The following is a 72089-nucleotide window of genomic DNA, read 5'->3' as shown; positions in this document are numbered from 1 at the left end:
CCCCCCACAGCAGTTTTCACTCATGAGTCTCTGTTGCAGTAAAATGTGACTCCCTATATTTTCACCTGTCTGTCTCTTCGATCTTGGGGTCAGTGGTTTGTCTTGTTTCCTCCTATATAAGACTTTTCAAAGTATGGCCTATGACTCATTATCCCTTCTTGTCTCCCTCACTCTGAATTCTCCCCTTTCTCCTTTCATTATAAATGTCAGCAATATTAGACTATAACTTTTTTTTAAATGCCTGGAGTGCTCAGAATTCAGCTTAAAAATAACTTCTTCGTGATACCTTTTATGAACTGTTAAGACACTGAGGCAACATGTTCTGACTTCTATGGGGAAAATTTTTTTTTATTTATTTGATTACTTTTGAAAGAACACAAGAACTCTTATTATTTATTATATCATGCATTTACCTAGTTATTAACATACAGTGTCTTCTTATCTGTGTATGTATTTATGTACAATTCTATATCTTTGTATATTTGAGGAGTTAGACTTATGGAATGATCAAAAACACCAAAACAAAAGAATCAGGAGAGTTGAATGAGCATCAACCAAAGATGATCTTTTTAGTGCAATCACATATTACAGTTAACTTGGAGACGCACTAGAGTCATGCATAAGGGAGAAAATAACAAATAGTAATTTTTTATTATTTTTTTCATAGTTAATCCCTAGATATTTTTAGAGAAAAAAAAATTGGCTTAATACCAAATACTAAAAGGAATGTATTGTAAGCAAAGAAAAATGAACAGTGTTGCTCATCACCAAGTGCTACAAGGATTAAGCCATTAGCTATTGCACTTGCTGAAGGACGGCGCACATTGAGAGGAATTCACAATGAAGCACTCTGTGCTTTGGGTAAACAGGCCCTATAGAGAGTTAGATGCATATCTCAGGAAGAATTTTAATGAACCCAGATTTCTGCATCTTCCCATACATAGAAAAGCCCTGAAATCATTAGCTTGAGATATCTGTTCTTTGTGAATAGCAGTGATTTTTTTACCAAGATGTATGCTTGACTGCATGTATTCCCCAGCCAAAAATATCCTAGGTAAACCGGCTCCTCCCCTACCTCTTCAGACTGGTTTCCTCAGAGCTACTAAGAGACTGTCTCCTGGGGTTTTCATCCTCAGTAAGACCCTAAATAAAACTTAAACTCACAACACTTGTGTGCTTTTCTTCAAGTCAGTAATACCATATGGATCCTTTTCTCGGGGTCATTGCATCTGATAATGCACAATATTTTCAGCTTTAAAGCTGAAGCTTTTTTTTTTTTAATGTGTAACAACTAAAAAAAAAACTTCCTATGTCAGACCACGATAGGTTTGGATTTATTTTGTAAGAGTTTGAAAACTTTCTCTAGTAAAAGTGTAGGCTCTTGGTAATCAAACTTAAAATATGAAGAAGAAAGCTTAAAACCTACAACAGTGAATTTTTAGCACGTTCTACTGACTACCAAATATAATTTTGAAAATGAAGCTTTTGGCAGGAACTTGAAAGCAACTGGCACAACATCATGTCCCCTGGCAAATGAGACACATATGGTTTCTAGTCCAAACATAAAGATGGAAAAGCTGTCATTCTATCTTTTGAATTAAATAAATTTCTTATATTTCACTTCAGATAGCCAAATATATGATAGAGTTTGTCTATAAAAGTAGCTTATGCTGGGGACAAATTTTATTACACCAATTAGTTTTAAATTTATACAGATGCCTAACATAAATTACCTGTCCCCAGAGTTTTTGTTTTTTTCTTTTGCGGTACGCGGACCTCTCACTATTGTGGACTCTCCCGTTGCGGAGCACAGGCTCCGGACGCGCAGTCTCAGCCGCCATGGCTCACGGGCCCAGCCGCTCCGCGGCATGTGGGATCTTCCCGGACCGGGGTACAAACCCGCATCCCCTGCATCGGCAGGCGGACTCTCACCCACTGCGCCACCAGGGAAGCCCCCAAAGTTTTTTTTACCATGAACCATGGGAAATATTTTTGGTTAAGAAAATTATATTATCAATTTTCAGTTGATATTATCAATTAACTTTTCAGTCATACAAGATAATTATTATGAATCCTAATTTTCTATATGGTGTGTGTGTATACATATATGTATTTGAGTAAGTCATATATCCACTTTAAAAATAGACTGCAGAGTAACTGAATGAGTTATACTGGCAAACTGAGTTATTTGTTAGTATCTCTGTAATTCTAAATAAATGTTGTCCTACTTAAGAACACCAACGTGAGAAATATGTCAAGATATTTAATTGCTAAGAGAAGCTGTGTCTGGTAAGTGATTTTATTACTCTTGTATTGATAGGTTGCCTAAAGTAACAAAACATCTGTGTATCCCCTTAAGTGTTATGCATTTTGTGAATTAAATTTTACCCTAGAAGTTTTTATGTATTCTGTTATTCTCTGAGTTTCATCTTCTCTTATTCTTTGGTTTTATTGTTGCCGTTGAGGGTTTTTTCCCTAACATTTATTGACTTATTCTTATTTACTAACTTCAGATTGAAGACTTTTTTTTCTTTCCCCTTGATCAAAAAACCCTCAAAATCCACAAGTTACTTTTCTAATTGAAGAAGACCTCAAATCAAGTTTAAGAAAACTGAAGGAATATTAAAACAGTTTTCACTGAACTGCTTTACTTTAACAAAAGGGTGTTACTTCTTTCGTAAAAAGGTGTGTGTCCCTCTTGCCCTTTTTTCTCATGATAGAAATTGCAAGATCTGCAGTGAGTCTTTCCTCACCCCAAGCAGAATGTTGTTAGTCATCCAATTGTGAAACCGTGATACAGGTCCAAATGTATAATAATAAATAATTAGCAAATATTTAATGCTTTATGCTTCAACATGAAACCTTTAAATACAGAGTCTCACTGGTGTCTAATATTGGGAGATAACAGATGTGTTGAGTATACAGGCTTCTGGCAGGTAGGATTGGTTGATGAAGAGCAATTGAATGAAGATTAAAACATGTTCCTCAGTGAATTCTTTTTTTAAAAAAGTTAAATATCCTGTGTTTTCCTTTTTCTTTCCATCATTACCAGCACAGGTGAATTTTTAGATGTTAGCAGCATTTACATTCATTTAATGTATCTCAGTTGGGACAGAGATAAGCCATTTAGCCAGTACTTTCACAGGCATATGAGTGTCTTCAAGTTTGGAGACTGCATGGTTAAAACTATCGCTAGTACATGACTGCTTACTTTATTTCTTTCAGTGTTCTTTTTATTAAGAAAATATGTTGAATTATTCAACATCTAAAAAATCAAAAGCATTTTCTTCGTGATTTGAGCTAACTATCAGTTGAATTTTTCTACGCCAGTAAATCACTGAAAATAATTTTGCCACCTAGAATAATTTAGGAGCAGTAAAAATTATCAACAGCAACAAAAAACGTAATTCCTATTGTTGACACTATTTTATAGTCAAAGGGGCAATGAAAACTTTATCTTACAAATTCATAGTTGCAAGGAGAAAAATGATTTTTTGCTAGGATCAAGTGTGGAAGGATATGCATATAGTATTTAGCACTGAATTTAAAAAATTTGGCGACTCTCATCTGGGTAGTATACCTAATTATTATTTTTTATTACCACATTTTAACTGGTAATCATAAAATATATTACCTTTTAAGTGGTAATTTTTAAATTACTTATAATATTTCTGCAAAAACCTATTAATACCAGCTGAGCAAAGAACTCCCAAATATAAGTTAACTTAGGAAACTATTTTGGGCTTCATCTAAGAATTCATGAACATTTCCTTAATTGCTGGAAGGATTCTCAATATGATCAAGGTCAAAGTACTTAATAAAGCTTAAAATTCCTTTGCAGTTGACTGTTACAAGCACTTCAATATAGGAGTTAATACATTTGCAATGTTCTAATACTTTTTTAATAAATAAAACTAAAACTTAGGTCAATTATGAAGTGACTACTTATTGGCAACTAGTATCCTTGGTTAGACAGCTCCAAAACATTTTAAATAAATAGCTATACTGCTGTCTTCCTGCTTTACAAAGTCACTATATGCAAATTAATGTAATATTGGTTATAGCTTTATTTTTATATCATTAAAAAAATCTTCACAAGAAAGTGCGTTTGCTTCTTTTCACTTTATTCAAAACTCTTATTAATTGATAATTAATGTTTGATACATTCTTAACTCATATCTTGTACTAAAGAGAAAGAACAAAAATTTTTTTTCTGGCCAGTGACATTAAGGTTTTATATGAATAAATTATATTGTGTGTCTCATATTTCCAGATACCTAGCCTTTAAATTTCATTATTCAGACATTTTAACAATCACTTTTATTCCCAAGTTGTTTGCCAATTCAATTTTTACTCTTATTTATTGTAAAAATGCTTTGGAACTTAATATTTTTATGAATATCTTACAAAATATTTTATTTAAAAGGTACGGCATGGCTCATGCCAATTAAACCTCTTTGAACCTAATCATTCTGAGGTTATTCAATATTTCAAGTAACTCAAAGGTAATTGCTTAATGAACTTCCTTATTATCTTCAAAGGCTTAAAAACCAATATAGCTTTAAAACATGCAATCTTCTCTGAGCAAGACTGCATCTAATTTTCCTTAAAATTACATTTTTTAATAGTTCAAGGTAGCAAAATACATTTCTTAATGGCAGGCTCCAGTAGGTATTCCAAAGAATCCTAAAAATCTGGACATTTATAACAATCCTTTATTTATGAGTTGTTGACTATATTCTTTGGTTAACATTCCATTAATTGAATCTATGTTTTGTAGTGGTTTTCGAGCTTAGTAATACTACATTGTATGTGTCATTGATCTCCCTCATAAATATTAAAGCAAATGAACTCTTTACAGTTTGTTAACATAAATAATGTATCTCTGGAGTCTGGAAATGTACTGGAAATTTCTTGCATTTTAACTAAGGCACTTCTAAAATTTATTAGTCAGATACATGATAGAAGGAAAAATTTCTGATTAAGTGTCTTAGCCCAATAAATAACTTAACCATTAGTGAACTTAATAAGTTTGATAAATGAAAAAATAATGTCTTTTAATTCATACATTTCTATTTTTATTAAATCAGTTTAAATTTTTATCAATGTATGCAATTTTAAGACCAGGTTTGGAAATGGGATATAACAGAAGTTAATTGAATCTAGACCACTTCCATTGTATATATATGTGATGCAGTAATATATGGCTAATGAACATTCAGAAATTTTAGTTCTGTGAATTTTCAGAAACTCAGAAGTATTCTTTAATATGCATAGTAGTCCATTAAATTAACCTTGAAAAGATAACAGGGTGCTAACATGCTCCTTGACAACATGTACAATGATTCTTCCAATTTGAGTTATATAGACCAAAGGTCATAATGTCAAACAGGTTTTCCTTTATAAATTTCTAGGTGAGAGGTAGTGTTGTGATGTATGTAACCCAATCACTCCTTGGACATAGTGTCCCACTAAAGGAACTTTGAATCCTAGCTCTGTGTGGCCTTCAGTAAACAACATAAATGTTCCAGATTTATCATCTGGAATATGGGACACATATAATATCTCCTTGAATCTTCTTAGGATTAAATTTAAAAATCTTTTACTTAGTATCATTATAAACACTCAATACTTTCTAGCTATTTTTACTCTTTATTTCTACTTCTGAGGACTCCTCGACTATAGAGTGAGTGCATCATCAAACATTATCAGGTATTTCCACTGTTAAACTGGGATAGGACTTCCAGGAAGGACAGTTCTACTCCCCATCTCTAAAGATAAATAATCAGTAACCAATGAGAATAAAATAGGAACATCCAAAGACAGAGGTGTTTCAAAATTCATTCTGAGCATAATAGAATGAATCAGAGTAAAACGAAGACACCTGGAGCCCATGCAGTAATAACTTAATAAAAATAAAATGTATATTTACTTCTAATCCCAAGCATGATGATAGATTTTATTGCCCTCAGACACTATGCTTAAAATAGTTTTTTGTTTCTTTTTTTTTTTTTTTGCTTTCCATGCATTTTATAGCCTGTTTTTTGTTTGTTTGTTTTAAGGATCTTAATGTGACTTAATCCAGCAACAGACATACTACATATAGTCTACCCTGGGAAAGCGTCTTTACTTCAGGCATACAAACCAGGGAAAGTGACTTCAATTAAGATTCTTCTAAAGTCAAAGTTATATGTATGGTAGGTAAATTGGTGTTTGTTGCTTCATTGTCCTGTGCTGACTGATTTTTTCTCTTTTTTAATAGTTTTTATTGGAGTATAGTTGATTTACAATGTTGTGTTGCTTTCTGCTGTACAGCAAAGTGGATCAATTATGCATATACATATAACCACTCTTTTTTAGATTCTTTTCCCCTATAGGTCATTACAGAGTATTGAGTAGAGTTCCATTTGCTATACAATAGGTCCTTATTAGTTTTCTATTTTATATATAGTAGTGTGTATATGTCATACTGAGTGAAGTAAGTCAGACAAAGACAAATATCATATGATAACGATTATATGTGGAATCTAAAAAAAATGGTACAAATGAACTTATTTATAAAACAGGAATAGAGTCACAGATGTAGAAAACAAACTTATGGCTGACTGATTTTTAATATCTCTACTATAGGAAGATAATACAAAAAAAGTTGCACTCTTTGTGGTAGCATAACTTTATGCCAGTAGTGAAAATATTCACATTCTGGAACAATATTACTAGATAAGAAACAAACCATAATTATCAGGCATGAGATATCGATGAGCAAGGTAAGATTATGTACAAAATTTTCAGAAAGAAGAAAGCATAAGATCTATATAGTTGAATTAGCACTTTCCAAAAACTTTTTTCCTTATGCTAACTTTTCAAATTTTCTTTCAAAGCTTCTGTTCCATGTCAACATAGCTACCCTGTATTCATTTGTTCTTCTTTACTTTTCAACCATTTGTACACTTTACTTTTCAACCATAGATCTCTCTCTCTCTCTCTCTCTTTCTCTTTATATATATATATATATATATATATATATATATATATATATATATATATATATATCTCAAATGAAGTTACTTAGGTCTAAGATAGGAAAAGGTTAAGGACTTGAGTTTTTAAAGTTAAGCAATCCAGTTTTGATTCAGAGAGCAATAAAGGCTTAAAATATTTAAGTTTTTAAAAAGGCATCTTCAATAAATACTCTATTGTAACCAGTCACCCTTCTAATTTGCTAATCCAGAAAACCATTATAACCTCCCCTTTAAAGTCATTCTTTTTTTTTTTTCGTATTTACTTAATTACCATTTACAAAGCATGTAACATTCTTTATAAGCCTGATTCACATTAGGAAGAGATGAAGTGGTTATAACTTCACAGTAAAAGTACTGATAATTACAGTATTCAGCCTGGATACATGGGTATTCATGCATAGCTGGTGAATAATTGTGGACAATTCAAGAGTTTGTAGAATTTATAAAGACTTACTAATGCAAAAAACAAGTTCAGGAAATACGAAAAGTCCAAGCTATTTCAGTGATGCTATCTGCATAATCTTTCAAATTCATATCATTTCTGAATGAGCATCACAACTTGGAAGATGTATGCTGCCTGCTTTGGTTTATCCTCCTTCAGGCAGAGACTGTACATCAAAGCAAGAGAAGAATTGATAATCATTCACATTCTGTTCAGTCAGTAAAGTGCTTTAGCAAATGATACATAAGAAAAAAGAGTGGATTTTTATATAAAATGAGCAGTGAGATCATTAACGACAGCAGTGTTAAACAATTCATGAATATTTATGACTCTTCTCTATGTAGTTTGAGTAATAGTCTTTGAGAGCCCTCATTATTTAAATGCTTTGTGGAGGGTGAGGTTATTTTAAAGTCAGTAATTTTTTCTGAAATGTATATAAACTCTCAGGCTGGAAACAACATAGTTTGTTACAAATATAAAAACTTTGCTGGCAATACTCAAGTCAGTGAAACATCTCTTACATTTCTGGTAAATTCCAAGCACTGTTGTAGGTCAGGGTGGGGATGGGAGTAATAGGAAGCCCAATGGAATCTAAAATAAAGGGCAGTATAACTCCTACAGAGAGAAATGTAAATCATGTTGGGGAAAAAAAAATGTTCCAACAAAAATTAACCAGGAAAAAAAATAAAAACTCTAAATAAGCAAAGCAATATGTAAAATTTGTGAAGTTCAGATTGTATTCATAAAGTATTAAAAACACATATTATTTTGGGGTACTATTATTCTAAGAAGACTGTAAACTCTGTTAAAGGATAGGTAAATTCTTGCCTGTAACAATGGAATGAGTACTGCCATAGAAGAGGCAGACCTTGATTTCTTATAATTAAGGTGTTAATTGCCTCTATCATGACTTTCCATAACCTAGCCAGATATGTCAGGAATTTTTAAATGTCAAATCAAACCTTAACTGCCTGATTAAACAAATAGTTAAAAAAAGCAGAATCATGAAATACTGCAATATGAAAATTGGCTCTATATTAGTAGAATGGACCACAAAATTACGCTTTCTTTCTTCAAAAGTGAGATAGCTAAAGTCTCCAAATGCCTATGATTTAACATTTCTGGTATTATAAAAAACACCGTGAAATACAATTTCTGTAAATATTTACTTATCTTTCTATCTAACAGAATTTGATGTTTTAAGAAAAGTCTGCATACTGTCTTATTTGAATCTCTGGTAGCTATAACTTTGTAAATTGTGGTGATCTATTACTTTGTCAATTTATTATTGTGTCAACTACATTGTTCAGAATTTTTTTACTACATGGCTTCAGGTTAGTGTTGACCACAAGACAAATTTCTGTGAGACTTTAAAGGCAGAAATGAAATAGCAGCTATATATTTATACTCTGAAGATTCAAGGTGCCAGTTACTTTGGCAGTTTGACATGTTGTCACTAATGTGTTTGGTCATCTTGTTGGCCTGGGGCATCATCTGGACCTGCAGCTTCTCCAGCTCCCACCCCATCTTTGCCTTCATCTTCCATTCTCATGGGCCAGGATAAAGAATGGCATACGCTCCTCTATGAGTTCCCAACTGCATAAGACCTAAGCGCTGTGATAAATCCCCTATTCTATTGCACTTAAGGTGGTTTTGCTTCTCTCTGAATAAAACTTTACTGTTAGAAAAATAAGTATAGTAACAGATTTCAGAGGAAAAGAACCTTAATGGAGGGTTCTTTGAATTGGTTATGGGTTATGTAGAAGTGATTCTCTGATCTGATTATTTTTAAAGATGTTGAAGATACTGTTTCCAGTGATAATATGGCCATTGGTAGTCTATTGCATGAAGCAGTAAAGGAGTTACTTAAATGATCACTGTAGACACCTGTATCATATATCTATGGGAGACAACACCTTGAAGGATCAATAAGTTGCTATTATAGAATAGTTTCATGAAAATAAGGAGTTTAATGTTTTGTTTTGATTTTTGATATTTGCTAAGTTCACTGGGTGTCATAGGCAAAATTCTAAGATGGTCCTCAAGATTCCTGCCCCCTGGTGTTTATGCTTTGTATAATCCTCTCCCATTGCATGCATGCAGAAGTTGTGAATGTTATAGGATATCCTTACCATGAATAGTTTATTAAGCAGTTGGCCTTTAAATAATCAAACAGAGATGATAATGGGTATGCTTGACCTAATTTAGTGAGTCCCTAAAACAAAGTGAAACGTGAAACAACAGACAGCTTGCCTGATGGCCTTGAAGGAGCAGCTTAAATGTGTAATCATAGTGCGGGGAACTCCAGTGGCTGAGAACAGCCCCTGGTGGATAACCAACCAGAAAGCAGGGAGCTCAGTCCTACAACCACAGGGAAGTTGGTTGTGCCGCAAGTCCGGATAAGCTTAGAATAGGACCCTGAGCCTCAGATGAGAATGCAGACCTAACTGAGACCTTGATTTCAGCCTGGTGAGACCCTGAGCAAAAATTCCAGTTAATCTGTGCCCAGATTCATGATCCAGGGAAATTTTGATATAATAAATTTGTGTTGCTGTAAGCCACTAATTTTGTAGCAACATGTTGGGAAACAATAGAAAATTAATAGAGATTCTATTACCTAGAAGTGGGGTGTTGCTGTAACAAATACCTAAAAATGTGAGAGTGACTTTGGAATCAGGCACTGGGCAGAGGCTAGAAGAATTTTGAGGAGTGTGAAATAGAAGGCCTAAAGTTCCTAGAACAGACTGCTAGTAGAAATATGGACTTGCAGGATGCTGCTGGGGGTGACTCAAAGGAAGTAAGGAAGATGTAATTGTAAACTGAAGGATGAAGCATCCCTGTTATGTAGGGGCAAAAAGTCAACGTTTAGAAAGGAATCGGACACTAAACATTATGACGGGCATATACTTTCAGATTGCGACTAGCTAAGGACCTTGAATTCATAAAATTTTGCTAAGCCTCCTTTGCCAGTAGAAGCACTATTTTCTTCTTGTCTGAAGAGGTAGTCTACTTTTGTCTGAAACAACTTTAGTCACCTCCCCTGTAGTACTATTTTTCCAAGGGATTTCTGATTCTCCTCAAAGCCTAAATCCCCACCCAAACTCATTCTTCTAGATCTATAACTAAAATTTCAAGAAGGCCAGAGAATAAGGTACAAAGTATGACTCATGAGAAGGTCTAATGCACACCAAAGAATTACCAAGATTTTGCAAATTTCTATAGCTAGAAACTTGAGAAACATGTACTGGGATTAATTCTAAAGGTATTAGATCAGATTTAAGAAATATAGTGTTAGATTGAATTTATACTCCTTAAATAGATATTCGACATTCAATATTCATATCAACATTCAATAGATAAAAGCATTCAATGGCTTAGCTCAACAAACTGAGAGTGCCTCTAATATTTTGCTTGGTTGATTGATTTGGACCCAAATGTGCACACACTAAATGAGAGGGAAATTCCAGAACTTTTTAGTATGCTTTAGATTAAGGTGCCAAAGCTGAAGGAGATTGGAATGCTTGAATGGATTTATCACATAAAACTTTCTCTGTCCCACAGAGGTTATAAAAGATAGTCCTTTTCAAGTCTAGAAAATACATTCATGAGTGGAGCCTTTCATGGCTTGAATAGTTCTGTCATGGCTTTTTTTTTTTTTTTTTTTTTTTTTTTTTGCTGTACGTGGGCCTCTCACTGCTGTGGCCCCTCCCGCTGTGGAGCACAGGCTCCAGACACGCAGGCTCAGCGGCCATGGCTCACGGGCCCAGCCGTTCCGCGGCATGTGAGATCCTCCCGGACCGGGGCATGAACCCATATCCCCTACATTGGCAGGCGGACTCCCAACCACTGCGCCACCAGGGAAGCCCTGTCATGGCTGTTTTTTAAAGCCAGAAATGATAGTGGAAACTGATGCCACTGAACTGAGTTTCCAAATGTAATGAAGATAATCAGATCTGATTGTAACTCTTAATTGTCAAAGGCAATGTATGTATTTTTACCATGATGGGTTGACAGAACCAACACAGAAATCAGGTTAGACCTAACCAGCAGAAATTTTTGGCATTGGCTAGTTGAACATTGTATTTCTAAACTGAAATATATGTATAGCCTACTAAACTTGTATAAGTAACTAAACTCTAAGTTTGGTTAACAAAACTATTTCAATCACCATAATAGAAAATCACAACCTGTAAATGAATTTTCAGACTTTAGCAAGTTTACAGAACTCTAGTCTCTTGATTAAAGTGGAGGCCATGTCCCCTTAAGGAAGGATCCTTCCATAAACCCCAAAATTGAATACCTAAACTTTCTCTCTGCCTTTGTCCAATTACCCTGTGGCCACTTACAGGGTTGACTATGCATTGGCAAAGAGGAAATAATCAAACTTTTAAGGGATTACTGGACTGTGTCTCCAAAATTACCTTAATCCTGGAGACCTGAAACGCCTTTGTGGTCCACTAGTTAGATTTGAGGCTTATGAAGATCAAGTGAGCAATGGAGTTTTGGTTTGTTCTCAATTCACAGAGGGTCTAGTGAATCCCTGAACACAACCTGTGGTTATTTCCCATAATTTGGAGTAGTCAAACTTAGCAGCTGGCAGAATTTGCACATTGATTAACTGGACTCTTTTAATAAGAAAGGTCAAGTGAAAGCCACTAGAACTGGTTCTATCTAGCAAAAGAATAATTCAAGATCAATCATGAGGGCATTGCAGAAATAAGTGACAATCTAAAAGACTTGAAAAGTACAAGAATGTTGATTCATGCTACATTCTCATTCAAGTTGCCTATTTGGGTCATACACAATCCAGATGGATCTTGGAGAATAATAATGGATTATCATCATCTCAATCATATATTGACTCCAATTGCAGCTGCTGCTACAGATGAAGTTTCATAGCTGGAATAAATTAACATATCCCTCAGCCAGCACCTGGTCTGCAGCTATTGATCTGGAAAATGCTTTTCTCTATATTTGGTTGTAAAGAACATCAAAAGCATTTTTCTTTCAGCTGAACGTACCAGTAATATGTCTTCACTGCCTTACCTCATAACTATATAACTCTTTAATCCTACACCATAGTCTACTCTGGAGCAACCTTGATCACCTCTCCATTCCACCAGAGTGGTCTGTTATATTGATTTGTTACATCGAGGATATGCTAATTGGGCCCGATTATTAGGAAGTGGCAACTATTTTAGACATCTAGTGAAAACATATACATGGCAAAAGATGGAAAATAAATCCCATCAAAATTCATTGGTCTGGAAAATACTGAAAGGTCAGTTACAAATTGAAAGACAACTTGCTTCCTTGAGCCTCTCCAACCACCAAGAAAGAGACACAATACTGAGAGGACCTGTTTGGAATTTGGAAGTGCTATTTGTGAACTGATTCACCCCTCAAAACTAACATTTTTGAGTAGGTCCTATAATAGAAAAATGCCTTGCAACAGGTCCAGGATGTAATACACGGACCATATAGCCTGGCAGATTAGATGGTGTTTAAATAATCATGGCCAAATGGTATTACATTGCCTTCTCTCTCTCAAGTCCCATGTATGGACTTTTGGGCAATTTCATATGAGTAGCAGCTGATGACAAAAAGTTGGGGTTCAGTTATAGGTGTTTTTCTAATAATATACTGGCACTATTTGAAAGTACACAGAGGCAGCACTATATAGGGGTTACTCTGGGGTCACCATAAAGGAAGAGGACACTAGATGTTTGTTACCTTTATAAAGGATATCTAAAACTTCAAATGGTATACCTGGTTGTTGATTTTCTATAGAAAGAGAGATGACCAGAGGCATAGATCTTCATTGATTCATGGGCAGTGGTTAATTTGGCTTAATGGCCATGGATTTGGAAAGAACAAAAAGGGGAAATTGATACAAGGGAACCTGGATAAGAGGTGGATGGAAAAAAATTTCTGAAGGGGCATTGGATGTGAAGACATGTTTGCCCCATGTGAAAGCTCACCAAAGTGCAAGGAAAATAGCAATAATAAAGTGAACAAGTCGACCCATTCTAAGGATATCAGTAAACCCATCTCTCTAGCTATACCATTCCTTGCCCATTGGGCTCATGAGCTAAGTGTTCATACAAGCAGTGATGACAATGCATGGGGTTAACAACCTTGACTGACTCAACAAGGATGTTGTGGGTATAGGTACAAATACTCTACCACCTGCCCAAAGCAGAGACAATGCTAAGCCCCCCAAGTGGCACTGTAATCTTGGTTTACCAGTCAATTACTTGGTAAATTAAATGCTTAATTAAATAAGATGTCTCCAATCATGGAAAGGGTAGCATTTTATTCTCACTGGAATAAACCTTATACCACATGTGAGTTTGTTTTTCTTTCGCAGAATGCTCTGCCAAAACCACCATTCACAAACTTACAAAATGCCTTATTTACCATCATAGTATTCTATGTCTCATTGCTTCTGACCAAGAAACTCATTCAGAGTAAATGAAGTATAAGAAAGGGCTCATGTTCATCGAATTATTGGCCTTTCCATGTACCCCATTACATGAAACTGCTGTCTTGAATGAGGTGTGACCTTTAGACGATTCACAGATGCCATGTATTGGGCAATAACAACTCTACAAAAAAGAGGATAATGTTTTTTATTTTAAAAATTTAGAAATAAAAACACCTAGATTAAGAATTTTCTGGGAATTCCCTGGCGGCCCAGTGGTCAGGACTCTGTGCTTTCACTGCTGAGGGCACGGGTTCGATCCCTGGTTGAGGACCTAAGATCCTGTAAGCCGTGCCAAAAGTTTAAAAATAAAGGTGTGATTAAAAAAGAGAATTTTCTATAAGCCACACAGTTAACTATAAGATGGTGTATTAGTCAGGGATCTCCAGAGAAACAGAAACATTATAAACATTAATATACATACACGCACACACACACACACACACACACACACACATAAGAGATTTATTACAAGGAATTGGTTTGTGTGATTATGGAGATTGAGAAGTTCCACAATTTGCTGTCTGCAAGTTGGAAGCCCAGGAAAGCTGGAGGTATAATTTCAGTCCAAAGCAGAAGGCCTGAGGACCAGAAGAACCAAAGGTACAAGTTCCAGCCTGAGTCCAAAGGCCTGAGAACAAAGGGTGCTAAGGGTGTAAGTCCCAGTCCAAAGTCAAAGGAAGACTGATGTTCTAACTCATTCAGTCAGGCAGAGACAGTGAATTCCCCCTTCCTCCACCTTTTTGTTTTATTCAGGCCTTGGATGGATGGATTGGATGATGCCCACCCACATTAAGGAGGGAAGTCTCTTTACACAGTCTACCAATTAAATGCAAATCTCCACCAGAAACATCCTGACAGACACACCCATAAATAGGGTTTAATCAACTATCTGGGCACCTCATTAGCTGGCCAAGTTGACCCATAAAATTAACCATCACAGACAGGTAAAGAACTCAGTTATATTGGTATCCAAAGCACATTCTGTTTCCCATTTACTATACCCCTTCTCTTATAACCAGGATTATAATTACATTATTTACTAGGTATCTGTGCACTTCTATAAGAAAACTTATGGGACTTCTTGTTAATTACACCCTCTTTCCAAGTCAGACTAAAATATCCTCTATTATTCTTTTTTCCCTTTCCACTAGAACAGAATTTAAAACACTTATGAGAACATCTGTTTTAAACAAGGATTCATTTCAGCATTTTCTCCTTATCCTCTTGGAAACCTTACAAAACCAAAAGAATATTTTTTTTAATTTTGAAGAATTCAAAAATTCCATTTTTAGAGAATTTTGGAGATAAATATAATCTCCAAACTCAAGAATACATATCAAGACTGCCAAAAGCAACTGAGGCTGAGCAGAAGTTATCTGAATAAAAGTGAAGACAAGAAGCACAGTGAATGATGAGAGAGCTGTCCCTGACACCACTCAAAAAACTACAGGCCAAAAAAATCTATAGCTGAAATGCTCATTCTGAAGTCAAAAGCACTAAGGGAGAAAGTAATCAGTTTGATTCAAAGAAGCAAAAGACATATAGCTACGTAAAGAATTATAAAGATGGGCCATATTTTCAGGAACCAGCCTGTCTCTGTAGCAGCAGACCGCGTCCTAATCTTTAGGTGAACACAGTTGCCTAGCTAAAGATGAGCCTTCCTTTAGTCACACTGCATGGCCACATGAAAACGTGCTGACTAATAAGATGTAAGCTGAACTTCCTGAAAACTTTCAAAGGTTCCATTTGCACTCACCCTCTCTCGCTAACCCCTGCTTGCAATTCAAATGTTATGCCAGAGTGGTAGAGCAGATAGGAAGAGCTTCAGAAGAGATAAATAAGCTTCTGTCTTGTTTAAGCCAATATTATTTTGGATTTTCTTCTGAATGGCAGCTAAAACTAATCAAAATAATTCTTCACAAATACTCATGGGTTCAAATTGATGGTATTTCCAAGATGATATTAAAAAGTAACAATTCTAACCATTTATTGCTTAAACAGGAGAAGTTTTTAAAAAAGAATAACACCAAAATTGTGTCTGTTAAAAGATTGTCATTGTCTCATACAGTCCCACCCTCTTCTTGAAATTGCAACACAACCTCTAGATTTCACAAAAAGAGAAATCCAAAATGTGGTATCTTCATAAAGAAATGGCACACAGATCTATGTGTTTTACCCAATGGCTTCAATAATTTCTTTGTCTGGGTCAGTACTGGTTTCTGCAGAATTGGAATGCTGTCTGGGATAATGACTATAGGTCATCTGTCCATTTGTAAGGTCAATCAAATGAAACACTTGCTTTTTGAATAACTAGCAAAGAAGAAATTAACAGTGAAATCCAGTATTTGCTGGATATGAGGGTTGTTGACAACTAAGAATAAATAGAGTAAATAATTAAAGTGAATTAGGCTTATATAACAGAATGTTATGCATACCTGCATGACTCTTAAAACATATTGTTGAGCAACAAAAGTTAAGAATACAAGGAAACTTATAGAAAAATGTCACTTGTGTAAATTATAAACAGATACATTCATGAAACAATATCATACAATTTCACATAAGCATACACAAACACATCTATTGCGTGCATTAAAGTCGAATCCTCTGATATGGTGTGCCTGAGGAAGACAGTGGTGGGGAAGGGCTAAGGAAGAAAGCTAAAAGGAGAGAGACCTTGTTTAGGTTGTTAGTTTCCATCTGCTATGAGCCAAAAAGTATGTTAATTTTTACTTTGAATTATAGAATTAGAAAATATATATATATATATATATACATAAAGGTATTTTTATTTGTTACCTTGTAGAGACATCTGCTCAGTATCATCTAGAACTGAGAAACAGGGTCCTTTTCTCTGGTTACAATGTTGAGTTTATTTATCTATGCATTTTAAAAAGCAAATTCCCACTCTGTGTGTGTATGTGTGTGTGTGTGTGTGTGCCCCTTTGCATAAAAGAGAACACACTAAAGGCTTTAAACAGCATCTAAGCCCTAGTTTCAGAGACATCTATTAAAATTTCTTTACATTGCTGGAATATTTTTCCTTTTCTATGATCTCAAATCATTCTTAAATTCTAGTTTTTGTTCCAAATTATAAAACATATTTTAATCCCTGATCCTCAAATATGGATCATGCCCCTCTCCTATGCGTATAGCTCCCTGTGACTATCACTATTATTCACATTATCATAACCAGACTCTAATTTTCTTTCCTCAGGAAAACTTAAGTAGTCTTAGAGAAGCAAGAAAACTCTTTCAGTGGTCCCTAATAAAGTTATCTGAAGAATACAAAAGAGGTGAGTCCACCGTCTTCCTTAAATGGTTTGAATAGTAGAGGAAGCAAGCCACAAATTTAATGTAAAATACATGTTTGATTAGGTCTTTGATCACACTCTCAAATGTCATTTTCCTAAACTCTTTCCTTTGACCTTTGGTAAGCAGAGTATATGTAATATTTCACTAAAAATATCAAATAGATATACTTCAGCAATAATTAAATACAGAGAAGGTATAACTATGCTTTAACTCTTCCTCAGACTTAATTTTATAGAATGGATAACTAGCTAATACAATCACTAGCACACTTATTCTTTATCTCCAAAGCGTTTTAAATAATTTTACAGTGTGGGTACAGGACAAACATCAGTCATTTGACAGGAAAATAATTATAGTGGTTGTATAACTTCTTACATTATTCATAATTTCATTACATTCTGATGTAGCAAAATGACTCATTAAAATTTCAATTTGTAATTGTTTTCCATATGTATTAGATATTTTCCTCATGTCTTAGAATCCAAAGGAAGAACCAGGCCCTTTAAATAAATCCTTGCCTAAAAAGTTTTTTGAAAACTGGTAGAGGAAGCTACTGGAAACAAGCTTCATTTATGTGGTAGTGTGAAAGCCCACGCTTATTTATGAGACTTTGCTAAGTGTCCCATTGGGGAAGTGCCTTTTATTTTGAAAATCATTTCACTGTTAATAAATTCACTCAGAACAACTCTTTATGCTTGCCAAGTTGCACAGTATCACAAAACATGTTCCTGTTAAGTATTTACAAAGTTTTTAGCAAAGTGTACAGCATGGGATGGTTTCAAGAACCTATGAATATTTTTGAGGTTTTAGTTCAGTTCAGTTTTAATTTTAATGTGGTTTTTAAAAAATCTCAAGCTTTGATTCAGCCAATTAGCAGTGATTTTGAGAGGTAGCTGAATTGAATGCCAGTTTGTATGTATTCATATTTCAGATACTGAACATCGTTTCATGGTTTTTCAATGTATGCAAACTGTACATTAGATTGATACAGCTATATTTCCAAATTAGGATTCAAAATGTGCTGAAATTGAGAAAATGTCATGATTTATAAAGCATTGACATTCAACCTTCATAAACATTTTAAAATCAAAACTCACAAGAAATGCCTTTCCAAAAGACATAATAAGTCCAAAGTCTAGAAAAAAATCAGAGTATACTGTACTTTGTTCACAGTGGAATTGGTGTGGTAAAACTTCTGCAGGCAAATAGAAAATAAATTACAATTAAAATTATACTAAACTGTAAGTCTGAGCTGACCAATTACAATTCAGGAGGAAGACTCAGAAGCTTTTAAAGCCATTATATTCTATATAAGTAGTAAATCTTACAAATACTATACTTCAAAAATGTAATATTTGGTAAATAAGTAAATTTTATAATATAATGACCTAGCTACTTGGTAAATTGTCTTTCAGCCATTTAAATTTTATTACAGATTTTCACCAGATTTCTGGCCACCCACCATTTTGGTATTCCCTCTGAGTAGGTGGTATATCCTAGGAGGGAATATACCTTCTTGTTACCGAAGGAGGCTGGACACTGGGAAGTTTTCTGTTCTCTCAAGAAGAGCCCAAAAGCTGCAAAGTCATCTTTGGCTTTCAAGGGAGCAATATCATGGGTAGAGAGAAATAGAAGACTTCTCTGGAGCATTGGCAGGTTGTAAAAACCCCAGGATCTCCATAGGAGTGTTAAAAAGTGTTATGACAAAAAAGGAAGAGTGAGAGAGGAGAGAGAGAGAGAGAGAGGAGGGAAGGAAGGAAAGAAGGAAGGAAGGAAGGAAGGAAGGAAGGGAGGAAGGAAGGGAGGAAGGGAGGGAGGGAGGGAGGGAGAGAAGGGAGGACAATTGATGACTGAAACCAGATTAATAGGGATTTGAAATTAACTTTACATTTTTTCAAACTCTGTAGACCAAAATGGCATTTCTTTCACTTGCTAGTTTGTATATTTTACAACTTGTTTTCACAGATAATAGGAACATAAAATGGCAGGAATTCTAAATGATAACCCACCAATACTTGGTTAAAGTAGTCTAAATAAAAGGAGACCCTCAGTAGAAAGAAATATTGCACCTTATTACTTACAACTATAGTTTGGTTAGTTTGAATTTAACTTTATAAGAATATTTCTAATTTATCTCACTATGTATTATGATGGGAGGTAAAAATTCTGATATTTATAGGCTAAAAGTTCTTTAATAGGACTGTAAACATTATCATCTATTAAAGATTATAAAAGGCTTGCTTGTTTTAATATTTTAATTTCTAGAGTTAATAACCTTTAACTGTGGGAACATGGCAAGGCAGTTTAATGGATAATGATTAACAGTAATTAGTAGCTTTGTTGAATATAACAACCTTGGAGGGTAGATACTGAGAGTAGATGACAGGGGCGGGAGACAAACAATAAAAGGACCAAGGTCTGGTCATGAGGTATGATTATAGCACTTGTCATATAGCAGTTCCTTCATACTTCAATAATCCTTGAACCCCCTATGAATGTTTTGACCTAAACCAAGCTGTAAGTATTGGCAGAGTTCCAGCACAATCTTCTGCTCAAGAAGATTTGCTAGCATTCTATTTATTTTCAAGTATATCTATTCTAAGGGATACTGTACAGGCCTTTGGGATCAGGAGTGTAAAAACTGGAGAAACAGGCATTGTTTCCATTTTTTCTTTGTTCACAGGAATAAATTTCCTGAGATTGACTGTTGAATGCTGTTCGGCCATAATCATGGTGAACAGCTTTTCCATCACCTTAAATTTCTGATCTACTCAGAGTCTTTCTAGAGAAAATATATACCTAGCACATAGAGGATACCATATACAACCTCTCTAACTTTTCTGATATCAGCTAAAGATTAAACTCCATGAAAACAGGGCCACCGCTATTTTTCTTGATGTTATGTCTCATTTTCTTACCTGCTTTCTGACAAGGAGCTCAGAAGGTGCTCAATATTTATTAAGATTAGTTCAAGCAACAAATGTATACTTACAACCTACCATGGGTGAGGATTTCTTACAGTCTTACTGAGTATTTTGACATGATTTTGTATTTTTGCCTTCATGATAGGTAAGCAATAGAATTTCAATATTCTGGACCTCCAGTAACAAGTGTTTCTTTACTAGATGCAGTGTCTTTACTAGATGGTACCTCTGTTTATCTTGGGGAAGAGAGGGCTGTTTCTTCTGCTTGAGAGTAGTTGTTTCCTTATGACCTATGAATTCCTTCTATTTTTCACCATCAAGATTCCAAGGGGTGCCTCTTTTGTTCCAGTTCACCGCCATCTCCCCAGAATGGACACCTTCCTAAGACTGTCATCTCTGTTTCCAAACAATTTTCCATTTCCTTTCAGTTGCCTGGAGGTTAGTGCTATAATCCAAAAAACTTCAGTTCTGTTCCAGTATTTCCCTATTTAGGATGGGATATTGAGATGATTAGCAAAGTCAGCATAAAATTTTGGAAAGGTAACATGGCAATAATGCATAGTAAACAGAAAGAGTATTATCAAAATATTAATAAAATTTGTTGCTAAAATTTTTAAAGGAAAAGGTTAAAAAGAAATTTTCAAATGTATTTGCTAGTCTCACATAACCATGGATAACTAAAAAGTAGCATTGAGTATTTATTTATAGCCTTAATGGATGTAGAAATACCTTAAATACATGTAAATATTACTACAAGTTTCACGTCTGTGTGAGAAATTACCCATAAGTTTGTGGTCTCTACAGGATGCTGCTAAGATGGTTAGTTAGTGTTACAAGTTAAGAGGAGAAACTTAAAACATGGTAAAATGGTACAAGGAATAGCTAGCATCATAATATATAATTTCTAGCAATGAGAAATAAATACACAAATTCCTAAAGACTAGTAAGGCTGCACATGAAATATTGCATTTAATTTGAAATATTTGATTATCTGTTAAGTATAAGAAACTGAAGACAGTTTAGAAATAATGTCCAACAAAGATAATGAATAAATAATATGAAAAGAAGGTAAATTCATTTCAAATATAAAATTTGACTAGTGAGTTTTCAAAGTAATAACTTAAAATTGTGTCTTAATTTCCAAATAAAAACACTGAAACTCTGAATAACTAAAGATTACATTTATGGGATGAGGGGTAATTAAATAAATTAAATGAAAAAAATTAATGAAATATTGAGGGATACATAAGAAAAAGCCTAAACATATAAAATGGCCTTCATTAGCATTACTTTTTTGTTTAAAAATATTTATATTTGTGACAGTGTATTTGTGACTATTGCACAGAAAAATATTGTTTAGGAGATACTTTCTCAGATGTAAGCTAAATGGCCAATTATTAGATAGAATATGATAAGCAGCTTCAATTAACTGCAACAGTGTAACTGAGAAGTTCTTCTCAACTTTATAAGCTCCAACAATACCAACGTTCCTCGCTGTGACATTTACAAAACATCAGAAACATAAGGGACTGTGGAAGGGTAAACAAAGAAATATAACACTTGATGGACTTTTTGAAGCCATATACAAGTCCATAGCAATAAGTTTTGTTAATAATAGAAATACTTGAATGAGAAAATACTCAAGTCATAGGCACAAATCAATGTATTTCAAGTAAGTTTTGACACTTGCAATTTTTTCAGTAAGTTTTATTAGAAACAGTGTTAACTATTAAAATGCTCTCCCATGAGTATTTACTTTAAAAGCAGTATCTTCACTTGATAGATGAGGCAATTACATGTTTCTCATGTAAGGTTTATCAATTTTACCTATTTAACAAAACTAAAAAAAGGGCTTTTTCATTTTATACTTATATTATTTAAAATACTCAATTCATAATAATAAAATAATCCATTTTACAATCTAGAATGAGTTTATGCACATTGAAATTAAGTTTTTTAAATGTTGCAAATTTTATTTAGACTACAAAAGCAAAAGATAACATAGATCAAAGTAACTTTTATCAAAATTATGGTTTGCTGAGACAGCTTTTCTACATCATTTGTTGTCAGCCAAGGCAATTTGTATCCCTTGCAGGGTTCAATTGGCAGGATCTGGAGACGTTTTTAGTTGTCACAAATTGGGGAGGCAAACTGGGTAAACTATTTTATTCTGGTGTGTGGAGACCAGAGACACTACTAATCATCCTACAATGCATGAACAGACCCCTTCAACAAAGAGTTATCCAGCCCAAAATGTCAATAGTTTTAGGATTGGGAAACACCGCTTCTAAGCAGTTTTGAGATTACTGGTTATTCAGAAAATGTAAATTAGGAAATCGGCTGCTTTATTTTCTTTCCAAGCAGTAAAAAATCCAAGTGTGATAACCAAATAATCAATACTTCCCTGAATAGATTTTGTATTCTTTGCCTCTTTAATCATCAATCATATTTTAGCACTTGTTGAACACATAACATTTAAAAATTAAGTAAAACTTAAAAGGTCATATTCATAGAACATAATTTAAATTGAATCCAACTTTTAAAAATTTGTCTTGTTCCCAATATGCAGAATTACACGCTCAGATACACAGATTAAGAAAAGAGTACTATATAACATTTGTGTAACCCCTTAAAATTTGCTGTTATTCCAAGTGGCCTCCTCATGAATCCTGAATCCAATAGGTTGGTTGTGGCTAACAATAATCTCTCCTCTTGAGCTTCAGAAATGTTCAAAATGTTTGTCAGTTTTCAGAGACATTGTTAGAATACTGCACATCGTGGAGTAAATATGCAGTCAATTCTATTGATTAGGCCATAAACAACATGAGAAAATTAATGAGTGCCTAATTCACCAGTGTATCCAAATACCTCACATAATATTCAACACATATACAGTCTTAATAAATATTTATTAAATAAATGAATGAATGAATGAAATGAAAACCTTCTTGATTCGTTTTCATGTCTGTATAGTATCTCTGCTTTTCTTAGAGAAGCCAGAAGATATAAAAGCCCTATATTTTGTATATTTTGGAAAGCAAATATTATTTTAGGTATAACAGTTGAATTAATTGACCAAATGTATCAAAATGACTTTAATTCTTGTGTCACACAATGTAAAAATATAGTAACAAGATTAATGAGCTGGAAAGTAGATTTATGGTGGAACAGCCTGTGATGAATAGTGAGAAGTGGAAGGAAAACCTGTTAAAGTCTTGTGATGTACGCTGCTGAAATGAAGTTCTTTGTTTGAACATTTCTTTTACTTTTGAAAAAAATTTAAATTTCTCAAAGTCCATTTGTGCTTAGTTGGCGGGGGAGGAGACGGTTTTTTAATTTTGCATCTGTTAACTGAATGGAAATAGGTTCAAACAGGATTTAAAAGAACTATAAATCAAAGAGCTTTTGTTTTCATTTCTGTAATATCTTGTAATCTTAACCATACTACTATAGTAAGCAATATTGCATATTTAATTTTACTTAGAAATGAGATCAAGAGAACATACAGAAAATAAATTTAGCATCTAAGTAAACAATATAAGAAATAATTCAATCAATAATAGAAACAAAAATATAAATTTCATTTTACTTTGAAATGCCATTTTCATGTTCTCTCAGCAATTTGGAGTTACAATAAGGAAATACTGAAAATATGTAGACAGGGAATTTATTCTTATTTCAATTAGTTACAGGACTGATGACCTTGGATTTAGATATGAATTTATTGCTTAATAGTATGCTGAAATACTTAATAGTATGCTGAAATTGTATGATGTTTTCTCCCTCATATTACACTATGTTTGTGCAAAACAAACGTTTAATTTATGTGGGTGACCTTTGAAAACCACAGATATAAAATTTTCCATGTCTATTTCTCTGTTGTATTTAAGAATGTAAAGATTCACTTTCAGGACACTCAAAAGAATGTACCACAAGTTTGTTGAAATTTCCTTTACATTATATGGTTCTATAATTCCACTTTTTTTTTTTTTCACTAACAACAGTGGTAAATTAGGACAGAAGAACTGTACTCTGTGCAACATCTACTTTATAAATGTAATCTTCAACCAGCCTTTCTAACTGCACAATAGTTATTTCATATCATGCAGTAAGACTTTGAAATTATCCGTTATCCCATTTAACATTATAGTATATTTCCTTCCTGACTTACATTAAGTATAGGATGAAAATTATTTTATCAGATGGTACGTTTTGGAAACAAAAAACCCAGACATAGATTAATATCTCTGTGCAAGGAATAAATACCCAGAAATTTAAGAATAGTAGATAGCTAAGAATCAAGGCATAAATAGATTGTTAAGTGGAAGCTGGAGTAGAGATTTATTACTGTAAATGGTTTTCCTAATCACATGCAATAAAGTTTAAAGTGTGACTGTCCCAGCCTTCTATTCAGTCTATCCTTACCTACCCACAAGAAGATAAAATATCTATAAGCATCTAGGAAGCCAAAATGTTCCTACCCACAGTTATAAATTATTTTGTATGTTAAAATATGTATTGACTCATGATAAAGTACTCGCCTTCTCCAAGTTGCTAGGTTCATCAAGTGGCAGAATAAAAAAGCAAACATACTAGCTAGCTCCTTTTGGGTTGAAACCAGTTTCTATCCCCAAGTCCCTATAAGAAAAAAATTAGTAAACAATTTTACTGAAATTCATTTTTGTTTGTTTGTTTTCTAATTTTCATCTGATTTGTCACAATGAAGGTAGAGTTGGCAGTGGTTTGAGTTGGGGGTAATGATGTATACATGAAAATAACATGATATTATATGTTAATTATTCTTCCAAAAAATACACGTAGTTTTCACTTACCAAGTCAGGTGCTGGAAAATATTTTAAAGATTGAATTTTTCTCCAAATTATGAATGTCACTGAAACCTGAGAAATGTTTTAGTTTTTCAATTCCATTCTTTACAAGGACAAGTCCCTTTCTGATCTGAGATGTCTGACATTCATTTTTTTTCAGTGAATAATTCAGTGTACTCTTTAAAATGCAATTCAGATCCCATCATTTCTCTGCTCAAGCTTTCCAATGCTTCCCATCTCCATCCACAGATATTCCAATGTCTTTTATATAGAATATAAAATCTGTAGTGTCTCACGATTTCTCCGACCTCATTCCACATTGCTCCGCCCCTTTCTCAATGGGCTGCAAATAAAAGTGGTCAAAGTCCTGTTGGGGTTTTCACTTGTTCTTCTTGTCTGGAACACTCTCCTTCCAAATATCCCCATGAATACTATAATGAAATACTTGAAAGCATGAATGACTATACGTACTATACGTATGACAAGTTAATATGCATTTTATTTTCAAATATATTTCGGACTTAGGGAAGGCTTCTTTTAGAAAACTATTTTAATTGCAAGTGATTCATCGAAAGGTTTATCACCTTTTCTAAAAGAAAGTAGACATTTTAAACATCTTAATATAACTTGTTGATATCTTAGGAAGATGCTCATTAGCATGTATTTTGAATAAATGCTCAAAAATGTGTAGAGGTAATTTAAAAGAATGTTTTAACAATTCTAAGGAACTGTGGTTACATTTCCTACAGTCAGGCAATGTACAACTTTTGGGAGAGAGATGCAAGAGGGAGGGGATATGGGGATATATGTATGCATATAGCTGTTTCACTTTGTTATACAGCAGAAACTAACACAACATTGAAAAGCAATTATACTCCAATAAAGATGTCAAAAAATAAAACAAAAATCTAAAGGAAAATTCCAAGGTAAACATCAACAGTATTTACTGATTTTTAGAAGAGTTGTTCTTTGAAATTACCCCAGGATACCGCTTATTTCATTGACTACTTCTCAGGCAAGTCATATTTACCATACTTTATAATGCATGTTACTTCCAACCTACTTAGCTAATGTAAAAAGGCAACTTTTTTCTTAGAGGAAAAAATTTATATTTTCCTGCAATTACATCTTTTTTTATAACTCATTTATTAATAATTTGAAAAATAGTAGGTAATTCAATTAAACATCCAGCAACCTTTTTCAACAAATAAATTGAAAAAATATATCTTTTGGTCATTCAAGTGTATCAGAAATATAAAAATAGCTGGATAAATTACTAGGAGTTTTTATTTTTGTGGATTTACAAGTCTTTACAGACTATTCTGCACAGAAATGAACTGTACAAGCAAATAGTTGGTTAGTCTTAAATTTCTTTCTCATTAAGTGCCAGAAACTGGATATATTTATTGTTATACCAAAAGAAAGACTGCAATATCTCAAAAGTAATTTTGACTAGCAACAATCACATAATTCCTACTACATAGAGAAAAAGTTGATACAATGTGCAATATTTTTTTTTTTTACAATGTGCAAATTTGAAAGTGGGTTATTTCTTATGTACAGCCTATGACAGGTAGCTGAGATAGAAAACATAAGTAATAAACAGTACTTTGGGGGAATTTTGTATATGAAACATGCCACCATTTGTCAATATTTTTTAAAAATAATTCGATCCATTCTTTTGTCTAGTTTCCTGCTCTGAAAATTACAACATAGGCTAGATTATTTCTAATTTCCATATATGTGTTTTATAGATATCATTATGCTAGAAAACAATTGAGTGGCATAGAAGTGAATTTTCAGTAAATATATGTTGAATCAAAGCATAACTTTGGGGTTCTTAAATCTTTTTATTTTGGAAATGATTTTGTATTTCAGAATTACTATGTCTTCTGCTTACATTCTGCTGTATCAATAGGCCACAACTGCAAGGAACTTCCACTGAACTCAGGGAAAATGTAGCAGAGCCTGGTAGCAAGCAGACCTGGGTCTGAATGTCAAATCTGCTGTTTCAATAATAGAAAATTAGGCAGATTGATTAACTTCTAAGTAATTCATTTTGCATCATTAAGAAGGGGATGGATAACACCTGCCTGACAGGCTTGTTGTAGTTTATGTATAGTGCCTGACACATAGTACATGAATATTAGAGGAAAACTACACGTATTTTAAAATTTAAGTATAGTTAATGTACAACATTATGTTAGTTTTAGGTGTACAACATAGTGATTTGACATTTAAATACATTACAAAATGATCACAATGATAAGTCTAGTAACCGTATGTCACTATACACAATTACTACAGTATTATTGGCTATATTCGTTATGCTCTGTATTACATCTCCATGACTTATTAAGTTTGTATCTCTTAATCCTCTTCACCTGTTTCATCCAATTCTTCACACTTCTTCTCACTGGAAACCACATGTTTGTTCTCTGTATCTATGAGACTTTTTTTGTCTTTTGTTTTGTTTGTTTGCTTGTTTTATTTTTTAGATTCCACATAAAAGTGAAATCATATAGTATTTGTCTTTGTCTGACTTAGTTCACTTAGCATAATACCATCTAGATCCATCCAGGTTTTCACAAATGGCCTGATTTCATTCTTTTTTTTATGGCTGAGCATACTCAGCCATAAAATGTAATATTTCATTGTATATTTATCCGTCGATAGACACTTAGGCTGCTTCTATATCTTGGCTGTTGTAAATCATGCTGCAGTGAACATAGGGGTGCACACATCTTACCAGATTCATGTTTTTGTTTTCTTCAGGTAATTCCCAGAAGTGGAATTACATGATCATATGGTACTTCCATCTTTAATTTTTTTTAAGGAAACTTCATACTGTTTTCTATAGTGGCTGCACCAATTTACACGCTCAGAAACAGCACACAAGTGTTCCCTTTTCTCCACATCCTTGCCAACACATGTCTCTAGTATCATAGCCATTCTTACAGGTATGTGGTGATATCTCATTTTGGTTTTGATTGGCATTTCCCTGATGAAAGTGATGCTGCATATCTTTTCATGTACCTGTTGGCCATTTGTAGGCTGTCTTTAGAAAAATGTTTATTCAGGTCCTCTGCCCATTTCTTAATGAGATTGTTTGGGGTTTTTTGTTATTAATTTGTATGATTTATTTATGTATTTTGGATATTAACCCCTTATCAGATATATTATTTGCAAATGTTTTCTTCATTGAGTAAGTTGCTTTTTCATTTTCTTGATGGCTTCCTTTACCATGCAAAAGCTTTTTATTTTAATGTAGTCTCCTTTATTTTTGTTTTTGTTGCCTTTGCCTGAGGACACCAGTCTAAAGAAATATTCATAAGACCAATGTTAAAGAGCATATCACCTATATTTTTTAGGAGTTTTATGGATTCAGGTCTTACATTTAAGTCTTTAATCCATTTTAGCTTATTTTTGTATATGGTGTAAGAAAGTGGCCCAGTTTTCTTCTTTTGCATGTGGCTGTTCTGTGTTCTCAACATAATTTATTGAAGAGGCTGTCTTTTTATCATTGTGTAGTCTTGCCTTTTTGGTCATAGATTAGCTGACCATGTAAGCATGGCTTTCTTTCAGGGCTCTCTATTCTGTTCCATTGATCTATATTTCTGTTTTTGTGACAGTACCATGCTATTTTGATTCCTGTAGCTTTGTAGTATAGTTTGAAATCAGAAAGTATGATACCCCTAACTTTGTTCTTCTTTCTTAAGACTGCTTTGGCTATTTGGGGTCTTTTGTAGTTCTATACATACTTTAGGATTATTTGTTCTAGTTCTGTGAGAAATGCCATTGGTATTTTGATAGGGTTTACAATGAATCTGTAGATTGCTTTGGGTAGCATGGACATTTTAGCCATATTGATTCTTCCAACCCATAAGCATGTTATATCTTTCCATTTATTTGTGTCCTCTTCAATTTCTTTCCTCAATATACTATAGTTTTCAGAGTTCAGGTCTTTCACCTCCTTGGTTAAATTTATTCTTAGGTACTTTATTCTTTTTAGTTTTATTGTAAGTGGAATTGTTTTCTTAATTTCTCTTTGTGATAGATCACTAGTAGCATATAGAAATGCAACAGATTTCAGTATATTAATTTTGTATCCTGAAAATTTATTGAATTCATTTATTAGTTCTAATAGTTTTTTGATGGAGTCTTTAGGGTTTTCTACACTTAGTATCATATCATCTGCAGAGAGTGACAGTTTTACTTATTCCTTTCCAATTTGGATGCTAGGAATATCAGTCCCAGCCAAACTGCATCTCCACCCCTCCTACCTGTCTCAATCTGGCTTTTTCTTTTCACTCAGTTGTGGAAAATCTTTTCTATTAATTTTCAGGTCATTCTCAGAGATTGCTGCTCTATATGTAGCTGTAAATTTAGTGTGTCCATGGGAGGAAGCGAGCCCAGGATTTTCCTACTCCACAATTTTGTCCTGACTGTCATATATGTATTTGTATAAATTGTCATGTTGAGAAGATGAAGAGATAGTATTTCAGAAACAATACCAAAAATAAAAGAAATAAGAAACGTGAAAGAAATTCAAAGAAATATGAAAGAAATTCAAAGAAATCTGAACTTTCATACAGCATATACTTTATTCAACAAAAACCAGCTGATAGCATTTAAAATTTTAATGTAGGAATTCTAAAAGTTATGACCTTATGATCTCAAACACAATAAATCTAAGAGAGGCAAGTGCTAAAAGACAGTTGTCATAAACAGCAGGTATGGTCACACTAGGGCATTCCAGCTAACTATCAAACTTTGGTCACCCGTTTTACTGCTTCCAGTCTCACTGCTTCCATCTTTGTCCTTCTATATTTCATTCTTAATAAAGCTAGACAGATGCTCTTTTTAAAACAATTAGACATTTCCCTTGACTCCCAACCATCTAGTGGCTTCACACTTTATTCAGAATGAAAGTCAAATATACCTCCATAAGATAGACAGCCCTGCCTGATGTTGTGCAAGACCACTTCACTGATCTGGTAGTCCATTAGTCTCCATCTCACTCATTTTATTTCAGGTGCACAGGCCACCTTGTGTTTATGGAAAAATCCAGGGTGTACTGCCACAGTGCCTTTGCCAAACTGTTCCGTCTGCCCCAAACACTCTTCCCTCAGCTACCCAAATAATTTGCTCCCACACTTCAAGTCTCTGCTCAGATGGACCCTTATCAGTTGACCCCCAGTTGCCATTTTCTCTTTGACTTGCTTCATTTCTCTTCATTCACATATCACTACCTGATATTCATTCATTCATTCATTTATTCATTCATCCATTCATATTTATTGTTCTTGCCCCACCCACACTACTGGGTAAACTGTGAAAACAAAGGCTAAATATGTTTTGTATTCTCAGTAATTGATACATAGAGTGCCCCAAGCCATATTTATTAAATGAAAAATGTGTTTTAATTTTTAATTTAGGATTTCCAGTGTGCTTCGTTGTAACTCCTTTATACCTCCAACAACTTATACTATTTCCATGTACAGTTTTAGGGGATTTTTTTTAGTAACTTTTAAAACTACAATAGATATTAAAATCCCTAAAAGCTTTAAATTCTTCTTTTTAATATTCTACATTTTAAATACAGAAGAGGTTTTTAAAAAGTAATTTAGCTTAATGATTCAACATGAAATTTATGAACAGTTCAGGAGATAGTTCTTTACAGTTAAGATACCTAAAAATTTCATATATATAAACATACATATATATACTCTGACAGTGAATAAGTCTATTCTTCACCTCTTAGAATATCTGAATTCTAACAACTTTGTTTTAAAGTAAATTGTGGTTAGTGCAGTTTCCCAATGAATCTATTATATAGTTTGAATTAAGTCTGTTAGACTACAAATATTTATTTAGTAAATTAAGGTACAGCAATAAACCACCTTTATTGCAAGTAATCAACTTTGATTAATAAATATAACCCCTGTACCAATATTTCTTATGCATTCAAAAATACTAATATATTTAAGTAAAATATCTGATAATAAAAACAAAAATAAATTCTAGGAATTTATATAAAATTTATCACTTCTTTCTTCACTCATTTTACATAACCAGTGCTCTACTAGGTAGCAGGACTCCTCTCTGCACTTAAAGTGATGTGTGAACTTGAGGCATATACAACTAAGGTGAAAATGTTTCCTGCTTTGACCTGCCAAAAATAGTAGTCTCTTGGAGGAGAAAAAAATTTTTAAATAGTTTCAAAATTAGGGTAAGTACCAAAATAGAAAAAAAAATGTTTAAAGTGCGACAAGACAAAGCAAGTAATAGCCCAAAGAAACCTGGGAGGTACTGACTAAAGGTAACATTTACCCTCAGCAGGTATGGAAAGTATTCACCACATAGAAACCTTTGCTTTGAAGGGTGTGGAAACAATCCTTGGTAAAGAAAATGCCTAAAGAAGGTCAATAAAATATTAATAACTTCAATGATATTTCAATACCAAGTTTTAAAGTATTATCAATATTTAAAAGCCAAAATAAATAAAAAATTTAAATGCTCTTTTTTTTTCCTTTTTCAAACTCCTTATTTTCAAGCCATTTAAACTCAAGAGATACAATAGGGAATAAGAATGGCTTTTCAATATTCACATGCTTATTTTAGAACACTTTGCAAATAACTGTTCAGCTGCACATATATATAAGGCTAATATTTGCCAGATTGACAAACTCTTCTTTCTTCTTTACAATTTCATTGCTAAAAATTCACCAGTTTTTATACATGAAATAAACATTTCAGACTTATTTTCATGAGTAAAGAATTTTTTTTTCACTTGAAACAATTAGGATTTGCTTCTATAGATCACACTGAGTCTGGCAATAAAGCCAATGCTACAGCTGCACTCACTTCGGTGAATTACTTTGTAACTACCAACAATTCTCTTCATTTGGCTTGTATGACTAGACAAGCATCTGGGAATTTTTTTTTAAGTGGCCTTTCCAAAATAAGATATTTCTTAGCTGTACAAATCTCTTCTTTGTTATTGTTATTTTTAACAGATATAGTGCCATCATTTTTTTCTTTCAATACCACTAAATAAATTTAAGCAGGATTCCACAGCAGCACTCAGTACAGCAAAATCTAAACAAATAAGGTCAGTCAAAGCCTAGTAATTAAATCAGCAAGACTGAGCTGTCCCCGCAGTGGAATTTTAAAGCTGCAACGCAAATTGGCACAACCTGTTTTAGAAAAGTATTTTTTTCATCTGCCTTATTTCAGTCATGGAGGTCTGGGTTATCTTTCAGGGTTGTAACATTTCCGCTGCCTTCAACTTCTTCCAGAAAGCTGAGAAATAACTTTCCTGGATAATCCAAGAGGCTGGAAACATCTTTCTTTTTTTGCAACCATGCTGGCCAAACTGAAAAGATAAGAGCTTCAAAAGAGTGCTTTTTCCATCGTAGGGTTTGGAAGAAGAGAGCCAGTCCCACAGAGAGGTTTTAACATCTCAGATACTCTTCTCATAAAAGAGCCTCACACTGTGTCTGTTGGTTACTTCCCAAACCACACTCTGTTATGGAGCTTTGCATTCTCTTCTGTTACAAAAGGAGGGCCATTAAGTTCAGCATCTGGCAATGCTACTCCCTCTTTCTTTATGTATCTTCAGACTATATTGTAAAACAACACCTTTCTAAAAGAAACCATGCCTTTCTTTTCAATATTCGAAAATTATTATATTTGATAAGTCAAGTCCTGATGCAACATGTAATATTTTCTTCTAGTCAAGAAGGCACAGCATCATTTAATGTTTCAAAATCAGGTAAAATTATTTACCATTCAACAGTGAGTTATTGAATTTTTTAATTTGAATTTTATTTATTTATTTTTTATACTGCAGGTTCTTATTAGTTATCTATTTTATACATATTAGTGTATATATGAGTTATTGAATGTTGATCTTTGGCCTCCAACTGCTCTTAACAATAGAAACTCAAAATTGTCTCCATTATTAAAAGTCCCAGAACCTATGGATCCTACATTCTAGAGGAAAGCAGTAGAAGCCAACAAAAAGTAGAAAGGACAGTCTTTGGAGACATGTGTAATCAGAACAAGAGAATTAGGTTGGGATTTAAAGCAAGAATATTCCAGAAAAAACACTAAGAAGTAAGTTTTGTATATTCAAAGAAGCTAAAAGGATGCCAGTATGGCAGAAGCTTAAGGAAATGTATACAAGGGTAGCTTAAAGCCAGTAAAGAAGGAAAGGGCAGGTCATGTTGTGCATTGTGGGCAAGGGCTAAGAACTTGGGGTTTCTAGTAAGGGTAATGGAAAGCCATTCAATAGTTGTATATTGGAAAATAAAATAATATTTTTATTTTAATAAAAATCAATGTGACTACAGAGCAAGGATGGAGTCGGGAAGGTCATATAAATGGTAATATCAGGTAAGAAGTGATGGTAGATTGGTTTATATTGGATTGGATTGGATTGGATTGGATTAGGATAATAGAAATGGATTTGAAGAAAAGTGAATGGAAATTTGTTTTTTGCTTTGAAGGTAAATGTTATCAAAATTAGCTGATGATTTGATTAGCTGAATGTAGGATGGTCAGTTGGAATTCTAACTTTGCCTTTAATAGCTATTTGGATGATAATACAATTTACTAAGGCAGAAAACAGATGGGAACAGATTTGAATTAAAGAAGTTCTGTTTTGAACTCATTAATGTTAAGATGGCTACTGGACTTGAAAGTGAAAATTTTAACTAGTATTAGGAAATTTTTACTTGAATTTACAGGTGAGGTGAGACCTGGACATTTAAATTAGGAAATCATTAATATGTTGATAATATTTAAACTGTAACACTCCATGAGTTCATTTTGCATAAGTTAGAGAAATTAAGGGGTTAATGAGGCTCAAGACTAAGCCCAAAGAATCCCAAATACAGTTTGATCCAACAGTGCAGGATCCAGCAAAGAAGACTGGGAAGTAACAGCCAATGAGGTAGATGTAAATTCTTAGAAGCAAAGAGTAGGAGCGTTGATGAAGGAGTAAATGGTACAGAGAGTTAGACGCTGCTGATAAGATGGAGAAAAAAAATGGCTCAGTGACTTTTGCATTTGGCAAACAAAATTAGTTAAATGGTAGGGCAAATTTAAGACTTTTTTCTTTGTTTTATTTTTGTGTTTTGGGGAGAAAATAGAAATAGGGAAAGAAGTACCTAGAGAGAAATGTAGATTTCAACACTTTATTTTTTCATTTTGTTTAACTGAAATTTTATTCCCATTAATTAGTAACTCTCCATGTCTCCCCCCAACCCCACAGCCCCTGGCAACCATCAGAACTCCTTGATTTTATGAATTTGACCATATTAGATACCTCATATAAGTGGGATAATGCAGTATTTGCCTTTCTATGATTGGCTTATTTCACTTAGGGTAATGACTTCAACATTTATAAAGCTTGAGGTCATTACCCTAAGTGATTTCAACACTTTTTATAATGATCTTTGATAATACTATTTAAAATTAAACATAACCTGAAGTTTTCCTTTACAAGACAGCAGCTTCAATAGATATCAAAATCACAATAGGAACAAGTGTCATAGTAACCATTTGCAAAGTATTACCTAAAGTCCTTAAGTAAATGTGTAGTCATCAGTATGGAAATAATTTTATGTCTTAGTTCTTTCAAAGTAGCTGTACTATACTTCAGTTCGACAGTATTTATTGAACGTAGGCTCAGTTCAAAGTAGAAAGCTCTGAAGAATATTCAAAATGTTAGAGCTATGATCTATATTCTTCACTGACCTATTTCTATTTATGGTATTGCACTTTAATAAAGTCTCAGATTTAACATTGCAGTTTCTGCTACCCATAAAAGACACCAAAGTTCTAAGCATAAATATTTACTCCTTCTAAATATCATAGGTTTTGATTCCAATGAACATCTTGCACCCCAACTCCATTTTAATCATTCTCTATCTCTAGTCAGCCTCACCCATGAAAATATTCTCAAAAGTAATAGCATTTGTTCTGCAATGACCACACTATGGCTTTGTTATTTGTTATACATTGCATCTAAAAGTAAATAAGAGTTTTCATTCTTATTCTGAAATAAATATCATTTCCTGCCGTGTTAAGTGTTTCTTTGATTATATTTTATTCTCAACACTTCCAGTGCAATGAGCCTGGTGCCTATCAGATGAGGGTATTCCTAGCATTAAATTCAGATGGTTTTTTTCCTTAGTCTCCACTAATTTATCCAAATCATGATACATATTGATTTGTTTCACATTTCTTACACAGTTTGTGTTTGTTCCTGATTTTTTTAAACTGATTTTGCTCTTTTATTGTTGGGAGAAGAGTTGCCTTCTTTGCCTAATCCCTATCATCTTCCACTTTTTCTCTATTCTAACTGGCTTGGAACCCGTTCTGTTCTAATGAAGTTTCTTCATTTTGTTTTCCAGTATGGCACATTTTCTTCATGTTGGGACCATGTATTTTCCCCTTGAAATTTCAAGTTGCTATATGCATGTATTATTTTTTCATACTGTTTTTTATCTTATCTTAGTTTCTTTCAAACTGCCTCTCATACTATGGACTAGATGGCATCTTGACTACCCATCCTGTCTTTAAACACACACACACACTCACACACACACACTCTTCTCTCCTGGAACACTTAATCTTATTGCTCCAGCATGGGCAGAATGCTCATTAGGCTGCTGAAAATCTGTCATCCTGCAAACCCCCACTGCTTCCTATACTGGAGACACTGTTTCCTTTGTCTCATATCTTCCTGTCCTTCATTTTTTCCCTATGTACATTTCCCTAATGTACATAGTTGTCTATGTACATTAACTCTAATGTATTTTTAAGAATATATTGAAGTTAAACTTCCAAATCCTTTCAAGTGTGAACGTATATATTTATTCAGCCCTAGTATTATTGATGAGAAGTTTAATCATTCAAATTTTACAACTTTGTAGGTTACCCATTTTCTCTATGAAAAACAAATTTAGGCTATGCATATTTCTTGGCTGTTCTGATATTTCACAATGTTTTTTCTAGATGTAGATCTTTTTACTTATCCTGTTTGACGACTGATACATCTCCCAATTTGAAAACTTTTGTCCTTTTTAAGATCTTGGAATTTTTTATTACTTTGGGGAATTTTTGTTGTTGTTGTTGTTGTTTCCTTGCTTGCACTTTTTAGAACATGTTTTTTTTCAAAATACTGAACTAGTGGACTGTTTATTCATCTTATATTCTTTTTGGTACATAGTGAGCACTAAATACTTTGAATCGATATTTTTATAATTTTGTCCTTTCTGAGTTATTTCCTTGACATAATATAGCCCTTTTATTGATTTTAATTTTTTTTCTGAGGAGCATAGAATATGGCAACTTGATTTTCTAAAGTTTATTCAGTCTTCTTCAGAAGCTTCTTCTGGATACTTAGGAATAGTTAAGGAAGGGCATAAAACGTGTAGAACATAAAACAAAAATGTTCAATTTTAAAACAGCCACTTTTAAAACTTATTTTATTATTTCAGTGGTTAAATTCTATTCTGGGCTGATTCTATCTTCCTCTTCCTCTTACCTCACATGTTATGTGGGCACAGAGGTATGTGGGAAATGGGCTAATGTCTTCTCATACCAGCCAATGCAAGGGTCGTGTAGAGCAGCATGAATCCTCTGAGTCCTCACTGTTCTCCATTGTGATGGGGAGAGAATAGGTATGAGTAATCTGTTTCCCTGGTTTCGGGTTTGCCAATGAGGTCTGTGACTGATAACCTCCTGGTTTCTTATCCTAGTATGACCATGTGTATCTCCCTCCCTGACATTCTCCCTCTCTGGCCTCTGCTTCTCTGACTCTAACCCTTGTACCTCCCTGTAATACTCTTTTTAATTACATGTTGTATAATTCTTTTTATACATTGTTGGAGTTGATTAGTTAATATTTTGTTGAGTGAAGTTTTTAAAGAACATATGACTATCATTTTATTTTTCTCTACCAATCATAGCTCCAGTTACAATATCTCTGTACCTGGAAATAATATTCCTACCTCACATAAGGAGCCCAAGACCAGGTTCTAGAAAAGGACATAAAAATTATTTTGATTCTACTGTCTACAAAGAGACTATTTGCATCCACACTGTTATATGGAAAACAGTGTAGAAATACTGAAATAGAATAGGCTTAGAAATAGTTTATTCAAATGATAATTCCACAGTAGCCTTTATCAAAATAACTTCTTTGATGTACATTTAGTACCAAAAACCACTCTGAAAGTGTAAAGGAAACCATCCATGTGATTAATTTTAAACTATGAGTATAGTAAGAGCCCATGTATTTACTGATTGAGAAAAATACATATGTTATGCTATCACTAACAATGTATTCTTTTATTTTTAAAAATTCTGAGTTATAGACTAAAAAGCATGATTTGCTAGCAGTTCTTAGAACATTGTATTGTGTGAAGGGAAATATTCTATGACATACCTGTGTGATGTATTGCCAGTTTCATGTCAATTATATAAAAATAAAACTGTTTACAAGTCAAATGATCCCCTTCCAGTTCAAGCTTTCAAACTGTGAATACCATGGGAGGCTTCTTGGCATACAGACTTCTTCCACCTGTTCTTAGATGAAACATAAATGTGAATCATAGGAGGTGTGATTTTCAGTGCTAAACAGAAAACATTTAGGTGATAACTTTGCATGGGAAAACTGCCAGTATGCCCAATTAGTTGTTGAATGCTTTCAATATTTCCCTTTACCAATCTGAGATTTTGCCTAGATTTCTTGGCCAAAAAAAACAAACAAGAAATTCAGTTGTTTAATTTACACATTCGAGGTAGACAAACATAATAGAAAAAATGAGCAAATAATATAGGAGATTCACGTTAAATAAAGTGCTATTGGGGGACTTCCCTGGTGGTACAGTGGTTAAGAATCTGCCTGCCAATGCAGGGGACACAGGTTCAATCCCTGGTTCGGGAAGATCCCACATGCCACAGAGCAACTAAGCCTGTGCACCACAAGTACTGAACCTGCGCTCTAGAGCCCGTGAGCCACAACTGCTGAGCCCACATGCTGCAACTACTGAAGCCTGCATGCCTAGAGCCCATGCTCTGCAACGAAGAGTAGCCCCCGCTCACTGCAACTAGAGAAAGCCCATGCAGCAACGAAGACCCAACGTAACCAAATAAATAAATAAATAAAATTAAGAACATTTTTTTAAAATGCTATTGGGTTTCATCTTGTTTAGCTTTTTTAATTTAATTTGATTTTAGTTTCCTTATTCTACAGAAGCAGGTTTTAAAGGAAATAGCTGAGTAGAACCACGGTAGCCTGAAAGAGTTCATTCATTTTTTTCATACATATTATTTATAAGTAAGGATAATATAGGAAGTGGTAAAAATGAGTTGTATGCCACCTTAAATTACTAATGTAAGATCTGTAACATTTAGCACTGAGCGCCTTTTCTTTTTCTTTTTTTTAGTTACACTTTCATTTCATTTATTTATTTATTTATTTATTTAAACATCTTTATTGGAATATACTTGCTTTACAATGGTGTGTTAGTTTCTGCTTTATAACAAAGTGAATCAGCTATACATATACAATGTTCCCATATCTCTTCCCTCTTGCGTCTCTCTCCTTCCCACCCTCCCTATCCCACCCCTCTAGGCGGTCACAAAGCATCAAGCTGATCTCCCTGTGCTCTGCGGCTGCTTCCCACTAGCTATCTATTTTACGTTTGGTAGTGTATATATGTCCATGCCACTCTCTCGCTTTGTCACAGCTTACCCTTCCCCCTCCCTGTATCCTCAAGTCCATGCTGTAGTAGGTCTGTGTCTTTATTCCCGTCTTGCCGCTGAGCGCCTTTTCTTGAACTGTTCCATTCCCTCCCTAAGTTTAATAAAGGAACTGCCTTGTTAGTAAAATTGATTCAGTTGGATTCAGAACTTGGAAGTAGAGAAATATCGAAGGTAATATTTTTCACTGGAAAAAGAACAAAAGATAAAACTTGGAGTTTTTGGTATCTCTCTTGACTTAGGTGCTAAGCAAACCTTAACACAACAAAAGAAACTGATTTAAAAAAACAAGAAAAATCTTTAGGAAAAAGTCATGGTAGTATACAAGTCATGGTTTCTGAGACACGCCTCCTTTTCTGCACAGTTTGGTCGTTAAAACTTTCCTTGGAGTCTGGGATTTACTGTATTCCCCTTATTTCTTAAGCTACTTTAAGAATGCTTTCTATTACTTGCAACTAAGAGTACCAACATATTTAAGTTTAATCAAGACCCTCATTTTCCTTTGTTTTAATAGTAAATGGCCCTTAATTTTGAGATGCATTTCAAACTATCAAAATAGTCAATTTGTACTTGGAGTATAAATAACTCACTTTAAATATACCTTTAAAATATTAATATTCTTAATAAGTAAAGATAAATCTTTTGGGACCAAATTGATTAAAAGAACAGTCAATACCAGAGCATTATTAGGCTACAGAGTTATTTTTTTTAAAATAGCTTAATTGTATAAAAACACTTAACTTTTTCAATTTGGATGTTTTAAAGAAACTATGCCCAAATATTTGGTGTTAAAACCTGTGATTAACAGCATTTTAGTACTGAGACTCATTCTTAGGATAAACATTTTAATCATTAATTGCAAGATTTTGGCAACATTTGGAAATAAATATTTATTATGGAGGCATTTGGAAATAAAATGAACTGCTTAATCATGTAAGTTTTCTTTAATGATGATAAAGTAAAAGAAATAGATCCATCTGTTAATTATTACTTATAACAGAGGATGGCATGGGTACTTTCAAAAACCTGTAATTAACTTTCCTGTGTACTTTAGGGTACTTTAGCATGCTCTAAATAATATGATGCTAAGTTAGAGGACTGAAAACATTACCCAACTATCTAAATAACTCCTGGAATAAATTTGTAAATATACTAATAGTTTCTGTGGGTTTTCCCATAAGCCCAACAACATTTCCTATTTTTCTGGTAATGTAACACCAAATTTACTTTGTTACCATTTATTTCCAATTCTCTTCCATATTATTCATGTAAAGTCAGTTTCACCTGTGGCTCCAGGGATAGAAATATGACCCAGTATTAGATGCTCAGAATAACCGTGACCACATGTAAAACAGGTCATGTAACCCAATCAGAAGCTATGAGAGACTTTCCTTGGTTGATGTATATAGAGAGCAGATTCTACCTTTCACATGAGCTTCTAGTCTGGAGAACACAATTGGGAACTACTATTGTGTCACTGCATGCTGACAATGCACATGATTCCTTATTTGATTAATATATCAGCCTTAACACCAAAGGAGAGAGTACAAGGGACACACTGGAGCATCTAGGACCAGTTTCACTAAACTGTGCACTTTGAGTAGCATAACTTCAAGTTCCAATTCACTTAAAGAAGTTTATATTGGGTTTTCCTTTTGGTTGTATTTTTAAAATAATATATTGGAAACCTGAGACTCCTAAAAAAATGTAGAACCTAAGACATAAATTTATGAGGTCATGAGCTAAGTTACCATTTAGGGTATTGGCCTCTTTCACAACTATCCCTCCTTTTTTTTTCCTTTTGTCAGTTCCTGCTTCCAAAGGATTTTACAATAGACCCTCCCAAATCATATGCATATAAAATAGCCTACCTCCTCAACAGTGCAAGTTATATCTCAGAAGGAAATATGGCTCAACCTGACCCAAAGATATTCAAATTCAGGAAAAACTGAATATAAGACATCTCAGACTATCTTCTGCTTGCAATATAGCTTAAAAAAAACAAATGAGCAGGAAGTGAAGGAAATGTATAGAGGTGCATGTAGCCTTATAATAAATTTATCTCCCCTCTCTTAATATGTACACTGATCCTGTTTGTTACTTGACACTATACCATCCTGCCAAATATATTAAGCAACTTCAACGTAATTTCCATGACTTTTGAGACTATGTTGGAAGCAGAAACCATAGAATGTGGAGGGTCTGTTTGTTATTCTATACATGATGACACATAGCTTCCAAGTTTATTTTCTCTGTTTTCCTGCCTTATTCTCCTCCTTCTCTTTCTTATCTTAGACTTCTTTTCCCTGCTGTGTTTACTCCATAGTCTTCCAGCAGCGTCAGAGGGAGCTAGAATAAAAATTAAAATTTTATAGTGTAGTCATTAGAGTAACAGGTAGAAAGATCAGTGAATACATGGCACAGTGCTAAATTCTTGCAGATGTTTCTGACTGAATCCTTGCCAACTGAATTTGAAAGCAATGTATGACTGTTTCAGGATGCTGCAGACAATCAGCTCTCCCTTTCTGCACTTTTAAGTCAAGCTACTTGCAAGCAACAGAATAAAATAACTTACATCTCTTCAGTTTATTGAGCTGAAGATAACATTCTGAAATTGGGTGACTTTTTCAAAAAAAATCTCATTTTAAAACTTTTCAAAAGCATGATTGTGTTATTACAAGTAAATGTAGCCTTTAAATCATAATTATCTGAGTTTCAAACATCTGTTGATAATTAGCACTCTTATTCATACAAAACTATTTTTAGTCCAAAATTGCCCCAGGCATTTTGGATTGTGAGATTATCTAGGGACTTAGATAAAAGTATAGATATTCTTAGACCCATCCTAACACTAATACACCAGAATCTACAATGGAGGGTCTTGTAAACATAATTTTGTAAGACTCCCAAATAATTCTATACTCAAGCAAATTTGTGAAACGTTGATTCATTCTTTTTTTTTTTTTTTTTTTTTTTTTTTTTTTTTGCGGTACGCGGGCCTCTCACTGTTGTGGCCTCTCCCGCTGCGGAGCACAGGCTCCGGACGCGCAGGCACAGCGGCCATGGCTCACGGGCCCAGCCACTCCGCGGCATGTAGGATCTTCCTGGACCGGGGCACGAACCCGTGTCCCCTGCATCGGCAGGCGGACTCTCAACCACTGCTCCACCAGGGAAGCCCGATTCATTCTTGATATAAATTTACAGTCAAAGCTCTCCTGTTTCTACTCTAACTTCTACCCCTGATTAGTAATTAAAATTACCTCTGTTCTTTGGTGAATCTGTTCCTCAGTCTATTCTAGAGCCTACATCTTCTGTCTGTGTCCATATAAATTCTTATTCCTAGAATTATACTCCTTTCCCCATATTTTTGTTTCCTTGGTACATAACATGCAGTTATATTGTGAAATTACTTTTTGTTTGAGTAGGCTACATGATGTGAGATAAAATCAATATTCAGCACTCACATATTGCCATTTATTTAGTTTCTCAGAAATTCACATGCTTTTTCCTCTATGACAGTTTGGGTGCTGGTTGGAAAACAAGAGAAATGTATTGTAACTCACTTAAGCAAAAAAGGAACTTATTGGAAGGATATCTAGCTGCTCAAAGAATTATCAAAAAGACTAGATAACAACGTTTAGAAAATTGTCAGGAAAAATGAAAGCTAGGCAACGTGACATTTGACAAGTATATCACAGAAACTGACTCTTTTGGATGCTCCCAATACTCCCACTTCGTTGGCTTCCAACATCACCTCTACTCTATTCTCCACACCATTGCTGTGATTAGCCATTTATTTTTAAGCTATTCTTTCTATATTAAAGTTCCAAATAAGAGTATTTAAATAGGTGATTGTAGGTCATGAACCTACAACTCTCTAGGAGCTGAAAAATGTGAGTCTTTATTCTTCCATAGTGTAAGTGGAAGAATAGTTCAGAATAACATAATAGGAGACTGAGTTAAAATAGATGGTCTGTTCACATGCTCAGTAATAGACCTAAAATGAATGACTATAATAATCCACAACTTGGCTGCTTAACATACACATAAACCCTTCTTCCTGTACATAAACTTCTAAACCAAAAAAATTTCCCCAAAGAAATATAATGCAACAATTCCCTTTTCAATGCAAATTTCATTCATATATAACCATGCGACCCAAAGGAGGCAGACCTATAAGCAATAAGGATATATTATACAGCACAGAGAAATGTCGCCATTATTTTGTAATAACTTTATATTGAGTATAAGCTATAAAATTATTGAATTACTGTGTTGTACACCTGAAACTAATATAATATATTAATCAACTATACTTCAATTAAAAAAGGGAGGCAGACTCAACAATTCTAAACCCATACGATTATTTCATACAGTTCCAAGTCCAAGATATCTTGATAATGTTCATTTCTCCTCTAATTCTGATCTAATGCTAAATATTATCTCACATACGGGTTAAGTTAAACAGGTATCCAGAAGCAATACACACTCTCTATATATATTTGGGGGAAGGAAGTAATTAGAAAAAGTAAGTCAGTTAATTTTAAGGATAATTCATCATTTCTGCAACGAATCAAACCACAGATGGAATTTAGGATTTTTCTCCTCCATCAACTATACCATACTTCCTTTGATTTCAATCTGTAACTCAACTGGTAAGGTGCTAGGCCTTTTTTTGTAATATAAACCTTTATTTCTGAATGATTTGAGCCCATGGTGGTACTGCTTTTATATTATTGCAATAGCTTTTCCTTAACGTTCACCATTATGTATAATGGTATAATTGTATAAAAAATTGTATTGTATAATTTGTACAATCACCATTGTATAAAAAAAAATGAAGTTTTTCTCTTTCTGACTTACTTCACTCTGTATGACAGACTCTAGTTCCATCTACCTCACTACAAATATCTCAATTTCGTTTCTTTTTATGGCTGAGTAATATTCCATTGTATATATGTGCCACATCTTCTTTATCCATTCATCCGATTATGGACACTTAGGTTGCTTCCATGTCCTGGCTATTGTAAATAGAGCTGCAATGAACATTTTAGTACATGACTCTTTTTTGAATTATGGTTTTCTCAGGGTATATGCCCAGTAGTGGGATTGCTGGGTCGTATGGTAATTCTATTTTTAGTTTTTTAAGGAACCTCCATACTGTTCTCCATAGTGGCTATATCAATTTACATTCCCAACAACAGAGCAAGAGGGTTCCCTTTTCTCCACACCCTCTCCAGCATTTATTGTTTCTAGATTTTTTGATGATGGTCATTCTGACCGGTGTGAGATGATATCTCATTGTAGTTTTGATTTGCATTTCTCTAATGATTAATGATGTTGAGCATGCTAACACATATATATGGAATCTAAGAAAAAAAAAAAAGGTCATGAAGAACCTAGGGGTAAGATGGGAATAAAGACACAGACCTACTAGAGAATGGACTTGAGGATATGGGGAGGGGGAAGGGTAAGCTGTGACAAAGTGAGAGAGTAGCAGGGACATATATACACTTCCAAATATAAAATAGATAGCTAGTGGGAAGCAGCCACGTAGCACAGGGAGATCCGCTCGATGGTTTGTGACCACCTAGAGGGGTGGGATAGGGAGGGTGGGAGGGAGGGAGACGCAAGAGGGAAGAGATATGGGAACATATGTATATGCATAACTGATTCACTTTGTTATAAAGCAGAAACCAACACACCATTGTAAAGCAATTATACTCCAATAAAGATGTTAAAAAAAACAAAAACAATGAAGTATTCGCAAATAAAATGTGGCTCCATCCAAACTCTGCCATGTTTCTAATCTGTGAAAATCACCCAAACCAACATCAAAATTCCCATTTTTCCCCAAATGGTGCGATAATCCCCAAAAGGCAAGTTGCTGCCACCTCCTCTAATTCAATGGAATCATGGATCCACTAACAGAAACCTGTCTTTGAGGTACTAAAATCTCTAAATTGCACAAGATGTCAGTCCTGGAAATAGTAATCAAATATTTTGTGAATGGGTACTTAAGAGTAACTATGGGATTTATCATTACCTACTTCTATGTATTGACTTCTAGACCCATGCAGAATATATTCTACATTTTGCATGATGTTGTTGACAACTGATACCTGACTGGGAAAACTTAACGATTTCTGGGAACATTGGCACACTGCTGTCCTTACTTTGATGTATAAAGAATACCTCAGTCAAAAGCCATGCTCTATAAAATACTAATGTGGTTTGTCATCATTTAATCAGTTTATGGACTTTGGTACTGGCAGAGGCACAAAGGGGGAAAATATTTTTCAAAACCTGAATGAATATTTGTTTGAAAGGAAAACTTGCTACTTTCTCTAAGATGAAAAGGATAAATAAAAATGACCTGTTTTAAAGCTACTCTTCACATATTATAAAAGATTAGGGGCTTGAAGCTGCTTACTTCTATTAGTGAGTTTGGGTACTCAGTGGCAGCAATAACTAAAATAGTTGTAATTATGGGAAGTTCATGCCATCAGTTTTCTGCATAGCCTACTTCTTGTTGGTGAGGTCTTTGTGAAAGCATCACAGTGGTACTTGAAGGAGGCTCACATATATTTCACTTAAGTAATTTTACAGCTGATTATTAAAATGCCCTCTGGAATAATGACCTTCTGATAAGAATTCACATGGGACATAAATATTGTCACACTCTGAGCCATTATACAAATATCTCTGCAAGAATCCTCATTCTTTTCTAATTTCTCAAACTTGCTTCTTTCATTTCTTTTACTATCCAATAAAGTTAACCACCCTTGCTATGAATTGCAGAGTATCCTTATCTCATGCCTTATCTACTAGTGGATGACAAGATATACCACTCTAAGGAATATCTCCGGGCAAGCCATCCCTTGTTCCCACAGCCTTCAGAACTACTCCTGAGAAGGCTATATTGTCATCACAGTCCATTTCTTGTTGTTCTACTGGTATATAAGGTAGAATGGTTGATAAAATGTTATTTTCCACCTCCTTTGCCAGCTAATCAAGGAAAATTCCTTATAAGAAAATGATGAGTTGAGGAAGAGGCACTTACCTGGTAGGAAAAATCATGGTAGGAAGGTTAATGACCTGATCTGATCCTGCTACTTTTTTGTACATATCAGAAAATGACATATACACATCTAGTGCTATTTTAGGATGGTGTGCACCCAAAATTATGTCAATTCAACAAAAGCAATTCATGAAGAACATTTAGAATCATATGATAATGTGATAACCATTCAAGGTTTTACCTTGAGTACTCTCTCATGGCCTATTACCAATCTAAAGCTATTTCTGAAAATGATCATAGTTACATGCAAAAGATGGCATGGTCTTCCTTTGAGACTAAAAAGTCTCTACTTTGGTTTCCAAAAGTAGCTTTGTTATAGCCTCTGTAGAACATTCTGAAATGTCATAAATGCTTGAGTAGTACCCAGTTTGCTGGGTCAAAGAGGCAAATGACAGATTCACTGAGCTTTCGTAAAGAGTCGACTAGAGAAGCTTATCCTGCTGTCAGTCTCTTTTAAATTTGGCTGTCTTTCAGACCACAAAATGAACAGATTAAACAAACCTCTGTGTCTCCTTTTTAGTGGTAGTGAGAAAAAGGTGTAGCAGTGTATTCCCTGATGTGGAGGAATCACATAACCTTCCTTGAATGGAAGGTCTACATATTTTGTGGAGTACATTTTCCCCTCTCTGATGAACATATCACCATGTCATTTAAATTACTGGTTAATTTGAACTCTACAGTCCTATCAGCATGATGTTATCAGTATAGTGAGTCCATGTGTTGACATCCTTTGGAATGAGGAGGCACTAAAGATCCTGAGTACTAGAAAGTGGTACCAAGTTTCAGATGACCTATCCCTAGGGAACGAAGTTAAGGTACATTGGTGTACCTACTAGGTTAAAGCAAACAGATTGTGATATGCTGTGTTTACAAGGATAAAGGGAACATGCTATATCAACAGGGAGATATAAGTTGTTAGGGAATGAATTGATTTGCTCCAGAAAGACCTTCTCTAGAACAGAACAGGCCATGATTATGCGTTAATACACTGTCATCCTCCAAGACTTCTTAGATTTCAGTTCAGACCAAAATGATTTAAGATAGCTTATAATAGCAGTCATCATCCTCATGTATTAAAAGGCTCTAAATTCCTATGATTCTGACAAGGATATGTAATTGCTTTTGATGAACTATTTTGGTAGTGAGAGGGAGCTCCAGAGGGAGTGCTTAAGTTACTATAAAATCCTTTACTTCTCAGAACAAGGAATCAGTGCAGTGATAAGGACATTATGACAATTCCTGATGCTTTTATGATTTTACACCTAAAATTTGCTACTATTGCAATTAGATGGGTTCAGGATTTTAATGAGTCAAATATACGTGTTGGCTTCAGGTCAAATTCCACTTATATACCTTTTCTTCTATAAGTCTATATTCTAACCAGTTGACCACTGTGATATTCTGGATACCTAGTAAATGTTAGCTCAGAGCAGATAGAGCAGATTTTCAAGGATCAGATTCTTTTCTGATTCTTGAAATACATTTGTTTTTCTCTTTCCCAGTGCTTAGTTTTCTTGGTAAAATACCATGATAATTTTACATAATCTTGGGAAAAGGTTCACAGTATGGTTTTTCTGTTGTTATTTTAAGGTCTTCTCTCAAATATATACTATATCTATAGCTATATGATATTTATATATGTGATATATACATGCATAATATTTAATAATTAATGTAAAGCAGCAACTTCTGCTTGAAAATAAATACTGTATATGTTAGAATGCAAATGTGACTAAATGCAACTTCCGGACAGATGAGGCAGAACCAAAAGAAATTTAAGTGATTTACATACAGAGGGTATGCTAGGAAATATTTCATCTTTAGAGAATAGTAAGATGTGACAAATAAGTTGGGTCAAAAAAATGTTGAGAGATTTCTGCTTTCAGTCATGATGGAGTAGATGGTGAGAAATAACTCCTTGCTGAGAACTACTTATTGAACTAAGTAAAAATGCATCAGAGAAGAACAAGACAGTGAGTAAGTACGAAATCAATGTCTGGGAGAGGAGAGAGGACTAAATGGGTGAAATGGACATTTGGGATCTTTTCTTTTTTAGAAAAGTGTAATGATTTGGAAGTAGCAGCTGTGAGGTTGGGGAGCTGAAGAAAGCTTTCCACAGACTCATGAGCCTAGCTAGAGGAAGAAGTTCAGAGTTCAAGGCCATCTGGAAAAAATCCATAGAATTTGGAATGGGCTTTCAAACAGCTACAATAAAGGAATAAAAGTGAACTGAAAAGAGATGCTTCACTAAAACTGAAATCAGTTTCAGATCATCTCAACTTTATAACATTGCCAGAAGCAAAAATAAATTCTCTCTAGATGAAAATTATATAATCTAGAGCCTCAAATTATCTTAAAAAGGTATAATATAATATGGAAAGCCCTCAAAATTAACCAGGTATATAAGGAACAACATGTGAATGAAAACCAAGAGAAGCAACTAGCCAAAGGTACTGACCCATAGAGGATACAGGTAACGGAGTTCTCAGTCACAGACTTTAAACTAAGCAATGATTATTGTACTTAAGAAGCTAAAAGACCAAAAGAGAGAGAGAGGGAGAGAGAGAGTGTGTTGGCAGGGAACCAGAATTTATAATTGAAAAATGTAATTAGAACTAAGACTTATAATAAATGAAATTAAAAACCAGTAAATTCATTGAAGATCAGATTAGATACTGGTGAAAAGGTTATTAAACTAGAAGGTAACTCAAAAAATAAATATGCAGAATAAAAGAGACATATGTTAATAATTGTGAAAGATGTGAGAGTATACCCTGCTTGCAAGTTAGACAAATTAGCCTGCTTCAATTTCATAGATGCTGCCAGAAAACACAAGATTCTTCACTTGGAAACAATGAACTTTAGTAGATAGCACAGCAGGTAGCATGAGTTTTATGCTCATATCCAGTATGCTCCCCGTGGCTCACAAATTCCATGGGGATGGTGCTGAGGTGGACACAGGTAGACGCTGGATTTGTTTCACAACCAAGGCCCATTTTGCTTAGAAAACTCCTACTCTTATAAGGAAGTTGCAAGTAAACCTGTACAACTCTTGCTCTAGAGGAAAGTATTATCTTTATTATCCTGGACAAAAAACAAATATTCCTTCTCCATAGGGGAAGACACCATCTCTATCTTCCAGTGTTATTTGCTAAGTAAACCTCCTTGCAAATATAGTCTGAATCAAAATCTGCCCCAAGATAAACATGGAGAATTGCCCACAAACAATATATACCCCTCACTTCTACCTGATCATGTCTTCTGGAAATTTTTCTTTTGAATATTCCACACCATTGTCCACTCTGATTAATCTGAAAGACACGGACTGCTATTCAGTAAGGCTCCCATGATTAGGGTTATAAGTAGCAGGATGAGGCCAATCAGTCACACCACCCAGTATTATGTATACAATAATAGTACTATTTATAATAATCCCCATACTGGAAAACTGCTCAAATGGTCATCATAGTAGAAAAGATTCACACATAGAATACTCCTGAAATTGATGGTAAAAATTGCAACTACGTGAAACAATAGAAAGGAACCTCAGAAAATAATTTGGAATGAAAAAGGCAGATACAAAAGAGTACATATATATCTAATTCAATTTATATAAAGTTAAAAAGGGACAAAGTTAATACATGCAGTTAGATGTTCAAATAGTTTGGTTAGTCTCTGGGAGGAAACATCAGAGGGAATGGGGGCTTAGTGCAGTTCTTAATCTGCACAGTGGTTACATAGGGTTGTTAAGTGTATGGATATTTCATTAAACTGTAGATCTAGAATTTGTGCACTTCAATAAAAGGGCCCAAAATAATCAGTAAATATATTAACAAAATAAGGAGAGAAAAGAAACAAGCATGACAACTAGTCACTACAGATATTCTATCTTAAGCAATACAGATAAGGCAATTGATAATAGTCAACATCCATCAGTGATTAAAATGCTTAGAAATTTTATTGTAGAAATTCTGTATTCAAATAAAAAGCATATACAGAAAATTTACATTAAACATCATAGTTAATCTGAAATGTTGAGCTCATTTTTTCTGAGTCAGAAAATAGAAGATATTATTAATTTTCACTACTTTCACTCAAGATTTTATTGAAAGTCTTAACCAATAAACAAGACATAAATATTAATAGTACAAGAATTGAAAATAAATACAGCTTTAATTATTCACAGATGCAATAATTGTGGATGCACCAAATCAACCATGTCTGCAAATAAATTATCAAAGTTAAGTAAATTTAGTAATGGGTTTGAATGCAAGCTCAATACAGTAAAATCAATATATAATTGCAATATGCAAAATCAACTGTATTTATATAAAATGGAATCAATTGTAAAAGAAATACAATATAACAGAATAAAATTAAAAGATAAATAACTAAGAATTAATCAAAATATGTGTAAGAAATCTATATCGTTGAGTAAAATTGAAGAGGAGGTTAGCAAATGGAAAGATATACTCTTGAACTGGAGGACTTCAAATGGTTAATATATACATTTTCCTAAATTGATCTACAATAAACTCAATGTAAACCCAGTGAAAACTGCAGAAGGTTTTTTTTTTCTTTTTTGAGTATATAGAAAAGTTGTTCTAAAATGTGTATAAAAATTCAAAGAACCAAAACAATAAAGATATTTAAAGGTGAACAAAGAAGGATACTTACTGTACTAGACATAAGTTGTTATAAGATGGCACTAGTGAAGAACTCTGTTTTATTTCCTAAAGTATAGGCAAGGAGTCTCATGGATCAAGATGGCAAGTTCAGAAAGAAACCCATTTCATTTAATACAAAGGTAATATTGCAGTGCCGAGGAAAGATTACTTTAAATGGTGCTGGATCAACTAGATAGCCATATATAACAATATGAAATATATGAAATTTACATCAACCTCATACTATGCATACAAATTATTATTACTTTGCTGTTGTTACTGTATGTCTAAATGTGAAAGATAAGCCAATAAATCTTCCAGATTAGAGAATATCTTCATAAACTTAGAAAAGAAAAAAGTTCTTAGCTAAAACTTTAAAAGTTGTAAACATTAAGAAAAAGATTGCTGTGCTTGCTTCGGCAGCGCATATACTAAAATTGGAACGATACAGAGAAGATTAGCATGGCCCTGCGCAAGGATGACATGCAAATTCGTGAAGCGTTCCATATTTTTACGAAGTGAGAGAGTGGCATGGACATACAAACACTACCAAATGTAAAATAGATAGCTAGTGGGAAGCAGTCTCATAGCACAGGGAGACCAGCTTGGTGCTTTGTTTCCACCTAGAGGGGTGGGATGGGGAGGGAGGGAGGGAGACGCAAGTGGAAGGGGATATGGGGATGTATGTATATGTATAGCTGATTCACTTTGTTATACAGCAGAAACTAACACACCATTGTAGAGCAATTATACTCCAGTAAAGATGTTTAAAAAAAAAGAAAAAGATAGCTAATTGATTACATTTGAAAGAAAAACTTATTTTCATTAAAAGAAATGAATGAAAAAGCAAAGAGGGGAGAAGCTAATTGCCACAAATATAACTGAGGTGCTTCTATTCAGAATAGAGCATGAATTCATACAGATTAATATTAAAACGACAGCAAAATCAATTTAAAAATTTAAGAAGTGCTTCAGAAAAAGAGGGTATAGAAATGCCGAAGGTGGTCAATTTTCAAAAGTGCAAATTGAAAAACACTCTACCACCAACATCAGCACTGATACCAGCATCTATATAAAGTAGACTGAGGGCTTGGCTCTCCAAGGAAACATATCCTGGACAGGGCTGGCATCAGTAGAACTCTATGCTTCTGCAATGGGATTAGTCTGCAAAGCTCCTAATGTTTCCATTGACAACAACATAATAATTTATCCAAACAAGCCTGAGTAGTTAAAATAAATAAATAAATAAAAGCTGTCATGGAGTATGAAGAGAATTAAAGGCCACTTGGGAAAGGTACAGAAAAGGTCCAAAACATTCCTAGAGCAACAAGGAAGGAATTTGATTGGAACACCATTTTCTAAACAGGAGGATATGGCATCATAGGTGGAACACTGTGAATATCCTATGTGACTGTTATGGTTACTCTCTTTTATAATCATCCTCATGTGGCCGCAACAGTATCTTTATATACAGATAGATATCAATCAAGTCATATTGACCATAAATCCAGAGGAAATTAATGAGCTATAATTCATTATGAAAACTCTCACTATTGCATTTCCTCCTCAGCTTTGCTTTCTTTTAGCCCACTTACTCTAATTTGAAATGAACCTCCCAGGAAATCTGCACTCTTCAGGATAAGCCAGACTCACATTATGAGACATATTTTGTGCTTACTACGATTGTTTTCCACAAAGGCCTTTCGCTGTTTAATAAAGTAAGTCAAGAAAACTGAATCCCCCGAAGTTTCTTTTTTTTTTTTTTTTTGCGGTATGCGGGCCTCTCACTGTTGTGGCCTCCCCCGTTGCGGAGCACAGGCTCCGGACGCGCAGGCTCCGGACGCGCAGGCTCAGCGGCCATGGCTCACGGGCCCAGCCGCTCCGCGGCATATGGGATCCTCCCAGACCGGGGCACGAACCCGTATCCCCTGCATCGGCAGGTGGACTCTCAACCACTTGCGCCACCAGGGAGGCCCCCCGCGAAGTTTCTTAATCACCTTGTTCTATCCTTCAGAAAGGCTAGTTAAGTTTGAAAAAGCATCTGTTTATTTAAAATCAAAAACATAAACACTGAAGGCATAGCTTTAAGAAAGGAATTATTTTCCCTTTCCAATAAGTGAGCAACAGTTATTTTCCAGGAGTATGTTATTTCATGTTAATTTAAGATGCTACTTTAGTCCATAATAAATGTAAAGGATATCATTTTAAGCATATGGGGAAAAATATTTTTAAATGTCAAAGGACAAGAATAGTTTGAAAGTTAAAAAAGTGCCTTGAAAAACAAGATATGGTGTAATTCCAAAACCTGAAAATAGCACAGGTTTGTCCTGCAACTCGTATTCTTTTGCCAATGGAGTAGCACCCTTGTCCTGAATCTGAATTTCTTCTTTTGAATTTCTTCTCCACAACTGTTGGACTTAATTTATTCCTCCCTTAGTCTCCTCCCTACAATTTCTCATTAGATGACAGTTTCCCATCATGGGATTTTTGATTTGTGGTTCATCAACTCCCTCGAACAATGTTCCTATGTAGTTGCTAAGTCACAGGGCTCCAAAGGCAACAAGATAGATGTGAATATCAAATAAGCAGAAAAGAAACCAAGATACAATCAGAATTAAAAATACTTTGGAATCCAGGGGAGGGTGTCTTGCAAGTATAAAAAAGAAACAAATGTTTCTTCATTTGTAACAAAAAACAAATTTGAAACTTCATCATAATAGTGAAAACTTATTTCTGGAAACCAATTTTAGAATTTTCATACATTTTAATCAATAAGACTGCAATAAATACTGAAATTAAGTTTCTGCCAATCTGAATAAATTAATGTTCAGGGAACTGAATGAATAATTAATTAATATTGAAATAAATTTTCTACCAATTTGAGTAAATCTACAAATCATCATAAAGAATTCCACTCATCCTGCACTAATCTCGTAAACATGTCCAACTGGCTGATTTGATTATATTATTTTTGCTTCCATCCTTTCTAATATGCTTGATTTTAATAGAAAATAAATTAAGTGGTGCATTGAAACATATACTTACCAAGTTAGAATGGGGTTGGTTATTTTTCTCCAACTGAGAGATACAGAAATAAATGAAGACCACCAAAATGAGAACAAACAAAGGCTATTTATGCAGAACTCTCCCTCAGAGATAAGGAACCATCTCCCGTCACTTGTGTTTGCCGCAGACTCAAAGGCAGACAGAGGAGAGGGCAAGCTTTATAGTGGAAAATAAGAAGGGGCTTCAGGTATGCCCTGATTGGAGACTGTTGTCATGGGGAAGCTGGGGAAGTGAGGTATCCTATGTGAGTAGTTAGAGCATATTTGATTTTCTGTGGTTGGTTCTAAGTTGGAAGTGAAAGTAAAAAGAGGGAAAAAAATAACTAGGAAAGTGGGCAGTTAATAACAAGTCCTGACCATTTGGGGCCTATTGTTACCGTTCTGCAGGGGTTTTGGTTTGGCTTCCTGGGCTATAGAAAGTGGGAGAGAGTTTTGTGTGTCAGAATTCTATTTTGATATTTGGTCCGGCCAGTGTCCATTGGTTTATTCAGTCTCTCATGCTAATATAATGAATCTCAAGTTTTCTTCTATTAGATTTTTGTTTTTGTTTTTGCGGTACGCGGCCCCTCACTGTTGTGGCCTCTCCCGTTGCGGAGCACAGGCTCTGGACGCGCAGGCTCAGTGGCCATGGCTCAAGGGCCCAGCCGCTCCGCGGCATGTGGGATCTTCCCAGACTGGGACACGAACCCGTGTCCCCTGCATTGGCAGGGGGACTCTCAACCACTGCACCACCAGGGAAGCCCTAGATATTTTAATACTACCAATAAATGTGCATTTTTCAAGATACTTAACCCAACTTAGGAGATAAAATTAATTTACATATATAGAGAGATTGAATTTCCAAATACAGATGAAAAGTTCATACCAAGTTTTATTGATTTTGTACCTAAACTATAAGGAGGAACATACACCCTTTGTTACCAATAGCAGAACGAAAATTTTTGGACAGTGAATAGACAAGTAGTCTTGGCAGATCTTTAGGTAGAAACTTGGTTTCCAGAGAAAAAAAGTGCCTGTGAGAGGGTAGTGTTTTCCCATGACTTATAATATATAATGTAAATAAGTCTTCAGGAATTGCCTTTGCTTCCCTCCATGCACAGCGGCAATTTTGGTGGCACTTTCCAAATTTAAACATCGCGGGCCAATTTATGCAGAAAGCAGGGAGGATTGTTTGGCCTTAAAACAAATCTAGGACAGACACTGTTAAAACTGCGCAACCCCAACTCAGATGTGGCCATTGAGACTAGCAGACAAGATCGTCCCAGAAGGTGGCGGATCCCAGGGCACAGATGGTGCTACTCAGTGGAGTTTTGTGAAAGAGCTTACTTAGCAAGACTCAACTAGTCAATCTCCTATCTGCAGGGGCGAGCGCAGGGAGTGCAAAGTTCACACATTGTTCTTTCTTGTTGGCTTGTTTTGTCATTGTTTTTTGTTTGTTTGGTTTTTGTATTTGCCCTCTACTGAGGAAGCTATTCTCTATCCTAATATGTTCAGAGTTTTGGTAGTTGACTTTTTAAAAATGCTTTTCAAGCATCTATTAAACTGGCCATGTGTTTTTCTTTTTTTTTTTTTTTTTTTTATTTTATTTTTTTTTATTAGTTTCTGCTTTATAACAAAGTGAATCAGTCATACATATACATCTGTTCCCACATCCCTTCCCTCATACATCTCCCTCCCTCCCACCCTCCCCATCCCACCCCTCCAGGCGGTCACAAAGCACCGAGCTGATCTCCCTGTGCTCTGCGGCTGCTTCCCACTATCTATCTACCTTACGTTTGGTAGTGTATATATGTCCATGCCTCTCTTTCGCTTTGTCACAGCTTACCCTTCCCCCTCCCCATATCCTCAAGTCCATTCTCAAGTAGGTCTGTGTCTTTATTCCCGTTTTACCCCTAGGTTCTTCATGACATTTTTTTTTTAATTCCGTATATATGTGTTAGCATACGGTATATGTCTTTCTCTTTCTGACTTACTTCACTCTGTATGACAGACTCTAGGTCTAATCCACCTCATTACAAATAGCTCAGTTTCATTTCTTTTTGTGGCTGAGTAATATTCCATTGTATATATGTGCCACATCTTCTTTATCCATTCATCTGATGATGGACACTTAGGTTGCTTCCAGCTCCGGGCTATTGTGAATAGAGCTACAATGAACATTTTGGTACATGTCTCTTTTTGAATTATGGTTTTCTCAGGGTATATGCCCAGTAGTGGGATTGCTGGGTCATATGGTAGTTCTATTTTTAGTTTTTTAAGGAACCTCCATACTGTTCTCCATAGTGGCTGTACCAATTCACATTCCCACCAGCAGTGCAAGAGTGTTCCCTTTTCTCCACACCCTCTCCAGCATTTATTGTTTCTAGATTTCTTGATGATGGCCATTCTGACTGGTGTGAGATGATATCTCATTGTAGTTTTGATTTGCATTTCTCTAATGATTAATGATGTTGAGCATTCTTTCATGTGTTTGTTGGCAGTCTGTATATCTTCTTTGGAGAAATGCCTATTGAAGTCTTCTGCCCATTTTTGGATTGGGTTGTTTGTTTTTTTGCTATTGAGCTGCATGAGCTGTTTATAAATTTTGGAGATTAATCCTTTGTCAGTTGCTTCATTTGCAAATATTTTTTCCCATTCTGAGGGTTGTCTTTTGGTCTTGTTTATGGTTTCCTTTCCTGTGCAAAAGCTTTGAAGTTTCATTAGGTCCCATTTGTTTATCTTTGTTTTTATTTCCATTTCTCTAGGAGGTGGGTCCAAAAGGATCTTGCTGTGATTTATGTCATAGAGTGTTCTACCTATGTTTTCCTCTAAGAGTTTGATAGTTTCTGGCCTTACATTTAAGTCTTTAATCCATTTTGAGCTTATTTTTGTGTATGGTGTTAGGGAATGATCTAATCTCAAACTTTTACATGTCCCTGTCCAGTTTTCCCAGCACCACTTATTGAAGAGGCTGTCCTTTCTCCACTGTACATTCCTGCCTCCTTTATCAAAGATAAGTTGGCCAGGGCCTCCCTGGTGGCGCAAGTGGTTGAGAGTCCGCCTGCCGATGCAGGGGATACAGGTTCGTGCCCCGGTCTGGGAGGATCCCATATGCCGCGGAGCGGCTGGGCCCGTGAGCCATGGCCGCTGAGCCTGCGCGTCCGGAGCCTGCGCGTCCGGAGCCTGTGCTCCGCAACGGGGGAGGCCACAACAGTGAGAGGCCCGCATACCGAAAAAAAAAAAAAAAAGATAAGTTGGCCATATGTGCGTCGGTTTATCTCTGGGCTTTCTATCCTTATCCACTAATCTATCTTTCTGTTTTTATGCCAGTACCACACTGTCTTAATTACTGTAGCTTTGTAGTATAGTCTGAAGTCAGGGAGCCTGATTCCTCCAGCTCCGTTTTTCGTTCTCAAGATTGCTTTGGCTATTCGGAGTCTTTTGTTTTTCCAAACAAATTGTGAAATTTTTTGTTCTAGATCTGTGAAAAATGCCAGTGGTAGTTTGATAGGGATTGCATTGAACCTGTAGATTGCTTTGGGTAGTAGAGTCATTTTCACAATATTGATTCTTCCAATCCAGGAGCATGGTATATCTCTCCATCTATTTGTATCATCCTTAATTTCTTTCATCAGTGTCATAATTTTCTGCATACAGGTCTTTTGTCTCCTTAGGTAGGTGTATTCCTAGATATTTTATTCTTTTTGTTGCAATGGTAAATGGGAGTGTTTTCTTGATTTCATTTTCAGATTTTTCATCATTGGTGTACAGGAATGCCAGAGATTTCTGTACATTAATTTTGTATCCTGCTACTTTACCAAATTCATTGATTAGCTCTAGTAGTTTTTCGGTAGCATCTTTAGGATTCTCTATGTATAGTATCATGTCATCTGCAAACAGTGACAGCTTTACTTCTTTTCCAATTTGGATTCCTTTTATTTCCTTTTCTTCTCTGATTGCTGTGGCTAAAACTTCCAAAACTATGTTGAATAATAGTGGTGAGAGTGGGCAGCCTTGTCTTGTTCCTGATCTTGGTGGAAATGGTTTCAGTTTTTCACCTTTGAGGACAATGTTGGCTGTGGGTTTGTCATATATGGCCTTTATTATGTTGAGGAAAGTTCCCTCTATGCCTACTTTCTGCAGGGTTTTTATCATAAATGGGTGTTGAATTTTGTCGAAAGCTTTCTCTGCATCTATTGAGATGATCATATGGTTTTTCTCCTTCAACTTGTAAATATGGTGTATCACATTGATTGATTTGCATATATTGAAGAATCCTTGCATTCCTGGAATAAACCCCACTTGATCATGGTGTATGATCCTTTTAATGTGCTGTTGGATTCTGTTTGCTAGTATTTTGTTGAGGATTTTAGCATCTATGTTCATCAGTGATATTGGCCTGTAGTTTTCTTTCTTTGTGACATCCTTTCCTGGTTTTGGTATCAAGGTGATGGTGGCCTCGTAGAATGAGTTTGGGAGTGTTCCTTCCTCTGATATTGTTTGGAAGAGTTTGAGAAGGATGGGTGTTAGCTCTTCTCTAAATGTTTGATAGAATTTGCCTGTGAAGCCATCTGGTCCTGTGCTTTTGTTTGATGGAAGATTTTTAATCACAGTTTCAATTTCAGTGCTTGTGATTGGTCTATTCATATTTTCTGTTTCTTCCTGAGTCAGTCTTGGCAGGTTGTGCATTTCTAAGAATTTGTCCATTTCTTCCAGGTTGTCCATTTTATTGGCATAGAGTTGCTTGTAGTAATCTCTCATGATCTTTTGTATTTCTGCAGTGTCAGTTGTTACTTCTCCTTTTTCATTTCTAATTCTATTGATTTGAGTCTTCTCCCTTCTTTTCTTGATGAGTCTGGCTAATGGTTTGTCAATTTTGTTTATCTTCTCAAAGAACCAGCTTTTAGTTTGGTTGATCTTTGCTATCGTTTCCTTCATTTCTTTTTCATTTATTTCTGATCTGATCTTTATGATTTCTTTCCTTCTGCTAACTTTGGGGGTTTTTTGTTCTTCTTTCTCTAATTGCTTTAGGTGCAGGGTCAGGTTGTTTACTCGAAATGTTTCCTGTTTCTTAAGGTGGGATTGTATTGCTATAAACTTCCCCCTTAGAACTGCTTTTGCTGCGTCCCATAGGTTTTGGGTCGTCGTGTCTCCCTTGTCATTTGTTTCTAGGTATTTTTTAATTTCCTCTTTGATTTCTTCAGTGATCACTTCGTTATTGAGTAGTGTATTGTTTAGCCTCCATGTGTTTGTATTTTTTACAGATCTTTTCCTGTAATTGATGTCTAGTCTCATAGCAGTGTGGTCGGAAAAGATACTTGATACAATTTCAATTTTCTTAAATTTACCAAGGCTTGATTTGTGACCCAAGATATGATCTATCCTGGAGAATGTTCCATGAGCACTTGAGAAAAATGTGTATTCTGTTGTTTTTGGATGGAATGTCCTATAAATATCAACTAAGTCCATCTTGTTTAATGTATCATTTAAAGCTTGTGTTTCCTTCTTTATTTTCATTTTGGATGATCTGTCCATTGGTGAAAGTGGGGTGTTAAAGTCCCCTACTATGATTGTGTTACTGTCGATTTCTCCTTTTATGGCTGTTAGTATTTGCCTTATGTATTGAGGTGCTCCTATGTTGGGTGCATAAATATTTACAATTGTTATATCTTCTTCTTGGATCGATCCCTTGATCATTATGTAGTGTCCTTCTGTGTCTCTTCTAGTAGTCTTCATTTTAAAGTCTATTTTGTCTGATATGAGAATTGCTACTCCAGCTTTCTTTTGGTTTCCATTTGCATGGAATATCTTTTTCCATCCCCTTACTTTCAGTCTGTATGTGTCTCTAGGTCTGAAGTGGGTCTCTTGTAGACAGCATATATATGGGTCTTGTTTTTGTATCCATTCAGCCAATCTGTGTCTTTTGGCGGGAGCATTTAGTCCATTTACATTTAAGGTAATTCTTGATATGTATGTTCCTATTCCCATTTCCTTAATTGCTTTGGGTTCATTATTGTAGGTATATTCCTTCTGTTGTGTTTTTGCCTAGAGAAGTTCCTTTAGCATTTGTTGTAAAGCTGGTTTGGTGGTGCTGAACTCTCTCAGCTTTTGCTTCTCTGTAAAGGTTTTAATTTCTCCATCAAATCTGAATGAGATCCTTGCTGGGTAGAGTAATCTTGGTTGCAGGTTTCTCTCCTTCATCACTTTAATTATGTCCTGCCACTCCCTTCTGGCTTGTAGAGTTTCTGCTGAGAGATCAGCTGTTAACCTGATGGGGATTCCCTTGTGTGTTATTTGTTGTTTTTCCCTTGCTGCTTTTAATATGATTTCTTTGTGTTTAATTTTTGACAGTTTGATTAATATGTGTCTTGGTGTATTTCTCCTTGGATTTATTCTGTATGGGACTCTCTGTGCCTCCTGGACTTGATTAACTATTTCCTTTCCCATATTGGGGAAGTTTTCAACTATAATCTCTTCAAATATTTTCTCAGTCCCTTTCTTTTTCTCTTCTTCTTCTGGAACCCCTATAATTCGAATGTTGGTGCGTTTAATGTTGTCCCAGAGGTCTCTGAGACTGTCCTCTGTTCTTTTCATTCTTTTTTCTTTATTTTGCTCTGCATCAGTTATTTCCACTATTTTATCTTCCACCTCACTTATCCGTTCTTCTGCCTCAGTTATTCTGCTATTGATCCCATCTAGAGTATTTTTCATTTCATTTATTGTGTTTTTAATCGATGCTTGATTCATGTTTAGTTCTTCTAGGTCCTTGTTAACTGTTTCTTGCATTTTGTCTATTCTATTTCCAAGATTATGGATCTTGGAAATAGAATCTTGGATCAGCTTTACTATCATTATTCTGAATTCTTTTTCAGGTAGACTGCCTATTACCTCTTCATTTGTTAGGTCTGGTAGGTTTTTATCTTGCTCCTTCACCTGCTGTGTGTTTTTCTGTCTTCTCATTTTGCTTATGTTACTGTGTTTGGGGTCTCCTTTTTGCAGGCTGCAGATTCGTAGTTCCCGTTGTTTTTGGTGTCTGTCCCCAGTGGCTAAGGTTGTTTCAGTAGGTTGTGTAGCCTTCCTGGTGGGGGGGACTAATGCCTGTGTTCTGGTGGTTGAGGCTCGATCTTGTCTTTCTGGTGGACAGGTCCACGTCTGGTGGTGTGTTTTGGGGTGCCTATGGCCTTATTATGTTTTTAGGTAGCCTCTCTGCTAATGGGTGGGGTTGTGTTCCTGCCTTGCTAGTTGCTTGGCATAGGGTGACCAGCACTGTAGCTTGCTGGTCGTTGAGTGAAGCTGGGTGCTGGTGTTGGGATGGAGATCTCTGGGAGATTTTCGCTGCTTGATATTATGTGGAGCTGGGAGGTCTCTTGTGGACCCGTGTCCTGAAGTTGGCTCTCCCACTTCAGAGGCACAGCACTGACTCCTGGCTGCAGCACCAAGAGCCTTTCGTCCACCCGGCTCAGAATAACAGGGAGAAAAAGTACAAAGAAAGAATTAGTAGAAGAAAGAAAGAGAGAGGGAAAGAAAGGAAGAAGGGAAGAAAGGAAGGAAGGACGGAAGAAAGAACGAAAGGAGGGAGGGAGGGAGGAAGGATGGAAAGAAAGAAGGAAAGAAAGGAGGGAGGGAGGGAGGAATGAAAGCAAAAGGAAGAGTGAATGGAAGAAGGGAGGGAGGAAGGAAGGAAAGAAAGACAGGAGGGAGGGAGGGAGGAAGGAAAGAAAAAGAAAGAAGGAAAGGAGGAGTGGAGGGAGGGAGGGAGGAAGGGAAGGTAGGAAAAAAAGAAAGAGCAGGTAAAGTAAAATAGAATAAAGTATGAAATATAGTAGTGTTATTAAAATTAGAAAGTAATTATTGAAAAAAAAACGGACCGATAGAACCCTGGGACATATGGTGGAAGCAAAGCTATACAGAGAGAATCTTACACAGAAGATTACACATACACATTCACAAAAAGAGAGCAGGGGGAAAAATCAAAAATCTTGCTCTCCAAGTCCACCTCCTCAATTTGGGATAATTCGTTGTAAAAAGAGCAAAAGGGCGAGAAGTCTGAAATCTTGCTCTCTAAGTCCACATCCTTAATTTGGAATAATTCGTTGTAAATAGAGGAAAAGGGGGTAAAGTCTTAAATCTTGTCCTCAAAGTCCACTTCCTCAATTTGGGATGATTCGCTGTCCATTCATGCACTCCACAGACGCAGGGCACATCAAATGGACCGTGGAGCTTTAATCCGCTGCCTTCGAGGCTGCACAGAGAGATTTCCCTGTCTCTGTTCTCACAGCTCCCGGGTCTCAGCCTTGGACCTGGCCCCGCCTCTGCGCGTAGGTCGCCGGAGGGCGTCCGTTCTTCGCTCAGACAGGACGGGTTTAAAGGAGCCGCTGATGCGGGGGCTCTGGCTCACTCAGGCAGAGGGGAGGGAGGGGCACGCAGTGTGGGGCGGGCCTGCGGCGGCAGAGGCCGGTGTGACGTTGCAGCAGCCCGTGGCGCTCCGTGCGCTTCCCCGGGAAAGCCGTCCCCGGGTCTCGGGACTCCGGCAGTGGCAGGGTGCACAGGCCCCCTGGAAGGCGGGGTGGACAGTGACCCGCGCTCGCACACAGGCCCCGCGGTGTTGGCGGCGGCGGCGGCGCGGCGGCCCACGCCCGTCTCCGAGGTCCGCGCCTTACCCACGGCTCGCGCCTGTCTCCAGCGCTTCCCCAAGCAGCCCTCTTAATGCCCTCTCCTCGCGCACCAGGAAACAAAAGGGAAAAAAGTCTCTTGCCTCTTCGGCAGCTCCAGACCCTTTCCCCGGCCTCCCTCCGGGCTAGCCGTGGTGCACTAACCCCTTCAGGCTCTCTTCCTGCCGCCAGCCCCAGTCCTCTCCCTGCGCTCCGACTGAAAGCCGATACCCGAGCCTCAGCTCCCAGCCCCGCCCGCCCCGGCGGCCGAGCAGCCAAGCCTCTCGGGCTGGTGTGTGCCTGAGGGCACCGGTCCTCTGTGCCAGAATCTCTCCGCTTTGCCCTCCGCACCCCTGTTGCTGTGCTCTCCTCCGCTACTCCGAAGCTTTCCCCCTCCGCCACCTGCAGTCTCCGCCCGCGAAGGGGCTTGTAGTGTGTAGAAACCTTCTCTCCTTCACGGCTCCCTCCCACTGGTGCACGTCCTGTCCCTATCCTATTGTCTCTGTTTATTCTTTTTTTCTTTTGCCCTACCCAGGTATGTGGGGAGTTTCTTGCCTTTTGGGGGGTCTGAGGTCTTCTGTCAGCGTTCAGTAGGTGTTCTGTAGGAGTTGTTCCACGTGTAGATGAATTTCTGATGTATCTGTGGGGAGGGAGGCGATCTCCGCGTCTTACTCTTCCGCCATCTTCCTCCGGGCCCCCTGTGTTTTTCTTCTTTATAAAATCAGTTGGAATGTGTTTCTTCATTTTCTCCTTTTGAAAACTGTATAGGATTGGTGTTCTGGACTTTTGCTTAAGGTAGAGCTTTTGAAAATGAATTCAATATTTTGATAAATATAGGACTAGAAAAATTTTTTATTTTTATTTTTTTTATATAGCAAGTTCTTATTAGTTATCTATTTTATACATATTAGAGTATATATGTCAATCTCAATCTCCCAATTCATCCCACCACCACCTCCAGCCCGCCCCGGTTTCCCCCCTTGGTGTCCATAAGTTTGTTCTCTACATCTGTGTCTCTATGTCTGCCTTGCAGACCAATTCATCTGCACCATTTTTCTAGATTCCACATGCATTAATATATAATATTTGTTTTTCTCTTTCTGACTTACTTCACTCTCTATGACAGTCTCTAGGTCCATCCACATCTCTATAAGTGACACAGTTTCATTCCTTTTTATGGCTGAGTAATATTCCATTGTATATACATACCACATCTTTATCCATTCATCTGTCAATGGACATTTATGTTGTTTCCATGACCTGGCTATTGTAAATAGTGCTGCAATGAATATTGGGGTGCCTGTGTCTTTTCGAATTATGGTTTTGTCTGGGTATATGCCCAGCAGTGGGATTGCTAGGTCATATGGTAGTTCTATATTTAGTTTAAGGAACCTCCATACTGTTCTCCATAGTGGCTGTATCAATTTACATTCCCATCAACAGTGCAAGAGGGTTCCCTTTTCTCCACACCCTTTCCAGCATTTGTTGTTTGTAGATTTTTCTGAAGATGCCCATTCTGACCAGTGTGAGGTGATACCTCATTGTAGTTTTGATTTGCATTTCTCTAATAATTAGTGATGTTGAGCAGCTTCTCATGTGCCTCTTGGCCATCTGTATGTCTTCTTTGGAGAAATGTCTATTTAGGTCTTCTGCCCATATTTTGATTGGGTTGTTTATTTTTTTAATATTGAGCTGCATGAGCTGTATATATATGTTAGAGATTAATCCTTTGTCCCTTGACTCATTTGCAAATATTTTCTCCCATTCTGAGGGTTGTCTTTTCATCTTGTTTATAGTTTCCTTTGCTGTGAAAAAGCTTTTAAGTTTCACTAGATCACCTTTGTTTATTTTTGTTTTTATTTCCATTACTCTAGGAGGTGGGTCAAAAAAGATCTTGCTGTGATTTTTGTCAAGGAGTGTTCTTCCTATCTTTTGCTGTTAAGAGTTTTATAGTGTCTGGCCTTACATTTAGATCTTTAATCCATTTTTTTTTTTTTTTTTTTTGTGGTATGCGGGCCTCTCTCTGTTGTGGCCTCTCCCGTTGCGGAGCACAGGATCCGGACGCGCAGGCTCAGCGGCCATGGCTCACGGGCCCAGCCGCTCCGCGGCATGTGGGATCTTCCCAGACCAGGGCACAAACCCGTGTCCCCTGCATCAGCAGGCAGACTCTCAACCACTGCGCCACCAGGGAAGCCCCTTTAATCCATTTTGAGTTTACTTTTCTCTATGGTGTTAGGGAGTGTTCTAATTTCATTCATTTACATCTAGCTGTCCAGTTTTCCCAGCACTACTTATTGAAGAGACTGTCTTTTCTCCATTGTATATTCTTGCCTCCTTTGTCATAGATTAGTTGACGACCATAGATGCGTGGGTTTATCTCTGGACTTTCTATCCTGTTCCTTTGATCTATATTTCTGGTTTTGTGCCAGTACCATATTGTCTTGATTACTGTAGCTTTGTAGTACAGTCTGAAGTCAGGGAGTCTGATTCCTCCAGCTCTGTTCTTTTCCCTCAAGATTGCTTTGGTTGTTCGGGGTCTTTTGTGTGGCCATACAAATTTTAAGATTTTTTGTTCTAGTTCTGTAAAAAATGCCATTGGTAATTTGATAGGGGTTGCACTGAATCTGTAGATTGCTTTGGGTAGTATACTCATTTTCACAGTATTGATTCTTCCTATCTAAGAATTGGAATTTCTTGGTATGTATCTCCATCTGTTTGTGTCATCTTTGATTTCTTTCATCAGTGTCTTATAGTTTCCTGAATACAGGTCTTTTACCTCCTTAGGTAGGTTTATTCCTAGGTATTTTATTCTTTTCATTGCAATGGTGAATGGGATTGTTTCCTTAAATTCTCTTTCTGATCTTTCATTGTTACTGTATAGGAATGCAAGAAATTTCTGTGCAGTAATTTTGTATCCTGCAACTTTACCAAATTCATTGATTAGCTCTAATAATTTTCTGGTGGCATCTTTAGGATTATCTATGTATAGTATCATGTCATTGTCAAACAGTGAAAGTTATACTTCTTCTTTTCCAATTTGTATTCCTTTTATTTCTTTTCCTTCTCTGATTACCATGGCTAGGACTTCCAAAACTATTTTGAATAATAGTGGCGAGAGTGGACATCCTTGTCTTGTTCCTGATCTTAGAGGAAATGCTTTCAGTTTTTCACCATTGAGAATGATGTTTGCTGTGGGTTTGTCATATACGGCCTTTATTATGTTGAAGTAGTTTCTCTCTATGCCCACTTTCTGGAGAGTTTTTATCATAAATCAGTGTTGAATTTTGTCAAAAGCTTTTTCTGCATCTATTGAGATGATCATATGGTTTATTTTCTTCAGTTTGTTATATGATGTATCACATTGATTGATTTGAATACATTGAAGAATTGATGCATCCCTGGGATAAATCCCACTTGATCATGGTGTATGATCCTTTTAATGTGTTGCTGGATTCTGTTTGCTACTATTTTGTTGAGGATTGTTGCATCTATATCATCAGTGAGATTGGTCTATAATTTTCTTGTAGTATCTTTGTCTGACTTTGGTGTCAAGGTGATGGTGGCCTCGTAGAATGAGTTTGGGAGTGTTCCTTCCTCTAATTTTTTTTGGAAGAGTTTGAGAAGGATGGGTGTTAGCTCTTCTCTAAATGTTTGATAGAATTCACCTGGGAAGCCATCTGGTCCTGGACTTTTGTTTGTTGGAAGATTTTTTTTTTTTTTTTTTTTTTGCTGTATGTGGGCCTCTCACTGCTGAAGCCTCTCCCGTTGCTGAGCACAGCTCCAGACGCGCAGGCTCAGCGGCCATGGCTCATGGGCCCAGCCGCTCCACGGCATGTGGGATCTTCCCAGACCGGTGCACAAACCCATGTCCCCTGCATCGGCGGGTGGACTCTCATCCACTGCGCCACCAGGGAAGCCCCGTTGGAAGATTTTAAATCACAGTTTCAATTTCATTACTTGTGATTGGTCTGTTCATACTTTCTATTTCTTCCTGGTTCAGTCTTGGAAGGTTATACCTTTCTAAGAATTCGTCCATTTCTTCCAGGTTGTCCATTTTATTGGCACAGAGTTGCTTTTAGTAGTCTCTTAGGATGCTTTGTATTTTTGTGGTATCCTTTGAAACTTCTCCTTTTTCATATCTAATTTTATTGATTTGAGTCCTCTCCCTCTTTTTCTTGATGAGTCTGGCTAAAGGTTTATCAGTTTTGTTTATCTTCTCAAAGAACCAGGTTTTAGCTTTATTGATCTTTGCTATTGTTTTCTTTTTTTCTATTTCATTTATTTCTGCTCTGATCTTTATGATTTCTTTCCTTCTACTGACTTTGGGTTTTGTTTGTTCTTCTTTCTCTAGCTCCTTTAGGTGTAAGGTTAGATTGTTTATTTGAGATTTTTCTTATTTCTTGAGGTAGGATCATAGTGCTATAATCTTCCATCTTAGAAGTGCTTTTGCTGCATCCCATACACTTTGGATCATCGTATTTTCATTGTCATTTATCTCTAGGTACTTTCTGATTTCCTCTGATTTCTTCAATGGTCTCTTGGTTATTTAGTAACGTATTGTTTAGCTTCCATGTGTTTGTGTTTTTTACAGTTTTTTTCCCTGTAATTGATTTGTAATCTCATAGCGTTTTTGTCAGAAAAGATGCTCGATATGATTTCAGTTTTCTTAAATATACTGAGACTTGATTTGTGGCCCAAGATGTGATCTATCCTGGAGAATGTTCCTTGTGCACTTGAGATGAAAGTGTAATCTGCTGTTTTCAGATGGAGTGTCCTATAAATATCACTTAAATCTATCTGTTCTATTGTGTCATTTAAAGCTTGTGTTTCCTTATTAATTTTCTGTTTGTATTATCTGTCCATTGGTGTAAGTGAGGTGTTAAAGTCTCCCACTATTATTGTCTTACTGTTGATTTCCTCTTTTACAGCTGTTAGCATTTGCCTTATGTATTGAGGTGCTCCTATGTTGGGTTCATATATATGTATAATTATTATATCTTCTTCTTGGATTGATCCTTTAACCATGATGTAGTGTCCTTCCTTGTCTATTGTAAAATTCTTTATTTTAATGTCTGTTTTATCTGATATGAGTATTGCTACTCCAGCTTTCGTTTGATCTCCAATTTCATGGAATATCTTTTTCGATCCCCTCACTTTCAGTCTGTATGTGTCCCTAGGTCTGAAGTGGGTCTCTTGTAGACAGCATATATATGGATCTTGTTTTTTTATCCATTCAGTGAGCCTGTGTCTTTTGGTTAGAGCATTTAATCCATTCACATTTAAGGTAATTATCGATATGTATGTTCCTATTACCATTTTCTTAATTGTTAGGGGTTTGTTATTGTAGATCCTTTTCTTCTCTTGTGTTTCCCACTTAGAGAAGTTCCTTTAGCATTTGTTGTAGAGTTGGTTTTGTGGTGCTGAATTCTCTTAGCTTTTGCTTGTCTGTAAAGCTTTCAATTTCTCCATCGAATCTCAATGAGATCCTTGCCAAGTAGAGTAATCTTCATTGTAGGTACTTCCCTTGCATTACTTTAAATATATCTTGCCACTTCCTTCTGGCTTGTAGAGTGTCTGCTTAGAAATCAGCCGTTACACTTATGGGAGTTCCCTTGTATGTTATTTGTTGATTTTCCCTTGTTGCTTTTAATAATTTTTCTTTGTCTTTTTGTCAATTTGATTACTATGTGCCTTGCCATGTTTCTCCTTGGGTTTATTCTGCCTGGGACTCTCTGCACTTCCTGGACTTGGGTGGCTATTTCCTTTCATATATTAGGGAATTTTTCAATGATAATCTCTTCAAATATTTTCTCGTGTCCTTTCTCCCTCTCTTCTCCTTCTGGGACCCCTATAATGTGATTGTTGGTGCATTTAATGTTGTCCCAGAGGTCTCTTAGGCTGTCTACATTTCTTTTCATTCTTTTTTCTTTATTCTGTTCTGCAGCAGTGAATTCCACCAGTCTGTCTTCCAGGTCACTTATCCATTCTTCTGCCTCAGTTATTCTGATATTGTTTCCTTCTAGTGTATTTTTCATTTCAGTTATTGTGTTGTTCATCTCTGTATGTTTGTTCTTTAATTCTTCTAGGTCTTTGTTAAACATTTCTTGCATCTTCTCGATCTTTGCTTCAATTCTTTTTCCAAGGTCCTGGATCATCTTCACTGTCATTATACTGAATTCTTTTTCTGGAAGGTTGGTTATCTCCACTTCATTTAGTTGTTTCTCTGGGGTTTCTGGGGTTTTATGTTCATCTGTTACATAGTCCTCTGCCTTTTCATATCTTTCTGTGAATGTGGTTTTCATTCCACAGGCTACAGGATTGTAGTTCTTCTTGTTTCTGCTTTCTGCCCTCTGGTGAATGAAGCTATCTAAGAGGCTTGTGCAAGCTTCCTGATGGGAGGGACTGGTGGTGGGTAGAGCTGGGTGTTGCTCTGGTGGGCAGAGCTCAGTAAAAGTTTAATCCACTTGTCTGCTCATGGGTGGCACTGAGTTCCCTACCTGTTGTTGTTTGGCCTAAAGTGACCCAGCACTGGAGGCTACAGGCTCTTTGGAGGGGCTAATGGAAGATTCGGGGAGAGCTCGTGCCAAGGAGTACTTCCCAGAACTTCTGCTTACAGTGTCCTTGTACCCGTGGTAAGCCACAGCCACCCCCTGCCTCGGAGGAGACCCTCCAATGCTAACAGGTAGGTCTGGTTCAGTCTCCTTTGGGGTCACTGCTCCTTCCCCCTGGGTCCTGAAGCACACACTACTCTGTGTGTGCCCTCCAAGAGTGGAGATTCTGTTTCCCCCAGTCTTGTAAAAGTCCTGCAATCAAATCCCACTAGCCTTCAAAGTCTGATTCTCTGGGAATTACTCCTCCTTTTGCTGGACCCACAGGTTGGGAAGACTTATGTTGGGCTCAAAACCTTCACTCCAGTGTGTGGACTTCTGTGGTATAATTGTTCTCCAGTTTGTGAGTCACTCACCCAGTGGTTATGGGATTTGATTTTATCATGATTGTGCACCTCCTACTGTCTCGTTGTGACTTCTCCTTTGTCTTTGGATGTGGGATATCTTTTTCGGTGAGTTCCAATGTCTTCCTCTTAATGATTGTTCAGCAGTTAGTTGTGATTCCAGTGCTGTCGCAAGAGGGAGTGAGCACATGTCTTTCTACTCTGCCATCTTGAACAAATCTCCCCCTAGAAAAATTTTTATGTGGCATCTTAGGTCAGTTCTGATAAGTTTTATTTTTTATAAGATTTGTTCATTTAATGTAAGTTGAATTCATTGCCATAAAGTTTATTGCCATATATATAATGTATTTTAAGCATCATATATATGTAATTGTATGTGATACGAAAAACAAGTACGAGAAGAAATCAATAATGCAGATCATTCAAGAAGATAGTGCCTTATCTCTCACTATCTGTGGGAGTGTAGGAGACACTTTGGTTGGCACCTTGCACCAAGTTGAGAAACAATATCCTGTCACAGAGATATGAGACATTTATTTTTCCTTTTGGATAAAACCAATTAACTAACAAAGATAATCACCTTAATTACCAGGTGAATCCAGGGTGAACTATATGTGACAAACAGTGCTGTCAAGCCCTCTTACTTGAGAATATGTATAGAATGGTTTGTATATGCTTGGCTATATAAAGAGGTGGTATTTCATTGTCTTTGCAATGTCTTTGCAATAGCGGATCACCTGGGATGAGCATCATATTTTGGATTAATGTTTATTCAATATTAAAACTGTTTTTTTTTTCTGTCTTTGTGGGGAAGTTTTCTGGAGATTTTGGGAGGAGGTTTTCTTTGTATTTCCCCAACAGTTGTATTTTTGTTAGCATTAGTAACATATTATATTTTTGTAACAGTTTGGATTTTTTAAATTCCCTTGAGTTTTATTCTTAGATGTGTGCATTATTTAGAGCTGTGTTTCTTAATTTTCAAATATTTGGACTTTTTGTCCTTCTTTATACATTACTAATTAAATTAAAATTCTAAGTCTTTTTCCAATATATTGAAATGTCAAATGTGTTATAATGGATGAAAAATATGATTTAAATCAATAATTTTTGACTTAGAAGTACTTAATATGTGTGACTTTGGAGATGTTAGTTAATATCTTCTCTAAACCTTAGTTTCTTGTCTATAATACAAAAAAATACAGAGTTTATTGGTTTGTTTTAAGATATAAGTGAAAGTATGTGTGTGTGTGTGTGTGTGTGTCTGGGTGTGTGTCTGGGTGAAAGTAAGAATCAAATTATTAATACCTTTATGTTGTCATAGAAGACACACCAATGCCCCCATGAAAAATTATTATTATTGTTCAAAATTAGCTTGCATCTGTGATGAAATCAATATATTCATATTAGTAATGGTAAAATAAAGGGTGTGGTAAGCAATAGTGATAACATTATTCCTGAAGGACAGAAATTAATATCACTGTTTATTTTGTTGAGGAGGCAAGTTTCATATATAATGGGTAATTTCCTTAACTGAAATAACAAATCACAATTTATACCTCTGATCAGAGAAGTTGGGATTATTCTTATTATTTAAGTACTTTAATGAGGACCAAATGAGTTAATATTTTTAAAGCACTTGGAAAGTGACTGAAAAGATGTATTATTAAATGAATAAATTTTAAAAATGCATATGTACACATATCACAACCAAAGGTTTAAAAGTAAAGGAAGCATTGCTATAACAATAGATAAATGATAATTTTTATTAGAATTATTTCATGCTTTTCCCTATTGTTTAATGTATTCTACTATCAGTTAAATTATTTGCTCTTTTTAAATATAAAGGCAAATTTTTAGAATACCTTAAATGTATTATTCTTTAATGTTTGCACCAATAATATCTAAAATATGAATTTGTCCACTTATACTCTGACTACTGTGTAGGTTGTCAGTCCAGTTTTGCTCCTTGACTTGTACTTTAATGATTTATCTGTATGCACTAAATGACAGTTCATTCAAATATATGGTGCTTGCTTTTTGTTTATTGTTACTGTAATATCTACATTTGCTTTTGGAAATAACATGCACAGAATTTTGGGGAAAAAAAAAAACCTGCTCCAGAGAATAGTTTCTTATTCTAAGAGTTAAAATATTCTGACCTAGTTCTTACATGTCAGGGAAAAGTCCAGTAAAATGATCAAGTCAATAAATAATTTATTATTTGGGGACATATATGGGATAATTATTTCTAATTTCTGGGCTCATCATTTACTAATGAATCAAAATCATTAGGGTGTTATTGGAATGGTGACAGTTGAAAGATGTTGTAAAGATATTAGAAAACATCAAATTGTTTTTTTACCAACAAAACATCCAAGATTATAGTAACAGTGACACCAAACACTAGATTTTTGAAGAAGTTACTCATACCACAAATATCTTTCTGGTTCAAATATGTTTATTGTATCCCATCTGCAATCTTTAAAAAAAATGTTGAAACAACAAATATTATTGTATGTCAGGTAAAAAATTTAAATGAATATTCTCTTTGTTCTTCAAAAATCCCTGTAAGATAGATAAAAGTCCATATTGTTAAGTTTCCATTTTACTTTTGAATAAGAAATTGACCAAAGTTTGAATACCTACTATATAACAGACATAACTTGTACTCATAGAGGGATAACTTCAAATGTTTGCTACCTCTTTCATCTGTGATTCTCAATTTTTAGTGTTCATAGGAACCATCTGGGGCCCTGGAAAAATTAGATCCATATCCCAGACTCCAATCATAAGTATTTTGATGAAACTCAATTCTGTCTTTTAAATAAGCACCAGCTATTATTCACAACCAACTTGTCTACTGACCACACTTTGCTTTTCAATCTATGCTTTTGTA

At 35.5% G+C, this 72089-nt stretch overlaps 1 non-coding gene across 1 annotated transcript; it reads left to right on the top strand.

The window, feature by feature from the left end:
- The first annotated feature begins 50953 nt into the window (after positions 1-50953).
- On the top strand, positions 50954-51059 carry LOC132477818 (U6 spliceosomal RNA). The gene has a single exon (XR_009530324.1). It is a non-coding gene; the product is annotated as a U6 spliceosomal RNA (small nuclear RNA).
- Positions 51060-72089: the final 21030 nt, after the last annotated feature.

The sequence above is a fragment of the Mesoplodon densirostris genome, chromosome 17, assembly GCF_025265405.1.
Source record: "Mesoplodon densirostris isolate mMesDen1 chromosome 17, mMesDen1 primary haplotype, whole genome shotgun sequence".
NCBI classification, from domain to species: Eukaryota; Metazoa; Chordata; class Mammalia; order Artiodactyla; family Ziphiidae; genus Mesoplodon; species Mesoplodon densirostris.
Note: the sequence above shows the minus strand (reverse complement) of the source record. Positions and strands in the feature narration are given on the sequence as shown.